The 60,948-nt window shown below is 39.7% G+C and overlaps 2 protein-coding genes across 3 annotated transcripts; one reads left to right on the forward strand and one right to left on the reverse strand.

The window, feature by feature from the left end:
- The first annotated feature begins 12,515 nt into the window (after positions 1-12,515).
- Positions 12,516-20,492, forward strand: LOC120538919 (actin, alpha cardiac muscle 1). The gene is made up of 9 exons (XM_039768534.1): positions 12,516-12,619; positions 13,267-13,420; positions 15,287-15,415; positions 16,679-16,789; positions 17,277-17,361; positions 18,660-18,821; positions 19,166-19,357; positions 19,691-19,872; positions 20,247-20,492. Exons 2-9 carry the CDS (start codon positions 13,292-13,294, stop codon positions 20,388-20,390), a joined length of 1,134 nt encoding a protein of 377 aa, XP_039624468.1. The 5' UTR covers positions 12,516-12,619; positions 13,267-13,291; the 3' UTR covers positions 20,391-20,492.
- Positions 20,493-33,665: 13,173 nt separating this feature from the next.
- On the reverse strand, positions 33,666-60,541 carry LOC120538920 (STAM-binding protein-like A). Of its 2 annotated transcripts, none has more exons than XM_039768536.1 (10): positions 60,481-60,541; positions 47,490-47,719; positions 46,805-46,877; positions 46,388-46,483; positions 42,882-43,242; positions 42,017-42,141; positions 40,083-40,220; positions 38,316-38,428; positions 34,429-34,528; positions 33,666-34,240 (listed from the first exon to the last, which is right to left on the reverse strand). In XM_039768536.1, the coding sequence occupies exons 2-10, from the start codon at positions 47,690-47,692 to the stop codon at positions 34,184-34,186; spliced, it is 1,266 nt and encodes a 421-aa protein (XP_039624470.1). In that variant the 5' UTR covers positions 47,693-47,719; positions 60,481-60,541; the 3' UTR covers positions 33,666-34,183. The 2 variants fall into 2 exon arrangements, with proteins under 2 accessions (XP_039624470.1, XP_039624469.1); XM_039768535.1 differs by lacking the exon at positions 60,481-60,541 and adding an exon at positions 60,331-60,471.
- Between the last annotated feature and the right edge of the window lie 407 nt (positions 60,542-60,948).

The raw sequence follows: 60,948 nt of genomic DNA on the forward strand, positions 1-60,948 counted from the left end.
AAACCTGTTTTTTTCCATTACAAGGTTGGTGAGGGGGGGTCTAGCCTACATGCAGACATTGGTAATACATGGAAACTCCTCATAAAAGGGCACAAGAAGGGAACTAGTGTCTGTGTGTCGTGAAACAGTAACACTACCTCGGGAGTTTCTGGGGGAGGCCAGTTACACTAAAAACACAAAGTTGGAATCTTTCTTTTAAGCTGATAAATTGAAAAGACGTAAATCTCCGTATTGGCTTTAATGCTGCTTACTTTCCTCATTTTCACTCAGTCTATCGATTCAACAAAGCTTCTGTTATATGAAAGGCAGACATTCTTTACTTTTGAGGTACTCAGGAGTACCTCAATAGTCTGTAATTTACATCCTGTGCTCTCATGTTCTGGTTAACCACCAGCTGCTGTTGTTCTTTTCAAATCGCCACTGTGCTGCCCAGTTGCCATATGTGGTCAGTTGGGGAACCATGGCGTTAGTGTGAAGGCTTGGATGTTCACTATATAGTAAATACTCAGTTACTACATAGTAGTGCCACCCACTGCCCAGGAATTGCAGTTCATTGATACATGTTGGCATGAAGTGTCACAAAATTCTGTGCAATTACTGATTTAGTAATCAATGGTCTTAAAATTAGGGTGGCATGGTGGCACAGTGGGTAGCACTGCTGTCTCGCAGTTAGGAGACCTGGGTTTGCTTCCTGGATGTTGCATGTTCTTCCCGTGTCTGCGTGGGTTTCCTCCGGTGCTCTGGTTTCCTCCCACAGTCCAAAGACATGCAGGTTAGGTGAATTGGCTATTCTAAATTGTCCCTAGTGTGCGCTTGGTGTGTGTGTGTGACCTGCGGTGGGCTGGCACCCCGCCCAGGGTTTGTTTCCTGCCTTGTGCCCTTTGTTGGCTAGGATTGGCTCCAGCAGACCCCCGTGACCCTGTATTTAGGATATAGCAGGTTGGATAATGGATGGATAGTCTTAAAATTATGTGTGGGAGTGGAGTGGCAGATTTATTTGTTTTTGGCCTTTTGTGTTCAGCATTCTTTGTGTGTTAAGAATTACACTTGTGTGCTTCTTAATTACTTGGCTGACAACTAATTAATTTACAAAAGGATTCCAGCATCCTTATTCATAATAGGGCTGAGGAGTGGATCACTGAGTGTTAGAGCTGCACAGTCATAGATGTTTAGGTTAAAAAGTCACAGAAAACCGTAATACTTTTTCAAGGAAATAAATATGCATATATCTGCCTGTCTCAGTTGTATGTAGACAGAAGCCATTAGCTAAAAGGGGCACTGTAAAAAAACAAATTTTCCCAGAATTAGACAAGGTATGTGTCCATCATCCAGATTTCAAAGGGTGTATTCAATATAAACTGTTAAAACGTCAATATAAGATTCAAAAAGACACCATATCAGTGATTTCAACTCTGATATACAGTCATGTGAAAAAGTAAGAACACCCTATTGAAACTCTTCACTTTTTCAACATGTTTGAACAGACAACCAGCAGATTTTCACGCCAACGGTGCCTATAGGTAAAGACAATAACCTGAACAAATGCATCTATAACTGACATGGTGTATTCAATCTAATTATCTAAATTAACAAAAATGCAGATTTTATACATGGAAAAAATAAGTACACCTTTACATTTATCACCACTTCAAACCCATAAGTATCGAAACAGGTGTTTTGGGTAAATTGCCAGGGATTAGAACCTATTAGGGAGTATACAGGCAGACCCCATCTTATTTAATCAAAGCTCTCTAGGGTCTGGTGTTCTCTTTGCTGTTGGTGTGTGTGGTGTCATCATGCCAAGATCAAAAGAGCTCACTAAGGCCTTCGGAAAGAAGATGCCTATGAGTCTGGCAAGGGATTTATAAAGATCATAATGTTTTTGAAATCATTCATCTTTAAAGAAAACCATCTACAAGTGGCATACTGTAGATTTCAAATGACTGCTAATTTATCCAGATCTGGCCAGCCCAGCAAGTTCAACCCAAGAGCTGACCGTCTGATACTAAAAGAAGTGTCCAAGAACCCGCAGGGATCTGCAGGTAACTCCTACAACAGCTGGCATCAAAGGGCATCCATCTACTACAATCAGAAAGAGATTACACAGATTTCACCTGCATGTGAGGCATGCCAGGGAAGAGCCTTTGCTGTCTAAAAAAACAATTACACTGTGCCAAAGACAAAGACCAGGCCTTCTGGAACAATGTGCTCTCGATAGATGAATCAAACATAGAGTTTTCTGGCCACGGTAATAGTAGACATATTTAGTGCAAATCAAAGGCAGCATTTCAGGGAGAGAAACTCATACCAACTATGAAGCACGGTGATTTGGGTTTGCTTTGCTGCCTCAGAGCTTGGGCAGCTTGCAGCCATCAAGTCAACTGCATCACATCAACGTCTGCTTGAGGAGAATCTCAGGTCATTTGTCTAAATGTTGAATTTGAACTAGAAATGAACACAATAATGATCTGAAGCACACTAACAAATCCACTAAGAAATGGAGAGTTATGGACTGGCTTAGTCAAAGCCTTAAATCCCATTAAAATGCTGTGAGGGAAATTGAAGCCAACTGTACAAAAGAAAAAAAAAATCAACTTGCATCTAAAGGAATTTTGCATGGAGGAGTTTCCAAAATTTACACCAAGTCAATGTCAAACCTCTACAAGAACTCTGTTCTGCCAAAGGGGAAATTACCAGCTTCTGAGAACAAGGGTGTGCTTACTTTTTCCTCAGTACAGTGCTACAACTATTGGTCTTTTTGCTGAATAAATGATTTAAAAGACCCTTATTCCTTGTGTTTTATTCAAATATATTACCTGTATGTGTATAGAATAATAACTAGGAAGGTCTATAAAATTGGAGTGATACCAGATATGCTGTATAGTTTGGAAACGGTGGAACTGACGAAAAGACAGGAGGCACAGCTGGATGTGGCAGAATTGAAGATGCTACAGTTTTCGCTCGGAGGGGAGTCAGGATTAGAAAAATGGTATAGTAGAGGGAGAACACAAGTACGACTGTATGGTGACAATGTGAGAGAGGCTGGACTATGATGGTTTGGGCACGTGCAGAAAGGTGAGGAAGGGTAGATCGGGAAAATAATATTGAGGATGGAACCGCCAGGCATGAAGAGGAGGTTTATGGATGTGCCGAGGGAATACATGAAGTCAGTCGGGTGCCAGAAAATGATGTAAAACGCAGGTGTAAATCCGCTGTGGCGACCCCTAAATGTGAGCGGCCGAAAGATCTGTTGGCACTGCCTGCATGATATGCTGTTTGCGTGTTCAATATGTTGAAAAGGTCAGCAGTTTTACCGGGCGTACTTACATTTTACCTACTGTAAATATACGGAACTAAACGCCAAAGCGACTTTCTCCAGGACAAGTGCGCCCGCAAAGGATTGTGGGATGAGCGGGACAGCGGGAGAGCCCAGAAGGGCGGAGCTTGGACGTTTGTCTAAAAATATTCAGGGGCGCGTGACTGAGGGCAGCTCTACAAACCTGAAACGTGTTGGTTACATTTAAAGTTTTACGTTAGTGTACATTACTAATGTGATGAAAGTTGCTATTTCTTTACAATGTTTGTCTCTTTGGATGATGTCAATTGCTATCACTTTATAGTTTGCTTCTTGCTTTATTGTTTGACAACAGTGGCATTCGTAAGGAAGTGTTAATGAATACGACGTCAGGGGGCGGGAGAAGGGAAAACAATTAGGAAGAAAGCGGCGTTTTCTGGGATTGAAGTGGTGCTGTTATGCCTCGTTAGATTTGGTGTTACGTTATCATGCTTATTTCATTAAAGTGGCTTTATAATAAAGACCCGCCCGAATTCTAAACATATGCATAACGTTACGATAGTAAGAACCGACTTGTAGTGAAGGGTCAGGAACGGCCTTAGGTCAACCGAAACGATTTGATTCAGGTGGAGCAAGCACAATAAATACAAAATTAAAAACAAAAAAACGAAGATTGGCTTCAATAAAAATGTAATTTTTCGCAAAATAAGCCATAGTTAATTAATGTACAGTTAATTCATTCACTGAGGCTGTACTGTGATGAAGCAAAAAACTTGAACTAAAATTTTAGAGTTTTCGGGAACTGAAAGCCAGATTTATTTAAAAGCATAGTTTTGATTTAACGCATTTCATGTTAAAATAGTGATTAATAAACTGGGATATTACTTTGTAAAACAACGTAATAGCAAGTATTCCAGATAGCTAATTTAAAGTACAGTAATCATAAATTAAGAATGTTCCACTAAAATTGTCGAAATCGGACGCCGCAGATAGTTGAGGACGGCAATAAGGGTAATCGGCAGTCTTAAACAGCAGGGTCCTTTGTATTTTTTATTTACAGTTATATTGTGTTAAGATCGTTTTGAATAGTCAAACATTAACATTTCCGGCCATGTCAAGTTTTTCAGTTTTAAGAAAAAAAAAACGACGTCCGTAAAGATTTCTTGCCAACTGTCGGTAGAAAATGAGAGTCGCCCACAGCTGTACCGTGCAAGCTGACGGCGAGTGAGAATCTCGCCTCCCCTTTGGGTCTTCCTGCTCTCTCTCTTTCTGATATTTCCTTAACAAAATGACATCATGATGGCGATGGTGGAATTGCTGCATGTTGTCTCTCTAAACACACATAGCCTTCCTCACTTTTAGGAAACACGAACGTGTTTGTCAAAATGCATGAATCAAAACAAACAGTTGTTTTTAGTTGCAAACTTACATATGCTGAAATCGTTCTTCATGTATGTGTTTTACATTAGGGACAAAATATCCTTTCATCCATTCAATATAATGAATTTTACAATCTATGTGACCTCATTCTTCGAGCTGCTTATTCTTAAAAAATTGCACATCCTAACCTTTAGCATGAAAACCAGAATGTCCAGAGAACATTCACACTGACAGAAACAAGGCAGGAACTGAAACCCAGGACTCTGGAGGTAGAGGCCAGCGGCACTGTTCCAGTCACCCTGATCTCAGTTATTCAGCCCAAACCTGCTAAACGTGATTTAACAATTTAAAGCCTGTATTTAGTTTACCAGAAAGTTTGACTCTATTAATTTATGTGACTTCCATCCCCCCATTGGACCTTTCTAATTTGATAAATTCCATTTAAACTTTTGGGGACCTCTCTAAAGTATTTGTACAATCTCAGATTTGTATATGCCCTTTTAACTCTTTGATGCCCCTTTTGCCCTAATATTTACCTCACTTAGCATTTCTTCTTTAATCCATATCTAATTTAACAAACGTCATATGACTCACCCACCCTTCTCCAATGCCATTTAATCCTTTAAAAGCATTTTCTATCCGGTTTGCCCTAACTTTTGTCTGTCTAAATAAGTGAGTCCTTTCTTTGCAATTTGTTGAGCTCCATGCAATCCCAGAAATCCCAATCTAAATGATCTTCCCTATCTCTAATTTGTTTATTCTAACTTAATCCCTTAAAGTTCCACCTGATTAACCTGACCCTAAAATTAACCTTATTTTTTGACTTACTACATTCTCTATTCCCCCACCACCCATCTTTTTAAACACAATTTAACTTCTCAGACCATATGTTTTTCTATCTGCCCTGCATCTGTTTCTCTGTTTACCTTAGCACCTACATTCTATCCTTTTTCCAAGTCTATTTCAGTCACATTCTGTCCACATCACCTGCTCAATTTGCCAGTGCTATTGTAGTACAATACACAGTGTTGTTACAGTAGAGGGCACTGCAGCAGCAACCAAGCCAACAGGAGCAGCAGCCCCTGCTGTGAATGCTCCCTGCTGGGGTTGCCCAAATGGCAGTAACACTCTCACCTGAGGTATAAATAGACCTTTGAGTTTAAATTATTTAAAGCATCAGACTGAGACACATCCCTTTCCACCTGCCTTGTCTCAGGCACAAAGAGATTAAATTCCTTAAAGCTGTGGTCACAGCTCTTGTCATCAAACGCTGGATTTATTCTCAGCCATTCAGCCTAATGTTCAGAGTGCCAATGGGAGCCACCCACCACTGTGTCCATACCATATTCTCCGAGTCAACAGGCTAATCTTGCACAAGCACCACAAAAGCTGAACTTCTAAATAAATGATCATAAGTAATGTGGAGATGAGAGGAATGTAAACTGAGCCACCCTGCCAGGCTGCCCTACATCCTAGGGAATGATGGGATTTACCAGAGGGCTGCAGTGGCTCAGCTGGCCACCTCCTTATAAGGCCAGCCCAGGAAGGGGGGCTTCCTTCTATAGCCGTGAAGATAGAAAACGACGGCCTCCCAACAGAAACAGGCCCTCACCTAAAAACTGCGCCGGTGTTATTAATAACACAGTGGAATGTCAGATAATGCTCAAGTGCGGCGCTGCTGCTGCCCCTGACATGCACCGCAGACACTGGGCTCTGCCCTACTGTTCTTTTTATTTTTTTCATACTCAAATATCTGTATACAACATCAAATTAAAAAATGTAAGCAATGTGCTGGAGTGCCATGCACATTATAGGGTTTCACATTAGGTAGCCCCTCTTTGCAAAAGAGTAGGCAAATAGAAGACAGTACTTTACACATTTAGCAGAATTGGGTTAGCCTGGGGAGATGGTGCTATCTCACTTGATAAAGCAAACTGCAGTCTTGAAGGGTAGAGTGAAGATTTAAAAATAGGACTAGAAGTATTAGGTATACTTTTCTGGGATCTTTTAATTATTTCACCATCCAGTGGACTGTTGTCCCATGCAGGAACGGTGTCCCATTATAGGCCCCGGTGTTACATGGACTATATTTTGGGTACATGTACAAAGGTTCCACAGTCATTTACTGGTTCGGTTGTGTTTGAGGTCAGAAGAGTCACAAACGTTTCTGAAAACAGGATTCATTTAACATTCTGTAAGGGTTAGGGTTAGGGCAGATCAAGAACACATTACAAGCAGTTATCATCATTAATGGGTAAAACCTAGTAAAAAGTATGATGAGAAAAGCACCAAAAAATCTTATTTTGAAGTAAGAACTTCTTTGAATGAAAACCTGTGCAATGCATTGTATAAAAGCTAGACAAAAACAAAACTTTAGAATCAGAAAAAAATGTGTTTTACAAAAAAGAGCTTTTTATCCTGAAACTCTTGGGGTACACGTTTTGGAAATAGAGACAAATCACAAGAGTGCTGATAAGGTGTTGAAGTATAGGTGTCTGCTATCTCCAAATTCTCTTTTGCCCTTGCTTGAGGATGATATGGAAATGGAAAGTATACTGGAAGCTGACAATGGTGCACTGAGGCCCTGCATTAGAAAAACAACTTCAGAAAATGGATGCACAAATGACCTTTAGAGGGTTATTGGGTAAGTGGTTAACTGCCTCACAGTACAAGGGAACTGGGTTCAATTTTTATCTACTCTCTGTGGATTATGGACATCCTTCATGTGTTCCCTTGTGTTTTCTTAGGGTTACGTTAAAGGATAGGCATGTTAAATTAACTGGCGAGTCTAAGTTGTCTTACTTCACACTAGTCATGATAGTTTTAATCAGTCTTATTGATAAGTGTATTGTAATATGCCTCCCAATGGTTGATAGGGTTATAAATTTTGTTCTGAGATTTTCAGGTAAGATAGATGTTACAAGATAAGGCTGTTATATTGACAAATCATAGTGCCAAAGACTAATGACATGTTCCATATTGTTGAGCACATCCAAGGAAGAATTTCACTGCAATCATAGTAATGACCCGATCGACCATACAAATATTGTGCCACTGGTTGTATGTTTGAATATATACTGGGATGGGGTCCAGTCCCATTCATCACTGGTTCCTGCCTTGTGTCCAGTGCTTCCAAGACGAGTTCCAGCTTCCTATGATCCTCTATTAGAAAAAGCAAGCAAAAATGAATTGGTAGATGACTTGAACTTGACTTTTGTCATTTTTCTAAGCCATGGAAGGGGAACTCTTACATTATTTGTTTTGCATTAGTTTATAATCAGTGCCTAGAGAAGAATTAGATTTTTATAAATGTATTGAGGATGAAGACCACATCCTGTTGTCATAGTAAACAATAGGGAAGCCCCATCATTTAACTTCACTAGAGAAAGCACACCACCTCTTCTAAATGAATGATTGAATTTTCCAGAATTGTGCTTTTTTTTAATGGGTGTACTGTACTTAAGTAATTTAACCAATGTAATATGAAGGTAGCATAATAGTTGCCCTTAGTGCCTCATAGTTTCAAATTCCTGGTTTGAGTCCTGGGCTTAATGTCTGCAAAGGTAGAATGTGCATGTTCTCTTCATGTTCTCATTGCTTTTCTTGCAAGACCCCAAAGACTTGTGCTAATCACTGATTCCAAATTGGCTCGGCGAGAGTGTGCATGCAGTGGATTAGCACCTAGTCTGGGGTCGCTAAGATAGCTGCAGGTTACTCAACAGTGAAGTGGAATACACGGGTTCAATAATACATATGGAGAATAAATCAAATCACTCTCCATGAACGCTGCTTTGGTAATGAATGATATTTTCTGGGAGCAGGAAGCTCATTGTCCGAAGTAGTGTTCTTTGTTAAATGTTAGTGTTATTTTCCACAGCTGTATGACATAATCTACATTTTACCTCTTTTCTCCATTATTAGTTTTATGAACACTTTATTTCATTATTTTGTCATAGGAGCTGGATGGACTGCCAAACCATCACAGTGCCCACCGACTCACATTGAACCAATTTACAGTTACCTGAGGTGCGTATTTAGAAAGGTGAATGAAGAAGATGTGAATATGGTGAGAACACTCAACTGTCACAAAGAAAGAACCGAGACTAAAAATAAATTGGGGTCCAAGCCTCCGTGGGTTGCCAGCACTAGCTGTTAGGTTGATGAAACCCAGATTAAGTATGTGTTTGTGTGTTGATTAAGTATGGGTTTGTGTGCCAGTGTACCATTTGATAAACTGGTATCTAGTTCTGGGATGGTTTCTGCCTTACATGTGCTGCATGTCCCCAGGCATCTGGCAAAGGAGAGTTCAGAAAGATAATCAACTTGACGTTGAGACCGTTTAGCATGTATTCAATAATGAGAGTGGCTGAGTAGCATTACTTTGCCTTACATCCAGTAAATTTGTTTTATGGAATGAGGGGCAAAACACCCTCCAACAAAATTTTGCTTTTAATCACTTATTGGGGAACCAGTTCCTCATGAATGGGTCAGTGCCTCTTTTAATAATTTCTGCTTTTAAAGGAACGGGAGACAAAGAATTCCAGTTAAGATGCCAATCACTTGTCCCTTTAAGGACAGATTTGGCATCGGCAGGATAGATCCTACCCCTTTCCTCTCTTTCAAAACAGGCTATTGGTGACACATTTCTATAGTACAAAGCTTCATTCATTTCATATTTCATTTTTTACACTGGTGGCTGTTCAGCCCCCTTCCACAGGAATCCCAGCTATGAGGCTGAGAAACACTGCTAAGTGGAGCACTCCGACAGCATGATGGACGCCCAGGGGTGTTGGACAGCTGCTCCCCTCCTCCTTAGGCGCACAGCCTGCCTTGCACCACTGCAGCTGTCTTGGCAGATGTCCCCGCACTGTCAGTCTTTTCTACACCATTGTTCGCTTGGCTGCCCCAATCACAGGACTCCCAACGGGTTGACTTCCATGTATAGGCTAAATACACAGCATGGTCCAGGTAGCCTTTTCTAAACAGCAGGCTGTGTATTACATAAAATAAAATCCAAACAACCCTATAAACAGCTAGTGGCAGAGAAGGGAGCTGTAACCTTTCATGCTGCCTCACACTCCCACGTTCACAGCAGATACAAAGTCCATCTGATAAGGTATCAGGGCTGCTGGTGGTGGCATTCCAAACCAAAGTGTAAACCCAGTGATCACCATACTACACTCCCTCCCCCACAGCCCACTCCCTAGCCATTTGTAAAATAGCCTAAATTAACAAGAAATAGAGTTCAATCTGAAATTATCACTGAGGAAATTTAAAATGCCAATAGTTAGGTCATGTAGGGCAAATTGGGGAAAAATAAATAAAAAAAAAAAAAACAGCGGGTATCATTGCAGTCTCAAAGCACTTGGTTATCCAGGTAAAAGTGGAACTTTAATTGTTCTGGGTAGAGTTTATATGTTCTCCTGTGTTATTTTAGGTTTCCTGTTTTTACTCTTTTTTCCTTATTATAATATTTTTTATAATTATATTATTTGTAATAATAATTCTTTACATTTGTATAGCACTTTTGTCACTACTCAAAGCACTTCAGTGAATGGCGAGCCACTTCAATCACCACTAATGTGTAGCATCCACCTGGATGATGCAGCCATTTTTGCACCAGTATGCTAACCACACATTAGCTGTTAGGTGGTGAAATGGTGAGAAACAGACAATTAGAGACAGGGGTTGATTAGGGAGCCAGAATGACTAGGCTGTGGTGGGCAATTTAGCTTGGACATCAGGAAACACACTACTCTTTACAACGGATGACCAGAGAGGGATCTTTTATGACCACAGAGAGTCAGGACCTCGGTTTTATTGCTCATCTGAAGGACGGTGTAATTTTTACAGCACAGTGTCTGATCACTTTACTGGGGCATTGGGATCCACATTCAGACCACCAACACCTCTTCCACCTGCAACCCAAGCATTTCCTAGATGGTCTCTCGTTCAAGTACTGGCTGGGACTGAACATTATTAACTTTAGGTGGATGACCTGTTCTGAAGTGCATCTGGTATGGCTAAAATTATGCTTAAAAGCACTGTAAGTATGGGAGTGAGAGTGCCTGGTGCCAACCTGGCATCAAAGAAGTTGTTGCTTGGCTTGGGTTAGATGCTGCTAGGATAGACTTCACCCTGTCAACCACCTACTCAATGCCCTTGTACTAGAAAAAGTAATTTCTTGAAATGAAAGAATGAAGTGCGCATTGATGACGGAAATTTACCTCCTGACATGGAGCAGAAATGTGCAGAACCACAGTTTACCCCAAACCCTTTTCACCAAATGTGAAAAGAGGGTACCACTGAACAGTGTGCAGCTGAGTCTTTGCAAAATTTAAAAGCCATTAGAGACTTACAAAACTCTGCACAAAAAAAGAAAACACATCAAACCAGTCAATCAATCAAGATAACTTGAAAGTTACAGGAAGAACTGGCAACTGAACCAGGCAGGTTGGCGACTGTACTCAATTCATGTTTCACACACTTTCTGAAAGGAGATTCTGATTCCCATGTGTCACAAGCCTTGAAGTGCATCCTGACACTGTTCATGTCTGTGTTTTCCTGAGTCACAAAACACTGTTTAAGCTCTTATTGCTCCTTGGGAGGGACTCACAACAGCCTCAGTGCCATTTCAGCTTCAATCCTGCCACTAGATGCAATTTCAGCCTTAGAAAGAATCAGTTAAAATTTAAGTCTCAAATTTCAAACCCTCTGGCATTGCTGTGAAACTATAGGCTTGTTGGCATCTCAGTCTCAACTAAGATAACAGTAGATGGCAGCTCAGTCAGTCTAACTGCATTTCACATCTAAGATTGAATGGCACTTTCATCATAACTTGAACTAAGTGGCATTTATGTTTTAAATGACACCCGGATGGTATTTTACTCTTAAATAGGATTATCTTATTCATAAGATTGTCTTTTTGAGAACCGATGGCCAGTCTGAAGTTGATTCCTATGTTGTACTCAATGGTGCTGGGATAGGCCCTAACTCCCCATTAACCTGAATTGGAAAAAGTGGAAGGAGATTTTCTGGCATTCAAGCCACGATTAATTTGAGTGTCATTTCAGTTTCAAGTAAGATTTATGTTACTTAACACTGGTTGGGCATTTCAGTGACATCTAGGGAAATGCAGCCATATTAGTGGCATTTACAACAAAACATGGACTAGTAATGATTTCAGTCACAACTAGCACTGATTGGCATTAGATGAAAATGAGAGAAGGTGGCATTCTAGTGATATGTACTTGGGGTAGCATTTTTTTTGTCTGAAGTAAAGTTTATCTTGACTAGAACTTGTCCATTCTGGAACTGTGTGGCATTTTAGTTTCAGCTACTACTGGATATAACTTCAGTCCGTAAGTGACTGGCTTAGCATTTCAATCACACCTGGGTCTGGCTGATACTTACTCAGTCATAGAGGAAACTCCAATGTTTGCTTGCTTACTTTCATGATGCTAGGTGCCGCCTGGTGTAATTATCTCCTAGGTCTTAACCTACCAGGCAATACTTGGCTTGTGAAGCCACACTGCCTCAGCTCCCTTCCATCCATACGTCACCAGGAAGATTTTGTTTGAATATTCTCACCCAAAGTTTAACTTATAAGGACCTCAGCCCGCAGAAGAACAGCTCTGCAGTGTTAGGCGTGCTCATCTTCTTGCTTTTTTTTTTTTTTTTTGGGTGTTTTAAAAATCTCTCCTCAGCCCGGCCTTTTCTTAGCTGCTTCACAAGGTCACAAGCAGACAACTCAACACCTTATATGGGATAGGGATTCTGCTGCGATCACAGCTGCGCTCTCCACTCTTTTTAGGGCTTGGAGAGGAGAGTGTTGGGGGGGCGGCCCGTCACACAGGCCTCCTCCTCTCTCAGGCCGGGTATTTAAAGCAGCCCTGCACCCTCAACTCTGTCCCAGTGGAAGCATCTCTCTAAGTGTCTGAATTGGTGAGTGTCTCAGTCTTTGGAAGTCTTCAGCATTCTAGGAGTCTTACTGGGTTTGCAGGGATATCCTGGGCTGTCTGAGAAACACAGACGTCTGCCACTGACAAAACACCCAGGCAGGCTGTACCCAAGAGTGAGAGGCTGTTTTGTCATCTTCAGTGGAAGCCAGCAAACACCTGATGGCCAGATTTTTTTTTCTTGCCTATTGTAATTTTTTGGAAGGATTGAGGTCTTACCCTTTTTGTCATAACTGCAGACTTTGTGGTACTATAACCCACATGCCTAAGTTGGAGAAGCTGTCTGTCAGAAGTTTTATTGGCTTTTTTTTCTGAGGAAGTTCTAAAAAAAATCAAGATTTGGAAAGAAACTATTTGGGCACCATTTTGTATTTTTTTCTGTTTAAATCTAAACAAATATGAGAAATATGAGTTAATATGAGAGACATGTACAGCTTCTTTACTTTGACTTTGGTGTTTTAAGATTTTCCGAATTAAGTTAGCACAGTTCTTTTAGTTATTCTCTGTTTTAGGGGTGGTGGGCAGGTTAAATTATGGGGCACTTAATTACATACTGGTTCTTGATTCATGAATGCTGGGAAGTCCATACCACTATAGCAAATGGCTTATCTCTCTCTTTCTCTTTGCTTGCAGACCAACCCCCCTCAACTGACCAACCATGTGTGACGACGAGGAGACCACCGCTCTTGTGTGTGACAATGGCTCCGGGCTGGTCAAGGCTGGCTTTGCCGGAGATGATGCTCCCCGAGCTGTCTTCCCTTCCATCGTGGGCCGACCTCGCCACCAGGTAATTAAAATATAACACCTTGCTTTATAAAGCTATAATTCACAATGGTTGTATAAAAAGCTTTGGATGATGAGTATAGCTGGTATGTGTTAGGTTAAGCACATATGGACTTATAAAAATATCCAAAAGTTGAAAACGTATTGTTATCTTAGTACACGAATAAGCACTAGGAGCAGTGTGGATTTATAAAAACAACAGCACCAGCTTTCAGACTGAGGGTCACCATTAAAAAAAGTTGCTTCTTAGTTAGGACATTGCTGAATCTCACTTTGGTCCCACCTGGCATAGTGAAGCATGTGGCAGTGGGGGATGTGGTTATCAAATTTGTAGAAATTCATTTGTTCTTAAAAATCGGCTATCACCGTTTTTCTTTGCTTAAACTCTGACTTAGAAAAAGCCATTTGTCAAATTGTTGAGGCTGATTGTCAATGCAAGGATCGACCTACAGTTGTAGCCTGCCTTATGTCCAAAGCTGACAAAGTAGGCTCAGGCTACTTCTGAATTGCAGGGGCAGTGATTTGATATGATGGGTGGCACAGTGGTTAGTGCTGAGGCTTCTGAGCTCTGAAGATCTGAATTCAGTTCCCTCATTGGCCACTTGTGTGTATCTTGTGTGCTCTCCTCATCTATGAACAAGTTTTCTCTGAATCTCTGATTTTCTCTCACATTCAAAGACTTGCATTGGTGATTCTAAATTAACTTGGCCTGGAAATGATGTGGATATTTTAGAACACATTTTTTATCACTGTGCCATTTCTTATTAAATTATTGCACAACATACAAGTAAGCTAAAAAAAAACCAACTATAATTATAACACGCGCACATACATGAGGTCTCTAAAATATAAAGTAGCCCTAGAATTGTGGGTATATGCTTCAGTATACCAAGCAATGGATGAATGTTTGAAGAATGGAAGATCATAAATCTTTTTAAATTGCATTGCCAAGTTTGTCATTTAACAACATTTTATATGTTAAGTACATAGATAAACTTGTTTTTAAGGAGTGCTTTGTTGTGTGTGCTGTGCATTTATACTAATGTGCCATTAAACCAATGAGATTTAGTCAGATTCTCATTAAGAGTTGCTGCTGTGTGATGGGAAGGACTACTTTCATGAGCCTCTGAGCATCCAGAGTATGTTATTAGTTGTTGTTGGCTAAACTTTTTATAAAGTTTTGGGATCACTGACAACTGTATGACAACTGGTCAGTTCATCCCCAGGTAACACCAACATGCTGTTGTTTATTTAGCTAGAAGGCTCATTTATATTTATTACTTTTTTATGCCTTCCTGCTGTCAGCTGTCATTTAAAACCCCAAGCAGCTGTCACAAATGCAACAGAGAGAAAGAAAAAAAGTTTTAAATTGCATGGTCGGTCTCAGCAACAAAAAGCCTAAAGTAACATAAACAGTATGCATTACCAAGTGAGACATACATTAGGACATCCTATAAAGCAGTGATTTACGTATGTCTGCTGCTTTTATTCCAGCTAATCTGAATATCAGCCTGGCTGTAATTAAAGCATACATTTGCTTTGCTTGAATTTTCAACCTATAACTCGGATGAATCAGTATCCGAGACTGCGATGGAGGTCCACAGGCTGGGTCTTGACAAGTATATTCAAGATTATTAGCATACCAAGTCACCACATTTGGTCCAAATCAAGGAAATGACTGTGTTACTTGTACCACTGCCTTGCAATGTTGTATTTAATTTTTTTTGCAATTAGGGGCTAGCTAACAGCTAAAATTTGCATGCTTTGAACAAATCCTTGAGAATAGTGTTTGCCGTAACAAAATGAAAGAGTTTACAAATGTATGGTTTCTAGAATTCCACCTAACTATTGCCCCTTCCTTATTTTTCAGGGTGTGATGGTGGGTATGGGTCAGAAAGACAGCTACGTAGGAGATGAAGCCCAGAGCAAGAGAGGTATCCTGACTCTGAAGTACCCCATTGAGCACGGCATCATCACCAACTGGGACGATATGGAGAAGGTAAGTGTGCCAAATGGTCTCCCTCTGATCAAAAAGCAGACAAAATTACAACAAGGAGTGTCAGAACTAGAAGTGAGCTAGAGGATGGCATGTTTGGTTCTACAGATTTTTTCAAACATAGCATTAAAACAAGCAGGGGACTACAAAGATGTGTTCAGTTGGGGTTGTTGCACATATTCATCTTGTTGATCTTTTCATGGAGATTGAATCATAGTTTCTCTGAGATGGTTTCTGGTCTAAACATTACTATACTTTGCAAATTAAACAAAATAGGGTGGAGCAGTGGTAGCACCACTGCTTTGTAGCAAGGAGACCTGTGTTTGCGTCCCGTGTTCTCCCCGTGTCTACACGAGTTTCCTTCCACTGTCCAAAGATCTATAGGTTAGGTGAACTGGTGACACTGGACTGGCCCATGTTGGTGTGTGAGTGTGTTCCTCTGCAATAGACTGGTGCCCTGCTTGCTGGGATAGTCTCCAGCACCCCATGGCCCTGCTCAGGATTAAGTGGGCTTAGATAATGGTATGGTATAATGTAGAAATGAAATTTTGAAGGAGACCTTCTTAGATATTTTCCCTAACTGACTAATACATTGTTATAGTGAATGTGATAGTTGTGTGCTTACATAAGTCCTGCAGTTCAAACTGCATATTTTACAAAATCATCAATGAAAATCAAATTAAACTAGCTTATTAGAAAAACTATTTAGTATTATGTATGTTTAATTGTAACACATTTCATACGTAAAAAAAACATAGAGCAGACCTTGCAAAGGCTACGCATAAAAACAAAGGTTTCATTAGCTGGATATTCAATGTGCTTACAAAGGTATGCTCATGAAAGAAAACACTTGTAACATTATGGACACATAGTAGGCTCTGGCCCTAAGAGTGACATCATTATTTAACATTAGAGCAGTCACATTAAAGGATTAGTAACCTTTCTTTTCTTCAGTTATACAATATCTTTTGCTTACGGACAGTGAGCAATAATATAATTTGCTTTCAAGTATATAGTGTGGTACCATGGTGGTGCAGCAGTTACTACTGCTGTCTCATAGCTTCAGAGATCTCTGTTCAAACATGGGCCTGGTTACAGCCTGTTTGAAGTTTACACAGTTATCCCATGTCTGCGTGAGCTGTTTCCACATCTTCTCTCACATTCCAAAGCATGTGTGTACCCCCAGACTTCTCATCACGTCACAAAGGTCATTCCTGTCTATTTCTCTGAACCCAGCCCTCATGGTGTTCCTCTTAATTTCTGCAGATCTGGCACCACACCTTCTACAATGAACTGAGAGTGGCCCCTGAGGAGCACCCCACCCTGCTGACTGAGGCCCCCCTCAACCCCAAGGCTAACCGTGAGAAGATGACCCAGGTAAGAAATGAGGGGAGCGCTCCAGCTAAATGGCACATTGTTACACTGGAACATGGATCCTTATTGTATCAGCGTGAGAATGCACATACTGTAAAGATATAAAAGGGAAGAGCTGATGTATAATTATTACAACAGTTCTCTTCTGCCTTTAAGGGATGACACAGAAATGAGCCGAAAGTGGCAGACAGGCATCTACTTCAGAATTACTTACTGCATAATTCATTCTGTACAATCAGTTAGGAACCCAGGTGTTTATGCAGCTGACTAGACCTCTAAACTTTTGTTTGTGTTTCCCACCACCCTAGAGATATTTTGGTCTGTAACAACTGCCTCAAGCTATAATTTTATCATTTGATCATTTGATTGGTATTAGGAAAATAATCCCTTTATTATTGGTAGCAAATCAGAGATGAACTTTTGAGCATCTTGAAAGTCAGTGCCGGGACAAATTTACCATTTTAAGCTTTACTTTTGGCTTTTCTTTCAGATTATGTTTGAGACCTTTAATGTTCCTGCCATGTATGTTGCCATCCAGGCCGTGCTGTCCCTTTATGCTTCTGGTCGTACAACCGGTGAGTATGACAGGTGCAGTAGTGTGAATCAGTGTGTGCTGAGTTGGCAGATACCTTAGCACTTTCAGAACTGCTTGGTTCAATTCAGAGTTGGGGGTGATTGCAGAGCTTATCTATGCAGAATAGGGGGCAAGGCAGGAACCAGCCCTGGAAAGCTGGCAGTTCATTCATGTATATAATGACATTTGCATTTACAAAGGGACAATTTGCAATTACCAATTAACATAGCTAGCGTATCAGGTTTTTGCTCCTACATCCCCAATGAACCTATGACCCCCAGAATACCTAATGAAAAATTCATTCATACATTAGGAAAACATGCAAACTCTACACAGATAATGAATGAGGGCAAGAGTCAAACCGAGGACACTGGATCTGTGAGGCAGCAGCACCAATCACAGCACCCCTTTCTCACCATAGGTGAACTGTTACATGCCTTAGAATTATTAATGAAGGCAACACTGTGCATCTCTGTATCATCAGATACTTTGGACAATATTAAATAACACAAATAAGTAACTTGAGATCCAAAAAGGAAGTCAGACATGAAGCGCTTTAGAGTTTCTACCAACTGACCACATCCATGCACTTGCCATTTTCCATTTAAGGACACATGAATTGGAGCCTGGGGACAGGATTGCAAGTCTGTGGACGGACACCAGGTGTTGAGTCACACAGCGCATACACAGGGGCAAATGCTTGCATGAATGTGGATGAAGTGCCATCAATCCACCTGAAAGCCTGTCTTTGTAAGGCTCGTGGAAATGCCACAATCTGCAAACTTCACAGGCAGGTTACTCCAGATGCAGATTCAAATCTGAGAGTGCAAAGCTAAGTATAGCAATTCCAGAACTGAAGAAAGTTAAGCTGGAAAAGTTCTCCCCTTCAGCCACAATCACAGTCCACACTCATACCTTTAACTTTGTTCATGAATGGTGGAAGAGCCAATCTGTGCCTGTTAGCAGTCAGGACAGAATGGAGGTGTGAGACACACACACACACACACACACACACACACACACACACACACACATGCATCAAACTATAACCTCTCTAGGGACAAAACCCAACTGACATGGGAAAACAAAGTTGGTAGCATTACGACAGTTGCAATGTGTATGATCTTTTTCATAAGTCAAATGTCCTACCCCTCTTAGAGACATATGTACAGTTAAAGATGTACATGTTATGGAAGCAATGTGGTTGATAACTAATAACTAATAAACAGCCAGGCTTATTGTCTTATTGCTTGTTATTTCATTTATAGATTATACTGACTGCATAATTTGTTTCCATAGGTATTGTGCTGGACTCTGGTGATGGTGTCACCCACAATGTTCCAATCTATGAAGGATATGCTCTGCCACATGCCATCATGCGTCTGGACCTGGCTGGTAGAGATCTCACTGACTATCTGATGAAGATCCTGACAGAAAGAGGCTACTCCTTTGTAACCACTGGTGAGCTATTAACATGGAAATAAGTCAAGAAAATCCTAAAATGAAAAGACACAGAAGGGTAATGGAAAGACTAGCTAATGATTTGTGAGGTGTAGTGGGAGAAATAGTAATATGTACCTATCAAGCCGTGGGAGACCTTTTACAGTGGCTAAGAAGGGGAAGGTTGCTCCATAGGTATACAGGGCACAGCTGGATGTCGGGATGTTCCAATAGAATATCAAAGGCTTTAAGGCCTGAACATCCATCAGGAAGGTCCCACCAGCTCCCCACTAATTTGCTGCTGTTACCCAAAAGCCGCATTACTGTGGATTGTACTAACAACTTTAACTTACTTTCTTCTCCAGCTGAGCGTGAGATTGTCCGTGATATCAAGGAGAAGTTGTGCTATGTGGCTCTGGACTTTGAGAATGAGATGGCCACTGCTGCCTCCTCTTCCTCTCTGGAGAAGAGCTATGAGCTGCCTGATGGACAGGTCATCACAATTGGCAATGAGCGTTTCCGCTGCCCTGAGACCCTCTTCCAGCCTTCTTTCATTGGTAAGTTTTTGTTTAAGCCTCCGCTTAATGCATTTTCAGCACAAATTATTTGGAATAAAACTTAAGGCTACATACTCCTCTGAGGCAAAGGCCTGCTTCAGGATGACTAGGTTAGATAGAAAAAATATGTCCGCATGCTCAGAGCAAACCAAGATGTTTCAGGAGAGGAAAATTAAGCACAGTATTTTTCTTTGACTTATGTGAAAGTGCCATAAGATCAGAACACGCTGGCCTACTAGAGGCTTTCTGGCTGCCATTCTTACATGGCCTTTTTGCCAAAGAACTGCTCTTTCGAATCAGAATGATAAACACTTCCACTTATTTCTTCCATAGGCATGGAATCTGCCGGTATCCATGAGACCACCTACAACTCCATCATGAAGTGCGATATTGACATCCGTAAGGACCTGTATGCCAACAATGTACTGTCTGGTGGTACCACAATGTACCCTGGTATTGCTGACCGTATGCAGAAGGAGATCACTGCCCTGGCCCCCAGCACCATGAAGATCAAGGTAAGAGATGGAGAGGGTACAAGTATTAAGGGGATGACCATTTGAAGAAGTAGTCATTGTGCGAACATCAGGATTAGCCACAATTCACCCAAACATCTTAACTTAACCAGTTCAGGCAGGATTGACCTTTACATATATCTGTAGCAGCAATGTGAAGGGTAAAGAGTACAGCAAAATTCTTACTGCATTTCCAACCACCAAGCAACACTTGTTAAAAAATATGCTAGAGAATGTAAGGTAAACCAAAGTAGAGCTGTGTTCAGCCTTGACTCAGCACCTTTTCACATTTAACTGAATTATCATGAAAAAAGGAGGTCGGAGCTTTTCACTCCATGTTCACACACCTCACATACCTCTCTCCTATTCTTTTCCAGATCATTGCTCCTCCTGAGAGGAAGTACTCTGTTTGGATCGGTGGCTCCATCCTGGCCTCTCTGTCTACCTTCCAGCAGATGTGGATCAGCAAGCAGGAATACGATGAAGCAGGCCCCTCCATCGTCCACAGGAAGTGCTTCTAAAACCACTTCCACCCTTTTCCAATCCTCCTTCCCTCGTCTGTCTGTGTACTCCACTGTTCTTTTATGTGCTTTTGGAATAAAAATAGATGTGCTTGTAAAACAGCCACATGGTGACTTCTTTCTTCAGGGTATAATTGAATTCGCTCCGTGCTCCTTCTTAGAGGTTTCTTCACCTTTGCCATCATATGCAGAGACGAACAGAAGACATTGTCACTTTCAGTTATCTGGATAGAGAAGGTCAAATGGCCATTCCACTAAGCTGATGAAAGCTAGCCATAAAGGGGGTGATGTGACAGAGAAAGATCATTATGATACAAACTGGTGAGACATAGTGAAGCACATCGAGCAAGTCAGGCACACATTAGCAAGGAGCCATCTGTCTGCCCTATCACAACTGCAATAGTTTCAAGGCTGGCACCAGCTCTGGATGGGATGGCACATAATTTGTTGCTACACACACATCCATCCATCCATTATCCAACTCGCTATATCCTAACTACAGGGTCACAGGGGTCTGCTGGAGCCAATCCCAGCCAACACAGGGCGCAAGACAGGAAACAAACCCTGGGCAGGGCGCCAGCCCACCACAGGCTACACACACAGAAAAGTTAAATTTAGCTGGCAGAGTGGCATTCAAACCTTATTAAATGATGAAAGTCATTTAAATTTAGGTGCTGCTAACATGTAGGAAGCATTTCTAAACACTGGTAACAGTTACAAACTTAAAAGTACAACAGCAAGCTGGCAGAAAGCAACAACGTTTAGTTGTATGGCTGATGCTTCTATACAAAGTCAAGTACAACATCTATGATACAATTGGTTACATTTCTTTTGTTTTTTCAATTGGAACACAGGCAGGGTCACTCAGTGTTAGTGCTGGGATTTGAACCCACAGCCTCATGGTGTGAAGTCCAAAGCTTTAACCTTATCTCTACAAGACAAGACAACCTGATACAACACTGTAAGAAGGTGAACAAACAAACTGTAGTGAAAAACCAAAGACAAACCCAAAGGCACCACTTGACAGACCCGAATGTTCACGTCAACACATCCATCCACAATCCCAGGCTACATAACGACACCGCCAAGACATACATAGGACTTTGGGGGCCTCAAAGCCGTCACTGCATTTTACCAGGGTGGGGGCTTCCCTTCTGTCTCAGTTGCCGATGTTGCTACTTGGAAGACTTTATCAGTAAAATCACCTGCTTGGCATCCCTTGCTGCTGTATGTGTTCTTAACAGACATTGGGGTTGGCACCAAAGTGGTTACCTTTCTGTCTCACCTCTAATTAGAAAAGGAAATTCCTACAGAAAAGACCTGTTTCTGGAGTGTTCTTCCATTGGGGAAAACAAATATTCAAATGCCACCTTCTCTGACACTGGCATCACTGGGACCATTCTCAGGTGGTTTGAGTCCTTACCATTGGGCATAATCTAGCGAGGAGAGGTGACAGGGGTGTCCCATGGATCAGTTCTGGGTGCTCTCCTCGTCTCTCTATACAGCTCTTGTTAGGCCCTATCATCCCGTCCCATGATTGCCCTTATCAGTGAGTGAAAAACAAAATCAAATTATGCCAAACCAGCCACAGTTATACAAACTAAAGACCAGCCAAGCCATTTATCAAAAGTACTACAAGTTCACCTATCCCCAATCTCTGCTTTTTGTATTCGAGCACAAAGGTTTCAAATTTGTGAAACATTTTCTAAAATACAGGCAGCTCAGGCAAATAATCCTTAATGATGTGTTGTAAGTAATAAAGTCCATAAGCCTTAAGTATGTTTTTTATATGCTCTGCTGGGGATTCGTTTACTATACAATATTGTACTGCACTCCTGCTAGGTGGTCTTAACAAGCTCCTAATTTAATTGAGTTAATATACAGGAGAGATGGGCACACTAGGCCTTGTTAACTATTGGAGTGCCCCTTATATAGTGGAGATGTCTGTTAATAATGAGAAGTGGTTCAAAGTCTTATAATGTTGGTAAGGTTTTATTGTGCGTACGCCTTCCACAGCACGTACTCATGGATTATGTAATGTCTGGAACAGATGTGTACTTTATTTATCTTTAGTTCCCTGTTTGTCTGGCTCTGATGAAGCGGTACGGTCCCAAAAGTATGTGTAAGCCTGTTGGACATGGTGTGAATATTAATGGATAGTTTATACCTCGGACACTATGGCTATGTCGACCCCCTGGACTTTGTAACTTACAAAATGTCAATAAGGACTGTTTGCCTGACCTGCCTGTAGTTTGGAAAATGTTGAAAGCCTTTGTCCTCAAGTCAAGAGGAAACTGGGCACTTGTGAACTTGTAGTACTTAATGTGAACAAAATGTTTTGATTAATTAGAACAATCTGCACGAGAACAGGTTATTTAGCCCAACAAAGCCCACCAGTCAATCAGTCATTGTTCAGCCCGCTATATCCTAACACTGGGTCACGGGGGTCTGCTGGAGCCAATCCCAGCCAACACAGGGCGCAAGGCACGAACAAATCCCTGGGCAGGGTGTCAGCCCACCATAGGGCACACAGACACCAAACACACACTAGGGACAATTTAGGCTCGCCAATGCACCTAACCTGCATGTCTGTGGACTGTGGGAGGAAACCCACGCAGACACGGGAAGAACATGCAAACTCCACGCAGGGAGGACCCAGGAAGCGAACCCAGGCCCCTAACTGCAAGGTGGCAGTGCTACCCACTGCATCACCGTAACGCCCTGCCCACCAGTCCAATCCACTTATTTCAAAAATAAGTCGATTTTTTTAAAGTCCCTACAGTGTCTATAGTCCATTGTCTACCATACTACTTGGTAGCTTATTCCACGTGTCTATAACTCTCTGAGTTAAAACTTCCTAATGTTTTTGCGAAATTGACCGTTAACAAGTTTTCAGCAGTGTCCCCGTGTTCTTGATGAACTCATTTTAAAATACAAGTCTCGATCCACTGTACTAATTCCCTTCAGAATTTTAAACACTTCAATCATGTGACCTCTTAATCTTCTTTTGCTTAAACTATAAAGGCTCAGCTCTTTTAATCTTTCCTCATAATTCAACCCCTGTAGCCCTGGAATCAACCTAGTCGTTCTTCTCGGGACCTTTTCTAGCACTGCTATGTCCTTTTTGTAGCCTGGAGACCAAAACTGCACACAATACTGAAGATGAGGCCTCATCAGTGCATAATAATAGCCTGTCTCTTCTCATATAGGTATGTTTTTGATGATACCCAGTGGTTCCTGGCATTCCCTCCAGTGAAGCACCCTCTATCAGCCAGAATCTTTGCATGTCTCACTGATACTGGAACCTGGATGAAGAAGTGACATCTCCAGCTCAACGCGGCAAAGGCAAATCATCTTGTTACTCCATCTTTATTCAGCTTAGTTCATTATCACTAACAGCTACCAAGTGTGTACACAGCCTTGGGGTGGTGATCAATGATCAGCTGTCCTGCACTGACTATGTGTACTAAGTTCAGTCCTTATTGCTTACCTATAGAATAATGAATGAATCAGTACCTATAATTATATATATTACACACACACACAAAGTTAATCATCACAGTAGTCTAACACCAAGTCCATTAAGCTTCAGGAATATCAGTCACTCCAGTTACGAAGCACATGCGATTGGGAATCAACTTCTCCTGCTTTGGTGCAAATGAAAGTGGCAACAGGTGCACTGGAGGGCAACAGCAAGACACCCCCAAAATGGGACTGGTTCTGCAGGTGGCAGCCACAGACAATTGCTCTCTCCTTATTTTGTTAGTGTCCTTATCACTACTGGTAGCATGAGGTGGTACCAGCAGCCAATTCAGGTTGCACAGGTAGTCCAGCTCATCCATATGTGCCATCGCAAAAAGGTTTGCAGTGTCTCTCAACACAGTATCAAGAGCGCGGAGGAGATACCATGAAAGAGGCCATTACACGAGGAGAGCTGGACAGGGCCATAAATGGAAATCAACTCAATAGCAGGACTGGTTATCTGCTTCTTTGTGAGAGGAGGAACAGGAGAAGCACTTCCAGAGCTCTACAAAATGGCCTCCAGCTGGACACTGGCATGTATGTTTCTGATCAAACGGTCAGAAACAAACTACATGAGGGCCCGACGTCCTCTAGTGAGACTTGTGCTCGCAGCTTATCACCGTGCAACTCAATTGGCATTCTACACAGAATACCACAATTGGCAGTTCCGCCATCGGTGCCCCGTTTCCTTTCACAGTTGAGAGCACAAGTGACAGGTGTGAAAGAGTCTGGAGCCACCGTGGTGGACATTATGTAGCCTGCAACATCAGTCAGTAGGACGAGTTTGGTGGTGGATTAGTGATGGTCTGGGGAGGCATATCCTTGGAGGGTCGCATAGACCTCCACCTGCTAGGCAACGGTACCCTGACTGCTGTTAGATGTTAGGATGATGTGGTACAGCGGGTCCACAGCTCCCGTCAAAAGGCCACTTCTAAAATAAATAATCGCCGCACTCGCGGCTTAGTGAGTGGGCGTGGTGGCAGTGTGGTCAAAGCGGTTCCTGAGGAGTTCATGATGTGGGCGTTTCTCACCTAAGTGCACAGGTGCGAAGCGGTCCGCATCCGTAATTGTTCCAAGGAGCTGCTGATTGCCACGAATGCCATGTCCTCTTCATAAATAGAAGCGCAAATCGGCTAAAGGGAGAAAGATGAAAGAAAGAAACGGAGGTTGCAGCAGCAGCAGCAAGCCAGTGCAGGAGAATGAGCGACTGCAGCTGAGAAGGGAGCCTGGGTGTTTGGCCGACACCCGAGGAGCAGAAGTAGTGGTTGCTCCCGCTGAGTGGGAATGACCAGAAGGCGGATGACTCTTCGCGTAAGGCCATGGAAGGCAGCGGGAGTCGGGACTTGGGATGTGCATTCCCCAGCATGGACGCCTTGGTCGCTGTGGAACCCAAGTTGCTGTTTTGAGGAGCCTACCGGAACCAGGGGTCGGTGAAGTGATCCGTTCAGCCGAAGCAGGCAGAGCAGTTCAACTGCAGCTACGGTGACTCCCCTGTTGTGTGGCCCATTTGGGAGAAGCAGGGGAGCCGCCAGCAGAAGTAGAAGGATGCGCCGGATTGTTAAAAGGATAGCTTCCAGCCGTTATTTTAACCTCGTTGTTTTAATGATTTTTCCTCTGGATTTTAACCTCCACTTTTCACTTCTGTTTTTACTGGATTATTTATTTAATGACTGTGAAGGCACTGCACTAATTATTTGGACACTTTGTTTTTTTATTTTTTTGTTGTTGTTGTTTTTGATAAAAGCATTTGCCACTTTTGTGCACCATCTCCTTGCTCCATTGTTGTGCCTGACTGCGAGCTCATCAGTGACATTACTGACGGTGTTGGGTTCAAGGGCTCCCGGACAGAAGATGGGAGCATGCAGCGAACTCGCATCGTCACAGATGAAATCCTTAGAATCAGTATCAGACCTCACGCTGGTGCAGGACAATGTCCGGCCCCATGTGGCCAGAGTGTGTAGGCACTTCCTTGGAAGACCTAAATTCAATTGAGAACGTGTGGCCATTATGTATCGGTGCCTTCTACACTGCCAATTAGCACTGGTGCCCTGATCCACATCTGGGAGGAAATCCTCCAGGTTATCATCCACCATCTCATCAGGAGCATGCCCAGATGCTGTCTGGAGCGTATACAGGCATGTGGGGGCCATACACACTACTGAGTCCCATGATGAGTTGCTGTTATGAGATTCACGCAAGTCGGATCAGCCTGTGATTTCAATTTTTGACGTTGATTTTCAGTGTGATGTTGAATTCAGCTCTCAAAGAGTTGGTGATGCTGGTTTCCATCGATCCTTGTTATATCATTGCATTCTCAACAAATTACAGAGTATTAGTAAAGATTTTCCACTTGAATATTTCGTTCATCGAGATCCAAGGTGTGATTTAAGTGTGTGTGTGTTTTGAGCAGTGTACATGGAGACACTTATGAGGTCATGTGCTCCTTCTCAACCAGTCAGATCTGTTGATGAATGGCATGGTGATCTCAATCCAGACGTTTCTCGTATGAACCTCCTAATTGGGGGAAAAAGCTGCCCACCACCATACAAACTGCTGACTCCCTTAATACTCAGGAATTGTAACTCACTTGCATTCTGATCCGAGTTCTTCATTTGTGATGATCCGTTTTGTACCCTTGTCCTGTAGCACTTGTTCCCAAACAGACCTCAGACTGACCTTTACTCGATTATGTCGACTTCCATTTTAAGTTGTTTTGATAAAAGTGCCTGCTAAGCAAACAAATTTAAATGTTAATGGAAAAACCAGAAACACCAAGACAGTCTAAAGCAAAACACAAATCCTAATAGAAAGAGGGTCTGAATTATTAGCCAAGGATGTGCATACATGAGAATTACTGCAGGTAAGAAAAAGGACTGTAGCAGCACATAGTTGGGGAAACAGAAGAGAAGGGTTGCGCCAGTTCAAGCATACGTCAGTCTGGGATCGGGTAAAAGCACAGGCAGCAGATACACAAAAGGTTATGGAGGTGCGAGAAAGATTCCTTTAAAAGAAAAGTCAAAAATGGCGCCAATGTCCCTCACAGCACACAAAGCCATGATTGTGTCGTCTACCGCAGTGATGCAAAGTACGTTTATTCTTTTTGCCAGGCTCAATTCCAATTAAGAAAAGCTCTGCTTTGTTGCACTCTTTAATTATGCACAATACGGCTGAATTTTAAAATGGTTTTAGTAATGCATTTGACATTTTTATCAATAAACTCTAAAGGGATAAAATGAAAAAGCCAAAACTGTAATCTGAAACATAATCCAAAGCAAAATGTATCCATTTGTCTTACAAGAAATATGACAAATACATTCTTAAAGGTGAACAAAACAGAACTACTTTGTCACACAACTCAAAGGATTAACTCATTCACCCTGAATCTCGCATCCCACCATCTTCTGCCATCATGTTAATAATTAGTCTTGAACGTATGGTCGACATTTCTCTGAACTCTGAGTCGCACAACATAGCTGCATTCAAAACTTCATTGTGGCGATTTTAGTTTCTTGGATGACAGAATGAAGCCCATCTTGCAAATAAAAATACTCGGTCCTATTACACCTTGGTCAGACTGTTTCAACGCTCTTCTCATTATTCTACCTGCACAAAGTGCCACTAGAGTTCAACGGGCTCAAAAGCCCATCCTGCTAGGACTTTCACAACACGTGCTTACGATCAGAGATACAGTCAACTTCAAATCACTCTCACCCGAATTACACTTGTGGATGATGCCTACCCTTTATAAACTTACTGGCATAAATGGAATTCGCTCTCCTAGACCCTCAGTACACAACTATTTGTGAATAACCCACCGGTTTAGTGCTGTGAACTTTTGCTATGTGTGTCTTTCTCTAGATTTGTCCTCTATGAGCTCTTACTGGACTTTTGAATATCAAATTAAGTATACTCGATTCCTGCATCCTGATTGACCTACAAGGACAGTGCCAACCTTGCTGTGTGCCAGGGCATCAAATCTGATTTACATTCAAGTCACTGCATCGACTAGAGGCGAAAACATCTAAAAGTTCAGAGTTGCAGTGCTGGTTACAATTGAGAATATGTTTACTGAAGAAGTTTCGGCAGTTAAGACAGACGACTCCAAGATAGGTTCACTGGGTCCTCCCTGTGTGGAGTTTGCATGTTCTCCCCATGACTGCGTGGGTTTCCTCCCACAGTCCAAAGACATGCAGGTTTGGTGGATTGGCGATTCTAAATTGTCCCTAGTGTGTGCTTGGTGTGTGTGTCCTGCGGTGGGCTGGCACCCTGCCCTGGGGTTTGTTTCCTGCCTTGCGCCCTGTGCTGGCTGGGATTGGCTCCAACAGACCCCCGTGACCCGTGGTTAGGATATAGCAGGTTGGATAATGGATGGATTGATGGACATCAAGATGAACACAAATATAATCTGAGATTGATGTATCAAGTAGGAATTTGAAGAAACGTGAAGTTAATTTTAATTGACTTTAGTGTGTCCAATTGTTTAATGATGCTGACAAAACTGCACAAACTCATTTGAGCTAAAAATATTTTGCTGCCGATTTAAATTTGTATTCAGCATCTGATATTTCTTGTTTCAGAGATGATGGATTCCACTTGTTCCCATTAAACTTTTCCACACCTTGTCTACACCAGTGGTCTCAAACGCCAGTCCTGGAGGGTCGCGGGGGCTGCAGGTTTTCACTCTAACCCTCTTCTTAATTAGTGACCGGGTTTTGCTGCTAATTCACTTCTTTTGAATTAATTTTTAATTGATTGGCTCTTGAGGACTCAGACTCCTTAATTCAGGGGTCCTCAATCAGAGTCCTGGAGAGCCGCAGTGGCTGCAAGTTTTTATTCAAACTAGTTTCCTAATTAGAAAGCAGACCATCCTGATAATGAAACTTGGTATTGGACTATTTAGCTTGTTAACGCTTGCATTCATCCAAGAGCAATTTGAATTGCACTGTAGAGTTACCTTCTGTGAGAACATTATCCATGTGTTTTTGTGGATCTGAATAGATTTAAACTTAATGGTCCTTCTAATTCCCCTTTCATTCACTTCTAAACAATCTTTTTATCACATACACTTCATGGTAAGCTATGATGTTTGCTGATGACATTGTGATCTGTAGCAATAGTAGTGAGCAGGTTGAGGAGACCCTGGAGAGGTGGAGATATGCTCTAGAGAGGAGAGGAATGAAGGCCAGTAGGAACAAAACAGAACACATGTATAAATGAGAGGGAGGTCAGTGGAATGGTGAGGATACAAAGAATAGAGATGGTAAAGGTGGATGAGAGAAACAGAGGTAACAGAGTGTGAAATAGAGGAGAAAATGAGAGTGCTGGCAGGGTGGAATGGGTGGAGAAGAGTGTCAGGAGTAATTTGTGACAGACGGTTATCACCAAGAGTGAAAAGGGAAGGTCTACAGGATGGTAGTGAGACCAGCTATGTTATAAGGGTTGGAGATGGTGGCACTGACCAGAAAGCAGGAGACAGAGCTGGAGGTGGCAGAGTTAAAGATGCTAAGATTTGCATTGGGTGTGATGAGGATGGACAGGATTAGAAATGAGGACATCAGAGGGCCTGCTCAAGTTGGACGGTTGGGAGACAAAGTCAGAGAGGTGAGATTGCATTGGTTTGGACATGTGCATAGGAGAGATGCTGGGTATATTGGGAGAAGGATGCTAAGGATAGAGCTGCCAGGGAAGAGGAAAAGAGTAAGGCCTAAGAGAAGGTTTATGGATGTGGTGAGAGAGGACATGCAGGTGATGGGTGTAACAGAACAAGATACAGAGGACAGAAGATGATCTGCTGTGGCAACCCCTAACGGGAGCAGCCGAAAGAAGAAGACAATGACTTCATGGTAAGCACGTTAGCTGGAGAGCTGCTGGTTTATTGGTTATCTGCATCTCATTATTAACTAATGTCTGATTAAGAAAACAGGCAACAATTAAAACTTAAATGCAGCTGCTAACATCTAAAACAGGCAATCAAGGGTTCTAAATGGGAACAGGCAAGAGAACTAAAATTAAGCCCAAAAAGCTTATTTACCTAAAGCAATACAAGGGTTCTAATTAAGAAATTGGTTAAAATGAAAACCTGCAGCCATAGCAAACCTCCAGGACTGTAATTGAGGACCTCTGATCTACAAAGTAAATAAAATTTGTCTTTGATGAATGAAGGCACTAACAAGACACAGAGTTAAATACCAACTTTCATTATCAGCAACAACTGAGTTCTAATTAGGACACTGGCTGGAATGAAAATCCGTAGCCACTGTGGCTCTCCAGGACCGTGATTGAGAACCCCTGCCTTAATTGTTTCCTTTTCCTTAATTAGCAGCCAAACAATAATAAGACACAAAATAAGGCAAAACATGACCAGCAAACTGTGTCCATCATGCAGTATCTGAAAATAAAGAAAGATGAAGGTCAGAGGAATGTTGATCTGCTCAGGTCCACAATACATTTTAATAGTGCTCTTAGAAAAGAGACAATCAATTTTGGAAATGTATGCTATTGCACAATGAGAAAAGCAACAAGCCATGGAATTCAAGAACGGGTTTAATTAATAATAATAGAATCGGCTCCTAATTAAGCAACTGGTTGGAGCTGAAGGCCCTGATTTATTTGGTCTTCTGTTGGCTCACTCACGTCATATTTCATTTCTGTTTGGGTGCAATTTAAGGAAAGAAATGAAGCAGTTCAGAGGAACAATCAGGGGAACAAATCTTAAAAAAACAATTCAATTGAAATAAAAGGAAAAGGAGTTAATTAGCAGCAAAAACAGGTCACCGATTAAGGGTTAAAATGAAAACCTGCAGCCACTGCAGCCCTCCAGGTCTGGAGTTTGAGACCATTGGTCTACACCACGGGTGTCAAACTCCAGTCCTGGTGGGCCGCAGTGACTGCAGGTTTTCATTCTGACCATCTTCTTCATTATTGACCAGTTTTTGCTAATTTAACTTCTTTTGCCTCAGTTTTAATTAACTTAACTCATACCCCTTAGTTGTCTCTTTTTCTTTAATTTGCAGCCAAACAATAATGAGACACAAAACGAGCTGCCACATGACCACCTTACCTGCGCCCGTCACACATTATCTAAAAATAAAGAAAGGTGAAGGTCTCGGTAAGGTTGGTCTCTCAGGTCACCAAAACATCTTGACGATGTTCTTAGAAAAAACAGAAAAATCAACAGTTTTGGAAATATCTGCTATGACAAAATGAGAATAGCAACAAGCCATTGAATTAAATAACGGGTTTAATTAACAAGACTAGGCTTCTTATTAAGAAAGTGATTGGAGTGAAATTGTTTTAGCTGGTCATCTGTTGGCTCGTTTCACATTTCACTTAGGCTGCCATTTAATGAAGAAAGGAATCAATTCAGGGGACTGAATCCTTAAAATCAGGGCTATTAAAATGAAGGGAAAATATGTTAATTAGCAGTGAAAACTGGTCATTGATTAGGAAAAGGGTCAGAATGAAAATCTGCAGCCACTGGGGCCCTCCAGGCCCGGAGTTTGACACCCCTGGTCTACACCAAGATTAGCAAGAGAGATGTCCAAGTGTGAATGAAGTAAATGAATCTTTAATGACATGTTGCAGATCATGGTTTTGAATGCCTGAAGTATGGTATCAACTAGCTGGATGTACCTGTAGTTTGGTGCTCTGTAGTTATCAAGAAAACTCTCAACAACATCCCTGAATGTCTTCCATGTGATTTCCTCTGGCCCCACTTGCAGATCTTCAAGCTGCTTGTAATTCCTTAACCTTGGCATCAGTTATTTGTGAAAAAAATCTGTCTCATGTATTGAAATCCTTTACTTTCCTTGTTCTTTTACAAAATTTTTCATCAGTCCTTTTAGATGATGAGGAGACAGAGGAGTATTTTTATTGGGTTGACAAGTGGCTTACACACCACACTTTTGTGTCCTGGAGCGGCCAGTTCTCTTTAATGTAACGAGACTCTTCAGCACTGCTGTCCCATTTGTAGTACTTGGTATATCCAATCTACATTTCTAGTAGTGGCGCCGCTCTTCTTAGATCACTTTTAGATGTTCCAGATGTAGGAGTTGGACTGTAGGTGTATACTTATGAGAGGAAACCACAAAAATAGGCAATTGCAAAAAAAAAATAATAATAATAATTTAAAGAGGAGATTCATGATCAGCACGACAGACAGATATGGCTGTCCATCAATCCAACGATGATGCTGTCCATCTATCTGTGTGTCTCTGACACTGCTACTTCTGTGTGTACACTGGTGATAGAGCAGCCCAATTCGGGAAAGGAAGGCTCTGGGGCAAGATGGGAAGACAAACTGCCCAACATGCACAGTAGGTTGGCGTCAACAGGAAGATCTTGGGACACTCTTCTCTTGGTAATAAATCTGTTTTTGTTCCAAGAGGCAGACTCCTTTGAGCGTGTAAAGTCCCCAAATTACATGGTTCCCAGCAAGCTGCTTATGTGGAATAGAGCAGGCCTTGGGCGAACGCTTCATGTTGTCCTTCAATCAACAGAACAAAATCCATAAGATATACTCAAAAGTGCTCAGGAAGCAAAATCTTTGCTGACCAGTGTTTTGAGTGGGATGTACTCTGTGAAGGTGATTACAGTAATCCCTCGTTTATCGCGGGAGATAGGTTCCAAGGCCGGCCGCAATAACTGAATTTCCGCGAAGTAGGGACACCAAATTTATTTAGTTATTTAACGTGTATTTGGACGTTTTCAAACCCTCCCTATACTGTTTACAACCCAACATTTACTCTATTAAATACAGGGACAACTGTTAAGCAATATGAAATTGGTAGATAAGTTTACAGTTACTGTATAGCGAAGTACACATACCTATATATGACGTGATGATGGTGATGAATATGCTGTGCAGTAAAAATGATGACGATGAAGGTGATGACTTTTACTGCGCGGCCGATGACTGTATTTTACGTCTCTTCAGATGGCGGTGCCATTTCCTGGGGCACCTCTTCCACGGTTTCCGAAGGTGTATCCGTAGTAGTAGTAGGAACTGGCTCTTTTTTGCGAGGGTGCAAAATCTTTGTGATCGGCAGTTTCTGCCGCTGCTTCTTTTTCCAGTTGAAGAGCAGCTTGTAGGTGGTCATGATGTCGTCGACCTTGTTGCAAAATTGGACCGATCGTACCATTCCTGTGACCGCTCTTGCAGATCCTTAGCCAGTCTGCAGCCACAGCCGCGAATGTTCTCCTTTCCTTCAACATATCCAGAAGTTTCACCTTCTCAGCGATCGTCATCATTCTTCGTTGGCGTTTAGGCTCAGCACCAGCCTTGGAAGAAGGAGCACGTTTGGGAGCCATTGCAGGGGGTGAAAACTGAAGCGAAGTTCAATACAAAGACACCACAACAAAATCACACACAGTACAGTGTAAAGTAAACCGCTCGGCAAGAAAGCTTGAAGCGAAATGGCCGCGACAGAGAGACAAGGGGAGGTGCTGTGGGATCTGGGCATCAGTCAAAGCACCAATCACGGGCTCGATTAGAAAGCGGGAAGCTGTGATTTGTCGTCTCCCTCCCATGTACCAATCACAGCCCGTGTTACAACGCACTTAGTCACCAAACTTGTTTTGTTGTTCTTAGACTAGGAAATACTACTACTATATTTAAAAACCCGCAAAGTCGTGAATCCGCGAAAAGTGAACCGCGAAGTAGCGAGGGATTACTGTACTACAAAAAGTGCTACATAAAATACAAAACATCAAGTTAATTAAAAGAAGGTAAATAAAAAACACAAACTTAATAAATTTAGAGAATCACTAACAAAGATTTATTTAGAAATAATGACTTAACCTCTTGTGTTTGCTCTGCAATCACTCTTTTACAAGTTTCACATATAAACGGATTTGTGTCCCATCTGAGAGGACCATAAATAATAAATACATGACAAACTACTCGGTGATGCCGTGGTAAGGGCAGCATTCCAAATGGAAGCCAAATCTAAAGCCCTGAGCGTGAGAAAATATTGTCTCAAATGGACCTGAATTCTGAGTGCATTCTTCTTAAAAGTGCATCACTGCAAAGTTAAAGGGTGCCTCTTGAAGTGCATTACATATTCATTACATACAACAGCGGTTTCCAGAATAATCTTCAGTGGGTGAGTTGCACTGGTCCCTGGTAACGTGACCACTTGTTTGTCAACCAAGGCAACTGAACATTTTAACTTCAAAAGGTTCAACCTGATGATAAGGCTACACTTCATTTAGGGCGCCCATTTCTTGCTTCTCCCAAAGATTGGCGATACTCTTCACTGAGACGGCAGGTGTCATCGCAGATCCATAACCGTAAGACTGCTTTCACCGATTGTTATGTGTCCACATGTCTGTTGACAAAAGAGGTTTAATTAAGCATGTGCGAAGGACTCCGTGACGTGACATCAAGAAAGGTTTATAGAACAAACAAGACTGCATATTCAGAGGATATTAAAATACAAATACTGGGGTCAATAGTTTCACCTTGAGGCACAAAAAGCAAACATATAAATAGAGAAAGACTAACGAGTAAACCTACCCCAAATAGCGGGGGTTCCCGAGGATGTGGATGAAAACCTTTTTGCTTACACGAGGAAACCTCTTCCATTCCATAATCTGTTAGTCTGAAATAACCAGTCCTAAATAAAAGCAAAACATGCACTTACAACACGCACTGTTTTATTTAACTAAGCCAAATTAAGTGTTACAAAATGAGCATCTTTTCTACTGTTCCTAGGAGCCAATGACGGTGACCTGCTCAAAGCATTTTATCTGGCTAATGTACGCCTCAGCTTTTGAGTTCAGATTTATCCTACAAGTGAAAGCACAGCAAAGATATATACAAGACACTGGGTATTGAGAATCTTACGAATGTGCATGCTGTGCTACAATAGTTTAATCTTAAATTTTGAAGACTAAGGCTTAGAACACAAAAAGAAATGTATTTAAATGCTTTATTATGTCTACACTAACGTTTTCAGATTGTTTCAGATATGCCAAAATGAGTGACTCTTTCCTACTGGACATGTGGTGTATGTTTACAGAGCAAACTAAATGAATCAAGTGATGAAAGTATGAATAAAATACTAAACTAAACTTCATAGTCTGCTTTAAAGGGTAAAAACAAGTATAAAGCTAGTGAAAGCCATGGAAAATACAGATTACCAAAATGAATATGGCAAAGTATTGGAGTGATTTCAGGCACAGTAGACACAGAAGAATTACTTTCCATGGTGTATGTAGTGTTGCTTTACTGCATACATCTAAATTGTGTTTTGTACAATTTGAATGCTGCATACATGCGTAAAAGGCAAATTATTTACTGTTCACTAGTCATATATCACTCCCCGAAGAATTTTTCCACCAATGCAAGCATACCAAGTGAAGGAGAACATCTACAACATATAGGTTTTGGGACATTTTAGTGTGAACAGAGATATGTTCCTAAATGATATGAAAATACTACTATGGATAGAAATCATTCTGGTTTAAAAATGTCATTTATAAATGAAAATGTAGTCTGGATGTAGCCTTGAGGGTATTGTCTTTACCACACTGTACTCTATCCTAGTTAGAGGTCTTTGAGAGTTTCACCCAAAAATGAATCAACTTATCCTGCAATTCAGCTTGTCTATTGCTAATGCTCCAGATCTTCCATTGTAGTTACATACTGATGCTACTTGTGATAACGTTATTTGCTCTATGATGATGCATGTTACTTGTGTAACGTTATAAAATGAAGGTTGTAGGAGTGTAAATGCTAATGAATGCTGGTAAAGGCTCTACTGGGATTGCCATCATGTGCTCCCATTACAACCTTGAAGATGACCAGTAAATTTACCCGGTCAATCATCCATTCAGTAAGACCTGCTACCATGTCTTCATACCCGTGCACTCTTGTATTTTCAAATGGTAGGAGGTGGAGAGGACCTGAAAACCTGCAATATCTCTGCTAAAGGAAGTAAAAGAGGATTAAAAGGGAGGCAGAAAGCTACTGCTGTGTAGCTAAACTACTTAAGACGAGGTGAACTGATGAAAACGGTGGCTGATGTCAGCAAGTTAACGCAGTGAAAACCTGATGCCAAATTAATAAGCAGGTCTGATTAGTACAAGAATGTGAGAAATGCTAGGGCTTTCCAAGTGGGTCAGCATCCCTCTACTGGCATGAGAAATGGACTGGGGTAGCACAGAGGACACGACTGTTGTGAAAGAAAAGAGACAAAGAGTGGAGTTTTCATGGTTGAAGGTAGTATCCATGACAGGTAGAGCAAGGGAAGTGTTGATGTGTCAGAAAGTAGAGGAATAAATTTACGAGGTGTGCAGGAAACAAGGAGGAAGAGAACACATGCTAGGGAGAAAGGAAATGTTATTAAATTATATTATTATGAATAACAGAATGGAACAATAGGTATAGGAATTAAAGTGAAAAAATGGTGGAATAAGCAGATAAAAGTTAGAATGGTTTGTGATTGGTTACTTTAAGAACTGTAAGATTATTATTGGGCAATTGAATCATGAATGTAATATCAGCATATACAGAAGAGGAGCTGGAAGCAGAAGTGGGGGAGGGAAGGAGAGAGAATTTCCATGGCACACATATAGATGGAAGAGAGAGAAGGGAGTGATTTATATGAGGATGACCATAAAAGATTTGGATTTGAAAGAAGAAACAAAGAGGAAGAATATATTTGGTAAAAGACAGATTTTGGCTGGTGTGCATGACCATCTTCTCTCAAAAAATAAACTGCATCCGATATCTGGAGTAGTTTAAAGTTAGTTATGCAGAAAAATAGGAAGGCAAAGAAAGCAGTGAGGTTACTAAGAGCAAAGGAGGTGGAGGATGTATACTGGAAGTGTAAAACAGGTGAAGGAGAAAAGTAATTAAGGATTAAAATGAAATGTCCTGTAAAATAAGAGAGATATTAAGAGTAAACTGGGGGAGTACTATAAACAATTAGAAACATTTGGAAAGGTAGAAGGACCAGTGATGGAGATAAGATTGAAAATGAAGATGATAAAGGCCAGTAATGCAGCTGATTCATTCATGGTGCGGTGTGAAATGCAAAAGCACAGGAGGACAGGCCACTGAAACTGAAGAGAGATAGGGGAAAGATTCCAGATGACTAGAGAAAGAGTGAGCTGGTTGTTCTGTGAAAAGACATGGGAGATGTACTGGACTGTAGTAACTATAAATGTGTTACTTTAATGTAAAACTGATTAAAAATTTAGAACTGGAGATTCAGATTGCGGACAGTGTAGAGATGGGTATGAGAAGACAGGGTTGAGGGAGGTGGATGTGGATATAGGCAAAGATGAAGGCAGCTCATCAAGGTGGCTGACCCCTAGCAAAGAGATACAAGCAGGGATGAAGAAGATAAAAAGTAAAGATTGACCAACTGAAGAGAACACAAGGGATAGTCAGGCAATTTAGTTACTACCAAGTAGCACAGTGGCTCTTCTTTTCATTGTGAACTTTACGTTCTTATATTAACCTGCAGTTTTTTTATTTTTTATTTTTCCCTAGGTGATTCTAGAAGTTGTTAACTTAAAATAAATAACTCACCTGCGATACTTTTTTTTTTGAACCTGTGGCTAAGTTTCATAATTAGGTACCCTTTAGTGAACTATATAGAGCTACTCACTTTAAAACAGCTGAATGGGATGTTGTATTTTTAAGTTAAAATATGTTATAAAGTAGTAAAATGTGTTTATAAAGTGACTTGAAAAAGCAAAGCATGCAACGCTTCAGGGCTACTCGTTTTAGTAAATGGAGAGCTTTAGCGGATACAGGTTTTTACTTTAAAAAGTATTTTTAACTGGAAGCTCATTCTTGATTGTAAAAACTCTGCTGTTAGCATCACTTCTGTTTCCCAATTTCTGCAGTTTTATCTATCAGCTGTTCACTTACTTGGATACATGAACTAGCAGTTTTATTATTATTTTATTATATGTACTGAATGAAAAAAAATGAATGGAAAGGTTTGAGTGCAACTGGCAATAAGTATGTTTATCCTCTGTTATTTACTTTCTGCTGTACTAGATTACTAGAACTGAACTTTCAATATTAACAATCAAAGAGACTGACTAAACTTTGTGAGCTATAATCCTTAAACAGAACTCAAATTCAATACATCTGACAGAATAAGAAACTATAACCCTTTTAGCTCATTCAGATGAAGGAACTAGAAAATGGGAAGCCTAGTTAAACAAGGATTTCAGAAGCACAAATAAAGTCACTGATTTCACAAGACATGCTGAAATGAAGCTACTTCTACTATTGTTAGTGGACTGAAATATTCAATCACTAATACAGACAGTGCCTTAATACCAATAATCATGGATGCAGCCCTACTTCAATCTTTATTCTTCTTCATTAGTCTTAAAATGCATTAACAGAAGTTTTGGTTGTTGCTTTCAAGTACTCACTCATTGAACTTTGGGGAGCACACGATTGCAATGGACTCTTGGAGCATAATTTGATAGGAGCAGTGTGTATGTAGATCCACACTGGACAGAAAAGCAGTCTGTGTTGGATGGGTCTGGAAGAAGAAAATATCAATATCAGATTTAAAACAAAACTAAAAAGGTCTTTTTCAAGTCTTATTCTTTTGGTATTTGATTATCACATTTTGCTGCTTCTAAAAAATAATCACATAAATGGTTTAAAATTAACGCATATCATACATTAAGAAGCTTGGGTGTCAAAATTGTGATATTCTGCAACATACATCGCCTGAATATAGCATCCTCTCCCCCATGTTAAGAGATATCATTTGCATCATCCAATGATGGTTTCAAAATTTAAAAACAGGCTGAAACATTTACAAGTTCAGATGAAGTCACCCATCAATACAAGCAATTGAATGAAAGCAACCCCTTATTCTACAAGCCTTTAGCAGCCCAGAGACAAAGTAAGTTTAACTCTGTGGTCAATAACACTCCGCACACTCAACATCTTCAAGTACTGTGCCTTCCGGATCCTTTTTGACCAAATTCTGACACACCCTTTTAGATGTCTATGGATTGTGAACAAACTACCTTAAATGCAATAGAAAATCTATTACAGTTGATGGTGAGCCAAAGAACATCACATTGTTCAGAATGAGAGACAACACAAATTACTAACTGTCTTCCCAATTCTGAGCTGAAAAGATGAAATTAACAATGTTTTTGTGGATTGTGAAAAAACAAATTACCCTTAATGCAGCAGAAAATCTATTAATGTCAGCTGTGGGTCAAAAATTGATCCAAAAGTCATGGCAAACTAGGGAATGTTAAACTCTTTTCATGTTAATTAATTTGGGGAAATGTAGAAAGAGTCACAAAGTCTGATTTCAAACACAAAAACAGATCAACTTTGACTCAAACACTTTGAGATGACTCTGACTATGGAATCGATAGGTCTATTGTGAACTTCATTAAGGTAGCTAGGAAGGCTGTTATCTACACACAATGGCCAACTCGCTGTAATTTTTTCTATAACTGATATTTGTCAGGCTTCATATGCACTTGTAAAGACATGGTTAATGTTATGCTGATTAATGTTACTTTCTTTTCTAACTTTATTAATTTTTAAAAGATTCAATTACAAAAAATAATTACAATATCAGTAGACATACAATACAACATCTTAGTAAAATGTGAACAGGTAAAACCCCACATAAGAGAGCCATAAAGAAAATATTTAAAATAAATCTGTCACAAATACTAAAATATAAAATTGTCTAGCAAGCTCAGTTTATATTTTTAAGTAAAATACAATATCCTTTCTCCATTACATTATGGTAGGTGAGTTGAGATTTTTCCAGCTAAGCAAGATAAAAAAACAGCATGCTAACAGCACATGGTAAGTTACATAGATTGTTCATTAAATAGTCACAGTTAGACCGTGCATGGATATAACATCATTGCAATTTCGAAACTGATTTTTGAAGAAAAGGAAAAAAAAAACTACCACAATTTCAATGTATATTTTATTGCAGCAAGAAAATAATTCATACATTTCATTGTGAGAAGGATTAGTAAAATCAATACTTAATATTATTCTTTCATTCAACACACTGCAATTTGTCTAATGGATTTACAAAAAACTTTAAACTTTTAAAACTAAAATAAAATGAAAAAAGGAATGATGGTCAAACTGCAGTAGTTATCGCAGTATACAGTACATGTCAGAATGTCTGAATAACTTACATGGATCCATCCTAATGTGATGAGGTCATACTGGTCCTGGATCAGGAAGAGCTCCTCTTCATTCTCTGTATCACAGTAGTCAGGTCCACCACATTGTTTTGGAATAAGGACATGAGTCAGTGTAAACTGATTTCGTGTCTTAAGAAAAAGAAAAGAAAAACATTATTTCTAAATGAAAATTTTTAATGACAACATGTAAAGTCAAGGTAGAGCAAAAGCAAACTGATCTAAAGCCATAGTATCTGTAAATAGGTTATTAATCAGAGGAAAAATGCAAAAATTCCTCAATATGACTAAAAAACTGATAAAGATTTAGTGTTGGACACTTCTAACAAATAATTCCAATTTCAAAAGATATGGTTTAAAGAAATAAATCCAGGAATTTCCTTTCTGAGAAGGTTAAGAGTCTTGATCATTCAAAGCTGTATTAAGACATTGAAAATGTCTCAACTTGTAAAAAGAAGTCTAACTAGGCCCACTGTGAAACAGGCTTCTTAGAAAAGGTAGGCAGAGTGGTACCCAAGGTGTATTTTAAGTCTGAGGAAATTATCTCAAAGTTTTTGTTGTGTACTTACCCCATTTTTTTAATCCACTAAACGCACAACCTACCTGGAAGGGGGTCTCTCTCTCTCTCTGAATCGCCTTTCCCAGGGCAATTTATAGGATTAGATCAATTTCACTGACTGATGTAACTCAATTGATTGAACACCATCTCAGTTGTTAGGCTGCCAGGTGATTGACATATTGTCAGCAAAACTGAAAGTTCTGGATATTATGTAAAAACTAAGTGAGAGACCTAAAATTAGCAAACAAGAGTGATGGTCCTTGTTTTTTAAAATGTGGGCAAAAGACTGTCACAGAAAAATTACATTCTTAAGTTTTTCTGGGGGAGTCTATGCCGGGATGTTTAAAGGAAGACTTGAGCCAAATAATAAATATTCTGCTCTTATCATGGGAAAGCATATAAACTTTTTTTTTCTTTAAACAGATATTTCAGGTGTTGTAGAAATCTACCAAATAGGTGATATGGCCACATATACAGTCTGAGGGTTGCTCTAAATGTATGTCATCCAAAAACTGCTGCAGCATGGCAATCAGTCCTTGTTTTGGCAGCATTAGAACTGGATTTTGCATTCGATTAAACTTGTTTAAACCAAGAATACAATTCTAAAAGTACATCCTGACTCCCCTCCCATTTATTATTTTCATGGGCAAGATTTTAAAACAAAGCCAAGGCTTGTAAAGTATTCAATTAGGCACCTAAGAGTTACACCTCCACAGTTTGTGGGTAATGTTGTCTACCTGACATTAAATATTAGATGACTGGTGAGCATCACAGCAGAGAAGCAGAGGTTATGATCCTCTGGGTTTTCTTCATGAGCATGTGTAGAAGCAATTGTAGGCCTGACTTATCTAACATTGAACGGGAGTTGGAGAAATAGTGACAAACTCTTTGTAAGAATGGTTAATTTATTAGTTGTTCTGTTTAATTATTCTAATCTATGGTTTTGGTATCAGCCAATACAATGATTTTAAATATAAAAGGCCAAAATTATGATCCGGTACAGAGTTGCAGAGCTTACTGTCAGTGACAGAATAAGGAATCTAATGATTTGGAAGGACCATTAGTTAGAGTTCTTGCTACTCATTATCAATACAGTCCAAATGAAGGGCTTTGGGCATCTAGACTAGGTGCTACCCGGGTGCTTTGACAAAAGGCGTACAAACAACACGAGACCCAAGGGCAAGCCTAGGAAATGTAAGAGTGATTGTACTTCTCTGCTGGCCTCGGAACATGACCCTAAAAGTACCAGGAAATTGATCTATCCTGCTCGGCCTATTCTCAAAATGGCTCTCACTAAAAGATATTGTTAGAATGTTAAGTAATAGAACTTATTGAGGCATAATGAAGTCTACTCATTAAGTCAGCTTACCAGTTTACCACACAGGATGCCACAAGTCTCCACAGCACGCTCTGTGTTAGCTTCAGCCAACTTCAAAAATTTAATACACAAGTCTTGGGGGATCAGCATTTGTCGAAGACCATCCACCAGAACACCTGATGAGAGATACAGACACACCCTACAATTGAGAAATGTGCTTATTCCCAAGAAACGTTAAAAAAATGGAACTAACCTTTTTCACCTCATTGTTATTTATAATATGTCTAACTATAAATAAAATTCAAATATTTTCAAAAGAATATAACTTGTTAAACAATTCTGAAGCAGAGTTACAATATTGACTTCTTTCCCATTTCTGTACATATTTTTTTATAGATTTCTGTGTGTGAAAGGTATCACCACCTTCTTTACACCAGTGTATCTAAACCTTTATCATCCCACACCTCAGTTTTGCCTATTTAGGTTCACTGACAACCCACTAGCAGCAAATGCAAACTTCCTCCACTTTAGTGAAATGAGTTCAATTAGAAACAGGGAAACGTATTGCACAGTGCTGGCGCTCACTTAGGCGACCCACCTTAAATCAAGTAATTTAGAGAACTACTACTTTAAAGGGCACTGAAATTGGAGTTAATAATTAAACTAGAATAACTTAAATATTGTGACTATTAATTTAATGGTATTGGAGTGTATTTTATTTAACTTCCTTGGGTTAAACCAGAGTTAAAAAATAATTCTATGTAAATAGAGTAAAGCCCAAGTCTGACTCGGGGTGATGTGTACTTCATAGTATATTTATTTTAATAAAACCCAGAATTATCTAGAATTTTTAAACCATACAACACCTTCATTATTTCTGAAAATACCATAAGAATACAACTGCCCATAGACTCACTGTCATTTGGGATGACAGACCCTGGCTTCAGAGAACGATCAATTGTGGGTGGAACACCAGCTATATCGGATGGTGTCTGAGGGGACTGTTTAGTTGTTGGACTCTGAGGAAGGGTGGGTTGAGGTGGCTCCTGGACCCCTGGAATTAGGAGATCATCTAAAGGTGGAGCACTGGGACTGCTGAAATCCTGTACGATCTGGAGTCTTTCTTTTTCCAGCTCTTTACGACGTATCATTTCCTCAAATGCATTGAACTGATCCTGCTCCTGCTGTCGGCGGCGGATTTCTTCAACTCGTTGGCGTTCTACTTCCAACTCCTTCTGTTTTGCTGCCTCACGAGACAGGGCCTCCTCTTCTTCCTTCTAATTAAGAAAATACAAAGAAATTGTTATGTCCTAAATTCAACCAGTACCTCCTGTAAATACTAAATGACATTTAGCTGCAAAATTAATTTTAAAATAACAGTCACTTCTGTCAGCAAATATACTGTATTTTGTTCTAGAGGAAATTTTGGTTGAAGCTTTTAAAAAAATTACAACTTATATACAGTCAGAGACCAACTATGACAAAACTGTGTTAAATGTCAACAATATTTAAGCCTGTTCCAAAAACAGAACTGACACTTGTTACCTGAGAATAAATGCTCTTTCACTCAGAATGCACCAAATAATTTGAAGTTTACATGAATTAAGAATTTCATTTTTACTGCTTCTGCACATTTTAAAGAGGAGAAGAAAAAGCACACAGATACTGTAAACCAAACAGTTGGAAAGGATGTGCAGACTAAAAGGAGAACATTCTCTATCATAACTATTAGGAGACTAGGGCTGGGTATCAGCAATGATGTCCCGATTCAATATTGATTTTATCTTGGTTGAATTAGTGTGCACTGATGTATTTGAAGTACTGACTTTTTTTGAAGATTACTTAACCATGCATATAGAACATTAATTATAATGTGACATTTAAAGTGTATCAACACAGTGACTCTGCGGTGGGTTGGCACCCTGCTCAGGATTGGTTCCTGCCTTGTGCCCTGTGTTGGCTGGGATTGGCTCCAGCAGACCCCCGTGACCCTGTATTCGGATTCAGCGGGTTAGAAAATGGATGGATGGATGGATGGATGGAACACAGTGACTTCATAACATATGCATAAGCATGGAATATTATTTAAGAAGCAATACTCGATTAGTAATAAATAGTTAACATCAGCATTTAGAAGATGTGGAATGTCTCTTTAAAAAAATAAACAAAAAACACACAATTTTTTCACAGCACTGCACTCATTCAAAATTCACCATAATTTAACTAACATATGTATTGCTACATCAGAGTCCATACATATTTCAGGGTCTCCAAGTTTCAATGCAATGACATCTACTTTATAAAACATCTATATTATCTTGTGAATATTATTATAAAATAATCAAATACGGTTTCTTAAATAAAAACTTATTTAGTAACCTATTCATGTGTTATGACTCTTTGTGTAAAGACATCCTTCAACTAAACTGTTAGACAAATTTATTCCCTTACTGGACATTTAATATAATCTTAAATTAGTCAAAATTAAACATGCAGTGGGGAGACTCGTGTCTTTCTATAATTCCACAGGTTATACATATCTTCAGTTGCTCACTTGTAGCAGTCACATTATTCAGTCTCGAAAATGTGTCCTCACAGTTTCTCCTCAGACAAAAAGGAAGCATTTTAAAACGAGGATCTAGATCTGATGCACGTTGACAGCAGCACTGGATGAATGGAACATAAAAGACAAACAACAAGCCATCATGACGGACAATGCCACTAATATGATCCGAGCGGTACGGCTTATGCAGCTACTTCATGTTGGCTCCGTTACGTACATGTTCACTTTGGCATTGCAGGCTACTCAGAAAATTTTTGCAATTGCACGCTTGCTCGGCTATGGGAGACAAGTTGTAATTTTTTTCCACCGTAGCAGTAGAGCTAACCACATGCTTAAAGAGAAGAAATCTTTATTGGATTTGACAAACAAACAAACTTGGGATTGTTGCAGTCACATGACAAAACAGCACCTTGAAAATGCTAGGAAGGATTTTGGAACACTAGACAGCCATCACAGCAGACTGGCATTCAGCTCTCTTGTTTGCAACAAATCCTCCACAGGTTCCCAGTAGTTTTTAATGTAGTGACATGAGAAACTAGGTGATGCTTTGCTTAAGATCTTCATAAGGCCTAGTTACTACAGTATAACTTCACTCATTTGCTTTCTGGTTGGTATAGCACAACGCAGTTCCAAAACCTGTGTAATTTGTTGAAAGCACTCATTTTCAACAACAGCGTATGGTCTCGTATCTTTATATAGATAAAAACTGCTATAGATTCTGTTATTTTCTGGTCACAATGCAAATTAAATAGAAGTATGGAGGCTCAGGATAAATGATTCCTAAGATTTGTTGTGCTACAACACTACTTAACTACTGAGTTGCACAGCTTCCATATGGCTTTGCTTTTATTCAATTGTTCTTTGTGTTGAAAATGCAGTCTGATTTAAGTGCAGGCTCTAATTTCAGTTGAAGAGGACACAAGATTGTATGCAATGTAGTAAAGTGCTTTCCCCACAGAAAGTCTTAACAGGCACTTTAGCAACATCTACTAGATTGGACGCCAAAAACAAAGATGAGAAAAAATCTACATATAGTAACTGAGCAGGCTAGAGATTGGCAAGATTGATCCCAAGACTTTAAGAATCAATATTAAATTGTTTAAATAAAAAATAACAATAAATTGGAAAAATCTATATTTTTACCCAGGCCTGGTGGAGATCTAGCAAATAAAGTCAACAGTGCTATCGGGTTCCTGACAGTACAGGACAGGCAAGGTTTTAAGGATAACAAAGAGAAAGGTAAGCAGAGATAAATGGCTGGGACTGCAGTCATTAAAAATACTGTCCCTTGGGAAAATGTGATAATTTAAATTAAGATTGTGATTGAACTGTTTAGGACAATGAAGACTACAGTAATTATGAAAGACTGAAGATGCAGAGCAAAGAGAAATCATGAGTTAAAAAAATAGAAATGTGGTTTCCTATTTACATAAATAGCACATAGTAAAAACAAACATATGTGCTCCGTATGAGCTATGATGCACTTCACCATTAACAAAGCCAATATCCCCTCAACATTTACATGCAGCATAATACAGTGCAACTTTGTCAATGCAGGAGAGAGGGGTGGCTCTGAGACTAAGGATCTGCGCTGGTATCTGGAAGGTCGTTGGTTCAAATCTGGTTATTCTTAGAAGGTACCCTAAAATGTTGTGCCTTTGAGCAAAGCCCATAGCCTGAAAATTACCCTGGGGTGGTGTACAATGGCTGACCCTGCACTGTCCTCCAAAGTTCATGCGAAAAGATGTAAGCAGTCAAAATGCAAGAGATAACCTAAATTTTAAAAGTTGGAACCACTTAAGAACCAAAACGGTCAAACTGGTTTGGTGGTGTACTGCTTTCTGTCAATAAGTTCTCACCTTTCTTTCCATATATTCCTCATACTCTTTCATGTATCTTTTCAACAGTGCCTTCTTGAGTTCTTCAGCCTGGGGAAAGGCAATCTCTTTCAGCTTCTACACAGGCATAAAGAAAGTAAATATTAATGATTTGTTTCTGTTAAGAATAAAATTTACTGAATACATGTGTGCTGACAGAAGCCACAAAAAGGTTTTTATGAATGCTTGTGACCAATACCATGATTTTATTCAAAGCTACATAAATATTTAGTCTTAGCCACTCTACTACTATATTGCACATACCCTACTATAATTCCTGAAATAGCACTACTTGCACATGGGATGTTCTCACTAATCGAGTAATCAATTACACAAGAGCAGGTCAAGCTAACAGACATTTAATGTACAGACCAAGCTGTTTCAGAATGAAAAAGATACCTTCATAGTTTCCTTCTTCTCTGGAATATTCATTTTATAATCGCGATGTTTGGGAAGCTTCTCAATAAAAAGCCTAAACAGTGAAAAGAACAGTGAATTATTGATAAACCACTTACATTTGCAGTGTCACATCACTTTGTTTTGTGTGTGTAATATAAGACAGAAGCTACAAAACATTCTAGTTGCGCACAAAACTATGTGATGTGTTGTAGGCTGAGGTGTACAAGGCACTGTTGTAATCAAAATCAGGTTTAAGAGAAAGGCTCTCCTTTTAGCTCAGGGTTCATGTTTCACAGGCTTAATTCAAATAACAGTGAACGTACAGGGAGCCAATTACCATTGTTTAAAGGAATTTTATAAAGGATATTATTGCATAAAACCTCCATACAGTTTCAGATCATTCTACATTTAACTGGAACAATTCAGATCTATGCAATTCATGCATTAACTCAGCCATGTCATCATGAACTACAATTCTTCCAACTTGTATACCTCTGCTTATCATTAAAACACTGATGTCTAAAAATTCATCCAACGTCACGTACTTAAAATCTTACTTGTATGTTTCTTAGATACTATTCATGTTTTACTTAAAAGATTACATTACAAACACATTCCACAGTTATTTCTAACCAAAAGAAAATAATGAATGATACAAAATAGGGCAAGCAGAAATTGTACTTACGTGATATACTTGTTGTACAAAATAAAGGCATTCTCTGTGTTACCCTCCTCGGCATAGACACGGGCCATGCGAATCATTTCAACACCTGAACGGAAGTATCGTCGTGGTGGCACATCTTCATTTACATCCACAGAACTCCCCATTTTAGTAAGAGCTCGTACCCGGTCCTCAGGGGTCAGGCTAACATCACTGTACTCTAGCATTGTCAAAAGATCTTTTTCTTTCACAACCTGCAACAAAAAGGAAAAATATTCATAAAAATAATAATTTCCAAATGTGTAGGCACAAACTTTACATTATTGACCAAATCATGTCAAGTAGATTGATTTATTATAAACAATCATTAAATAAGGGTCTAACTCGGGCTCTGAACCAAAGTATTCAATTAATAAAATTCATATTTGTCTTTATTTTCTTACTGGCCATAGCTACAGAATAAAACTAGAATACAAAATATAGCAAGGTGCACAACAGAGTCATGTATTTTTATATAAAAATACATTTCTTCAGATTCAATAAGACTAACCTACTGTACTTTTTTTAAAATCAAAATAGCTTTCAAAACACTAGCGCTTTACAGTGAACACACAGAGGGATGACTAAAACTGAACTAGATGTTCATGAGCAACACAAACTGTACCTGTTATTTCCATGTGATAAATCTATACTTAGGAACAAAGGCCTTTGATTAAAGCCATTTAGCTTGGAGAAGGCTAGAAATTTTGCATAATTTGTATGAAAAGGTATTCCCTGCAAAGTCTGATATCATTAATCTAACACTGTACAAATGTATAAAGCATGTCAATCTTAAGAAAAGTCATGCAGTTGAAGAGAACTGACAATTACTGTATATATCATTGAGTAAGGTAGCTGTTAACTGATCTAATTAACAAATATTTATCCTCTCACAGGCAAAATTTCTTATATTCTTATCATATAGTAATTGCACCATTTGTGTTAAAAATTGTATACTTTTTCCAGGATCTAGAATTTTTTTCCATAAATTTTGTGTTACTAGTTAAATTAAAACTGCAAAACAGTTACTCAATGGTAAGTATATATATCATTAATTTAGATCTAGATGATATTACCCATAAAACATAGCTTTAGAAATAAAAATGTAGAATGTAATTTATTTTGCTTCTGATGATCCAATCATGGCTTAACTAATAAACTATAAAATAAAGCAGCGCTTTAAAAAAGGTCACTTAATTTCAGACTATATCTGCAGCATCACTAAAGTATTTTCAAGTGACATACTTTAAAATGGAAAAAAAAAGTATTAACTGGAGGCATTTGCCACAATTATTGATGTTTTAACTATTCAAATGTTTTATTCTTGTTTTATTCCGTAGTTTCTTTTCCATAGTCCCAATTCTAATGGCTCCTCGTGAGCTGCTTTCCTCAGTGTATTTGAGTAAGACATGTTCTTTCTGGCTAATGTATTCCATCTTCTCAGTTAACTGCTTTGCATGAATACCAATTTCTATTCATATTTCTTGCTCCCTTAGCAGCTCAAATTCCTCACTTTTTTACTTTCCCGTTCAGGTATTTGTGTGTTTCCAGTTATATCCTATCATTTTGTGGAGAAGATATCAGGGGTTCTTTTGACATCCCATCTTTAATGGGATGACAGATATAACTGATATGGTCATATATTAATTCAGCCACTACAATTTCCCACAATTTGTTACAAGACTTCTCAAATGCTTGCTCTCTTTTTCTCTATCTGACAAATTAACATTGTCAAACCAAGAAAGATGGCTGCACGGTTTGAGAAAAACTGTACAGACAGCAACTTTTTATAATTTTAGTTGGCAAGACTTTGAATGGTCAGTTACTTCAGATAAAAGAAACAGTGTCTACTAATTTTGCAAATTCAGATCAATTCTACATCTTTCTTGGTAAAAAGTACATTGGTGTCTTCTAGTAGTTCCACAGAATGATCTAGCAGGTAAAACCATACATATTAAATAGAATGAAACTAACATTAAACGTAAGGTTTAATTACCAAACCATTTAAATCAAGCAATTAGACAATGTTTATTCTCTTGTAAAGAGTACCCATCTGGAAAAAGGCTGCCAGGAGCAAGAAGAAGGAGCAGCGACCAGCTGGCAAAGGGCTAAGGATCCTGTTACTTTAGTCTATACTTGACCTTTCAGCATGTCATATTCAAATCCCAAGTATGTAATTTTAAATATATTGTATTCAACTGTGGGATAAAAATTATGGTGGCTCAATGTAATGTATATTCCTGTTTGAGAGGCCTACATCTTGTGTACACAGATTAAAAGTTATTACATGTTCAGGTTATGTAACTAATGTTAAGCTAGTGTTTCTCAAACTCGGCCCTGGGGGCCCATTGTGGCTGCAGGTTTTTGTTCCAACCAGCTTCTGTTTTTAATTGGACTCCTGGGCTAATTAAGTAATATGTTATTTTCCAAGTTCTATGTTTTGGGAAAAATATAGAAATTAGAAAACTAAGTTTGATTAAAAATATATGTTAAAAAGTACCAAGCAGTTATATGGGAATAATATATTTTTTCCCCTTTTTAACAATATTTTCATCTTGATTCTACTTTTCTAGGTGTTCTAATTGTTTAATCAATCCATTATTAACTAATTAGTGGGTCTGATGCTAAAGTAGTTGCAGCCTTTGATTGTTCAGTGTTGTTTGCCAGCGTGTCTGCTCTGCTCATTTTTAATTGTCATTAATAAGATACAACGAAGGGGAAACACTGCACAGAGAAAGGGCAAAATACATGAACTCATCAAAAGAGAGTTAAGAATTTAAATCTATACAAAAGCAGAAATATTTTTAAATGTCTTATAAATGTAAAAACGTTTCTGAATGTAGAATAAAAGAAGAAGAATACCAGGTAATTAAAATGTTATCAGGTGTTGTCACTGATTAGGAATCTGGTTGGAACAAAAACCTGCAGCCACAGTGTGCCCCTAGGACTGAGGTTTTGAAACACTATGTTAAGCAAAAAAATTACATTTCTATTCATTTATTTTTTTTCCTAATAGTATTTATGTAATACTAAAGAGCTAATGCCTGCTTTGCATTTGACAAAAGGATGAGCACAGCACAGTATAAAGCAGTAATAGTTTACTCACTTTAAGAACCCTTGGATGAATGTGGTAAATACTTTTTAAAAGCACAGTCCTTCACAAAGCCAACTAGGACTGCTAGGGATTTCTACCTCCTGCTCTCTTCCTAAGTCTACAACTGTGTTGATCCTAAGAACAGTCAACTAACTGATGTTTCTATAATTTGCTAGTTTTTCACTGAACATTTGAACTACAGTCTTTTGTAAAAGTAAGTACACCCTCATATTTCTATGGCTTTGTGTATCAGCATGTAACTACTGTCATCCTGTGCGGGATGTAAGGTAAATCTTATTTCAGGTAACAAAAATAATACATTACTCTTAATACAACAACAAAAAACATTAAATACACATACGACATGGGTGAAAAAGTTGGTACACCCTTACTGCTTCTACTGTATATGTCATCTTGAAGTGTTTCTTCTTGGATATAAAAATCCAAACTTTCAGCAATTCAGTCTAGAATATTAAGGTTTGTGGTCACACCATGCCATGGAAAAAAAAAGCAAACATCTGCAACAGTTTTAAACAAGCACTTGTCAATATTAACCTGGGAATATGGCCTTTCCCATGAAATGTGATGTTCTTCATTCTACGGTTACACTGCATGAATTGTGCATATTCAAAATGTAATATACATTTAAAATGTATTCAAAATTCAGATATGAATGATAGCCTTACAAAGAGCTGTGGAAAGTCCTGCACCACTCATCAACAGGAGAAGAAGAGAGTGCAGGAGAGGAGGCGATGTATATACCATTGGAGACTGCTAGGAATTGGCATGTCCTGCATGTGTACTGTGTGCTCTGGAAGGACAACAAGCAAAGGCACAAGTATTGAAAACAGGATGACACTCTAGAATGTACGTTATGATCTCACCTTAAAGAGCATCCGACCATGCAAACTGGAAAGATTTTTGTGATGAAAACAAAACCACAAAAAAACGGACTGTCAAAGAGGTGTCAGGCTGGGATCGTAAAACAAAAAGATCAAACAAAACCAACTTTCAACTGAAAATCATAAAACAGGAACTGAAACTAGAGCCAAAAGAATAGACAGTGTGAGAAGCAGTTTGCTACACATTTTATAACACAAACTAATGTCATTTTATTTTTTCGTTTTTATTTGTGACGTCAGTAAAAATGCTCTACTGGTTTAAATATGGCAAAGTATATTTACATTGCATATATACAATATGGCTGCAAATATCACTGTGAAATAACACAGTACCATCACTATTCTAATGATGAAAATAATATGAAACATACATGTAAAAATTCCTGCAATTATATTAATTAGGTGGGTGTCCAACCTCATATTTATTACAAAAGAGATCAATTTTATCCCAGAAAGCTAGATTGAAAGAAAGGATGTCTGGGAGGTCTGGCCAGACAAAGATAGACAGAGAAACCAAACAAGGAAGGCACAGATAGAACAGCAGGCACATTCACATACAAAAGTACGAAACTGTGCTTAGGCCAGGGTTCAACCTTGAAGCTGTAACCATTCTGAAGTTTGGCCCCCGGCTGGGGCTGGAGCCTGGCCGGGACGCCCAGGAGGACGTGAGGAGGGCTTGTGCCTCCTCCAGACCGCGAGGGGGCGTCCGTCCTGGTTTTATTGGGAGCCACGGGTCGAGGGCATGGAAGCCCTACCCTGTAGGGGCCCGTGGTTACCGCCAGACGGCGCCCCGATGCCGGTTCATCCCGTGTGGCCCTAGAGGACCGGAGGAGGGCGTGTGCCTCCTCCAGAACGAGTGGGGGCGTCCGTCCTGGTTAGGCAGGGGGCCTCGGGTACAGGGCTTGGAAGCCCAGCCCTGTAGGGACCCGTGGCCACCGCCAGGCGGCGCCCCAGTGCCTGTTTATTCGGGAGCCCGGCACTTCCGCCACACCAGGAAGTGCCGGGGAAGACGACCGGGGAGACACGGACGGCTTCCGGGTGCGCAGCTGGCACTTCCGCCACACAGGGGTGTGGCCACCGTTAAGTGCCGGGAGCAGCTGGAGCCCATCCGGCTCCCCATAAAAGGGGCCGCCTCCCTCCAGTCATGAGTGGACGTCGGGAGGCAGTGTTGGCGAAGCTGGAAAGAGGACAGGAGGCGGCCAGGAAGGCACAAGAGACTGTGGGCCTGGACTTTGGGGAATTCGGTGCGAGAAGGCACTGGGGGTGCACGTGAGCCATTTTGTAAATAATATTGGTGAAAATAAATGGTGTGTGGTGAAACAATGTTGTCCGTCTGTCTGTGCCGGGGCCAGCGTTCACAGAAGTATTTGGAAAACTCCAATGTACAGGGAAGAAAACCAAGGGATAACAGAAGGGAGTTCTACGGTGTTTTCCTTGAAGCAAAAGTGGGACAGCCATGACCTCAAATAAAGTAAAGCTAGGAAATGAGTACTGATGATGGCTCTACTAGTAGAAGCAAGTCAGGCCATTATTAACAGAACATGATGGAGAGAAACAGGGAATTTTTTCTTAACACTCAAGCAAAGTGCAACTTGACTGGCTACCCCACCTGAAAGACATACAAATAGGCCCAGGGAGGTGGCTCCGTTATTTTGCTCTGGTTATACTTGTATGTTCCTTCAAAAATGGAGAGTTTTGTTATGCTTTGATCAATTTGGAGTTATCATCGATACTGAGGACTGCTCCTTGCCACCTCATAATCACACTTTCTTGAATTGAAAACAAAAAATTGTCATTTTAAAATATGACACTGAACAAACCATCAGAATGATGTTTAAAATAAAATAAGTTTAGTAAATATATATTGATCGGTCACAACATTAAAATAACCTGCCCAAAACTTTGCAGGTGCTCTTTGTGTCACCAAAACAGCTGACAAGCCAAGGCTTGGACTCCACAAGATCTCTGAACATGCCCAGTGGTATATGGCACCAAAACATTAACAGCAGATGATATACTGTATGTACTGTAAGTTGCTGAGGTGGGGCCTCCATGGATCAGACTTGTTTTTCCAGAACATCCTACAGATCCTTGATTGGATTAAGATATGGGGAATATGGAAGCCAAGTCAACACCTTGAACTCTTTGTCATGATTCTTAAACCATCCATTTTCCAACACGTTGAATCCTGAACAATTTTTGCAGATTGCCATAGTGCATTATTCTGCTAAAAGAGGCCACTGCCATCAAGGAATACATTTCCATGGAGAAATGTACATGGCGTATGTCAAAGTAACATCTGCAAGAATGCCGAGACCCAAGGAATCCCAGCAGAATATTGACCAGAGCATCACACTGCTTCTGTCAACTTGCCTTCTTCCTATAGCGCATCCTGTTTCCATCTCTTTTTGGAAATACACTAACTCAGTCATCTGTCCATTACAATTTGGCCCTTTTGAAAGTCACTCAGATCCTATCACATGCCCATTTCTCCTGCTTCCAACATATCACCTTTATGAACTGACTGTTCACTTGCTGCCTAATATATCCTGCCCTTGTCGGGTGCCATTGTAACGAGATAATCAAAGTCATCCACTTTACCGGTTAGTAGCTTTAATGTTGTGGCCAATCGGTATAAACAATGGTCTGAATATTTCAGAAATACAGTAAATACGAGGGACATTCAAAACATTTCCGAACTTTTTTTAACTATATTTATTAGTAATTTATAAAAAAAAAAAAATTGCATCACTTTTCTACATAGTCACCTTTATTTGCGATGCAATTTTCCCAGCGTCGTACCAAATTTAATGCCCAATTACTAGTCTTCCCGCCTTTACCATTTCCAATGAAAATATAAAAGTGCAGAAACATTTTGAACATTCCTCGTTTAAATACATGTAAATTATGCAGTTAGGCCAGAAATATTACAGGACAATTTCTGGTGCTTTGTATTTTATGGCCTGGTTCAAACTTTTTGCTGCTCTGATATATCAGGCAGTACGATTACTCTTAAAAGCAGTGTGCTTTTAGGCGCTGAATAAATTTTAAAAAATAAAACAAATACACACACACACACACAGACACATAAATCCAGGAAATCGTGCTAGCGACTTGCTAAATACTGTTTATAGCAAAAGGTTAAGCAACTTTATATCAAACCTATCCCTTTTTTTTGTTTGAAATGTTAAACTGGCTACTTAGCACAAAGGAAATATGTTCTGTGCATATGCACATTTGGTATCTGTATTTAATAAAACTATGTAGTTTACAATAATAATTTTTTTCAGGAACAAACAGAACACAATATTTAGAAACACACTCAGTTCAATAGACTAGCATTGACCATGGCATCTCCAAGCAGTATGAGCTATGGAGCAAAAATATGTTATGGAGTGCCAGTCCAATGCAGAAACCATTCCCACAATTTAGAACTTCCCAGCATTCTAAACGCACACCTTTAAGCTACAGTTGTAAAACCATGATATCCAGAAAAAACCCAACAAATGGGAATCAAACCCAGAAATCCGCATCTCTAAGTCAACATTGCTAACCAATGACTTATTATCCTGCAGTCTGATATGATACAGGGTTTAACTAGCATTAAAACAAATGGCCATTTTTTGCTCTGCTTATCATTGACTGTCAGTATTTCAATGCAATTAAGACAGCAAATTCCACAATAAAAAAAAAGAATGTTAAAGAAAATTACCTAATGTGTTAAGCATCTACAGATATGGCAAAAATACAAAAACACCCTTCATTTCTTATGAAAATTACATTAGTGTTAGATTTACAAAGTGCAAAATATGAGAAGAAATAAAAACAGATAATTAAAGAATCTGATCAAATAAAGGTAAAAGCGACTTAATGATTGGGAAAACTGGTTGGAACAAAAATTTGCAGCCACAGTGGGGCTAGGACTGGACTTGAGAACCACTGGCTTAAGTGAAACAAATCAACAAACACTTCTGTGTGGTAAAGCTTATTAAACAGTAAGATGTGTTAGTGGTTTGCTGGTATAATAACTTGCAAGTGTGAGTAATGCCTAATTCAAGATCCCTAATTCAAATATTGCAGCCATTCACTGTCTATGAAGAACTTGCATGTTCTCTCCATGTATGCATGAATTTCCCTTTCACATCTAAAAAAGACGTATACAGTATTAAGTTAAAAGACAAGTTTTAAATTGGCTTTGAGTGAGTGAGTCAAACAATACACTGGTGCCCTCTGTTCAGTTGCCGAGAGAGGCTCAAGTCCCCTGTGACCCTGAACTGGTCTCATTTAAAATGTTTACAAACTTTTATACTTGATATAGGGACAACGGGGAGATTTAAGGAACTCAAGACTGAGAACCTCGTATGGTGAAGGAGCTAATGTGCCTAAAGAATTTGTGTGAGGGTTACCCAGAATCAGTTATTCTAAAAGGATATCCGAAATATGCTCCAAAAATGCTCACATTAAAAACAAGAACATTGCCCACCCCTGCCAACAGGGCTTTACACCAAGGCTAAGGTAAATTTCTTGTGGACAGTTGATGATGGGGTTACCTTCATATGACTTCAAACAGCAAATAGGAAAAATGTGACTGACTCTGCTTATGCTCATAAAAAATATTCAAAATATACTGGGCTTGGGGCTAAAAACAGCAATGCCTGCTGACACTACAGTCGTACATGGAAAAGTCGGCATTTATAATGAAATGTCTGCTGGAGTGTACTTTTGTACTTCACTTTTCTGCTGCCAGCTTGCCTTAATATGATATAGTCGCACATTTAAACTATAAATATCTAGGCAAAGTCAAACCTACTCAAATGTTAAAGTCTATAGGTATGAATTTCATGATGGTTGTGTTAGCTTTTTTCTGCAATTTTATACTTTGACAGTTTTGTGGGCTTATTTATAAAATGGACTATATTAAGGACAAATAAAACTTAATAGAAAAGCAGTGCTTACCTAATCCAAAAGGAAATCAGCTATTGAATTTCAAGACACTTACTGATAATAAATGCCAGGTTCAAATGCAAAGTTCCTTATTTGCTTCTGTTACACATATATCTAGGGTCAAAGGTCAGAGTCTGACTTTTTAGTTGTGTCATTTGTTCTCAGAGCACACAACAGCAGGAGTGTAGACTGGACAAACTTGTGAAAACCAAAGGGGCAGTCAGTGTCCTGGGAGAGTCTCCAAATTGAAGAAGTTCAACTCTCTCCATTAATACATATTCTCCAACATCTCATAGGTGGTAAAAAGCGTGAACTCTGTTCAGGACCTCAATGGTGAAGCTTGCTGCAAAGAGGTATAGCTGAAATATGGATGGTGCTTCACATTAAAGCAACTCACAAGAACAGCAAATGAAAGTCCATGGTTAACAGAAGCCATCAGGTTAAAGACGTCTCTCAAGAGGGACTCGAGACGTAATCAGAGATTCAGGCAATAATAATAATTTATTACATTTATATGACGCTTTTCTCACTACTCAAAGCACTACCACACAGGGAGGACCCGGGACACAAACCAATGATCTCCTTACTGCGAGGGGGTAGCACTACTACTGTGCCACCTCTATGGATAGTTAAGTCATGCTGATAGACACCATATTGGAGGCTAAAACAAAGTACCATAATATTTAAGTGAGGTCCAGGAAAGCAGCTTTCAAATGGCCCCACAAAGGCTTTCAGTAAATAATGAAGGGTAGGCAGAATGTCATCCAATTCTGCAAAGACTGCAACCTGCTACCAAACCTCAGATGCAAACAGGAACAATGAAAATGTAACCTTCATAGTCCTTCTTCATTACATAGGGATTTTGTATTGATTTAGATAGATAGATAGATAGATAGATAGATAGATAGATAGATACTTTATTATATTTAAATTTGTAAATAATTTAATTTGTAGATTTAAATGTGTCAGTGAGATAAAGGAGTGGACGGATGAGACCTACTGTCTCGGAATGCAGAAAAAACAAAAACATTATTTATCAGGGTACAAAATGTAGACTTCAACAATATTCTGTCACATTTTAACTCAGTTGGAATAACTGTTAGTTTTACTAAAACGGCACTCAATTTAGGAGTTATCGTTGACAGTCTTTTAAAATGACTGGGGTCGGCTGAGCTGACCTCGAAGAGGTTATAGTGGATTGAAGCATAGCAAACAGTACAGAGGGAGAGGCTGCGAGACTCAGTGGCTGCCTGTTTAACAGAAGCCTTTTATACTCCTACGAGACAGGCAGGCCCCTGTTGGGTTTCTTTTTTTGTCTCTGGAGCATTATTGTTGTTCTGAGAGTGAATTCAGTCTGATTTTTTTCTTGGTAAATATTTTAAAAGGGGATCTATTACTCTTGTGTCCTTTAAGAAGGGAAAGAGCCTTCTTGCTTTTATAATGGGATTTTGCACACTTGTTATTTTTCTTAGTTTTTCGCATTTTTATTATTGAACTTTTTATATTTTTTTCTTCTTCCCTTTTTTCACTGTACATATTTTTACACCAATTGTAAATATTTTAACAGATGGTTGTAATAGGCAGTGGGTTGGCGCCCTGCTCAGGATTTGTCCCTGCCTTGCGCCCTGTGTTGGCTGGGATTGGCTCCAGCAGACCCCCCGTGACCCTGTGTTAGGATATAGCAGGTTGGATAATGGATGGATGGTTGTAATAATCAATGATATCTTTTAACCACATCTTGCCATCTCAAGCACTGTGTTTCTGTGTGACTGACTATAAGCACTACAGCTGCTCCTGCAGGTGGTCTGTAATACAAACCTGCTAAAGATTCCAAGGATTAAGAAAATAAAAGTGGAAGGATGAGTCTTTAGCTACAGGCCCTCAAAGCTGTGAATCGATCTGCCTGCTCATATAAGACATGCCCCTTCGGTCTTAACTTTTCAATCTAAACTAAAGATGTGCTACTTTAGTATATTGTATATCTTGATTAGAGTTACTGATTAGCTGTGCATAATGCATTTGTTAGCAATCTGTAAAAAAGTAAGTAATTTACAGTAACTGTAAACTGTTACTAAGCCTCCTGTATTCTGTTTCTCTTCCCAGTATTTCTTGTTGTGGCACTTTGTGTTACTCCTCTCCATATGATAAGCCTTGGAATCACTGGGTTGAAAATTCATTTGTAAATTGAATCAATTTGTCTTTATCTATTAAAAATGACCCTTTAGTAAGATTTATCTAACCAGCTAATGATGTCAATATAAATTTACAACCTAACAGAGAGATTCGCTGACAAACCAGAATTTAAAAGAATGTTGCTACAAAAGCAGCTTTAAGCAGTTTAAATTAAAATATTCTTAATTATCTTGGAAGTCACTCATTCAACAGCACAGATGATAATATTTGAATTGTTACATTTAGTATTGACTTTAAAAAGTATTTTCAAATTACTGGAGAGAAAATGTCCGTGAATAAAATTTGGAATGTGCACATGGTAAGATAAATTTGTTAGTCCATGACGATATCACCCTTTATAAACCTTATGCTGAAATCCCATGACAATGATAAATTTCCCCTCATTTGTTGTAGCACTGGTGGAATCACCAGATCCATCACACATTAAAATTCAAGCCCTGCGTTGTACTTTGATATTCATGAAAGCCAATATTAGTTTATTCTCTCTTACAAGAGAGCTGGGTAGCTACAGGATGGATATACCAATTGTGGTTACTACTAATGTTAATGTATTTTATATTTCATTACAGAAAAAGGCACAATATTACTCAGTAGAATAATGGAGGTATCTTTATGGGGGGAAAAAATAACATTTCGGTTTGTGCTTTGTCATCGAGTCGAGTAGCGAAAAATTTTACTGATACTTTATTGGTATCAAATTCGCAACTTCTGGTAACCTGAGACGGAATCTGTAAAGGACTACAAGGATGTGGCCAAAGGTGTGTCGTGTTAATTGCCGATCCTGCACTGGTCAGCATGACTAAGTGGAGGTGTGTATCAGTGTGCCATGCCACGGAGGTTACTGCTCTGTACCCGGTCCTGCTGGGCCTCCAGTCCTGTGTAACCTGGTATTGGATACTGCTGGGTACCAAAACGGATTTATTAGATTCTTGTCCCAATTCGTTTACGAAACTTAAGATGCAACTTCAGTCTTCGCCGGTTTTGATTCATGAAGGATGTATTTTCCAATATTTACAACTGAAAAATATTGTTTTGCAATGCGGCGATTAACAATTCCGCCAAATTAAAACAAAGTGCTGGTCCAGTCTCTACTAAGAGGTAAAATAACGCGTTTCAATAAAAGACGTCTTACAAGTTGTGGTCACTGTCAAATAAAGACAGACTTGTAGGTGATAACAGTATTTAGACACAACATAAAATGGGTTCGTATGTAATTCCCTGACAGGTTGGTTTAGCTGCGTTTACCTTTTAGAACAAAATCGGTCCTTCCGTGGTTGTCATAGCCGCCCTCGCACTCGCTAAATCCGTCAAAGGAGAAACTCGAGACCAAGGATGTATCGCGTCTTTCAGGCCGAAAGCTTTTCCAATCAATGATCGTAGTTATTTAATAAAGCTATCACCACCAACGATGCATTCTGCGCTGCTTAACCCTCTATTTTGAGATATTAGAAACATATTTTATAATAATGGCATGCAAACTAAATTAATTGCCTTTTATAAACAAACTTATGCTGTATTGACTTTATCAAGATACAAATGTCAAAGGTCCATTCTTTCAAACACGAACCTGCTCGCAAACTCTTTCGCAACACGAAGGCAATTTTACCATCCAATATAAGCCAGAACATAAAACCTCTGCGCCACACCCCTTAAAGGTAAGCTGAAGAGAAATAAAACATCAAAAGGTACAGACCTTTAAGTGCGAATGTTAACGCTTAAGCAGAACCTCGGAAGAAAAGAAATGAATCGATAGTCTTCCGCCTGCCGTGTTCACAAGCCGACAAACGCAACTTATTTTGTGAGAGACAAACACCGGCGACTTCCTTCTGTTTCGCCTCCTTACCGAAGTCGACGCTGCACGAGCTCTTCCTTGTCCCCTAGAGGCAGCGACGATTCCACAGGAAGTACAATATTCCTAAAAGCTTCTTTTCAAAACCCGTTGAGGAGTACTGCATGTCAATTATGCCGAGCAAAGATCGAACGCACATCAACTCCTTGCAATGAAAGGAGGGATGAAAATGCACTTAAGTTCCTCGTCATTTTTAAATGTATTATGTCTACTTTAAAATATTCTAAAATTGTCTACATATTTTCAAACAGGTTGAGTGGCAAATCTATTCTGTTGTCTGCCCTGCCCAAATGTACTATTTTTCGCAGGTTTATTTCTGTCATTTTGCTGTCCGGATTTCATCCAGTCTCATAAAATAATTCAGATTGTTCAGTGAATCGATAATTTGGCTTGCCATAGATCGTATGCGTACTGATGGGTAAGTGGCAAATCTTAATTGGAATGAGAAATATGAAAAAGAGT

Source organism: Polypterus senegalus, chromosome 11, assembly GCF_016835505.1.
Source record: "Polypterus senegalus isolate Bchr_013 chromosome 11, ASM1683550v1, whole genome shotgun sequence".
Classification (NCBI taxonomy): domain Eukaryota; kingdom Metazoa; phylum Chordata; class Cladistia; order Polypteriformes; family Polypteridae; genus Polypterus; species Polypterus senegalus.

Excerpts from the sequence above, each read along its gene's own strand:
- LOC120538919 (XM_039768534.1), top strand. The coding sequence starts at position 13,292 with ATGTGTGACGACGAGGAGACCACCGCTCTTGTGTGTGACAATGGCTCC. Across the intron at positions 15,416-16,678 it reads ACTGGGACGATATGGAGAAG|ATCTGGCACCACACCTTCTA; the intron begins GTAAGTGTGCCA and ends TAATTTCTGCAG. Across the intron at positions 17,362-18,659 it reads TGCTTCTGGTCGTACAACCG|GTATTGTGCTGGACTCTGGT; the intron begins GTGAGTATGACA and ends TTGTTTCCATAG.
- LOC120538920 (XM_039768536.1), bottom strand. The coding sequence starts at position 47,692 with ATGCTAGAGTACAGTGATGTTAGCCTGACCCCTGAGGACCGGGTACGA. Across the intron at positions 46,484-46,804 it reads AGAAGAAGGAAACTATGAAG|AAGCTGAAAGAGATTGCCTT; the intron begins GTATCTTTTTCA and ends ATGCCTGTGTAG. Across the intron at positions 38,429-40,082 it reads TCACATTAGGATGGATCCAT|ACCCATCCAACACAGACTGC; the intron begins GTAAGTTATTCA and ends TTCTTCTTCCAG.